The sequence below is a fragment of the Toxotes jaculatrix genome, chromosome 13 (assembly GCF_017976425.1).
Source record: "Toxotes jaculatrix isolate fToxJac2 chromosome 13, fToxJac2.pri, whole genome shotgun sequence".
Classification (NCBI taxonomy): Eukaryota; Metazoa; Chordata; class Actinopteri; family Toxotidae; genus Toxotes; species Toxotes jaculatrix.
Genome location: NC_054406.1, coordinates 17,757,914 through 17,818,861, shown reverse-complemented (window position 1 = coordinate 17,818,861; position 60,948 = coordinate 17,757,914). Strand labels below are relative to the sequence as shown.

Sequence of the window (60,948 nt, the reverse complement as noted above, 5' to 3'; positions counted from 1 at the left end):
TCCAAGAAAAGGTTAAACAGGCTTACACCCAAGAAGTCCTGGAGAAGAAGCTCAACAGCTTTGCAGCAGACTTCCTGAACTCAATTGCTGAAGTTACAACTAGAGAAATCTGTGAGCTGTTTGAGCCTCAGCCTCAGACTGTGAACACTGAAAAGAACTGCACCCAACCAGCAGACATGACTGATGGTGCAGAGGCTGAAACCAGCCCTGCTGAAGTTAAGAATGAGGAGCCTTGTCTGGAGGATGACACTGAAGAAATCAGAACACCAGACTCAGCTGCCACTACTCCTCCACCAGCTCCTCTGACCATCACTGCTGAACCTCCTGCCAACACTGCCATCCAGAATGGCCTGAGCAGCAGCCAGGATGAAGCAGAAGAACGGCCTACATCCAGCCCAGATCCAGACTCTGCTGTGGATCCACTTCCCACATGTCCTGGAACCCCTGCTGATGAGCCTTCTTCCCTCCCTGCTGCCGCACAGGGTCCCAAAACCTACCAGACTGAACTGGTGCTGCCGCCTCCTCTCAGCCCAGAACCAGACTCTTCTGTGGACCCAGTTCCACCTCCTCCCATGACCCCTGCTGATGAGCCTTCTCCCCTCCCTGCCATCACAAAGGGTCGGACAACTAACCAGAAGAAGAAGAAGAAGAAGACTGAACTGGTGCTGCCGCCTCCTCTCAGCCCAGAACCAGACTCTTCTGTGGACCCAGTTCCACCTCCTCCCATGACCCCGACTGATGAGCCTTGTTCCCTCCCTGCCATCACAAAGGGTCTGACAACTAACCAGACTGAACTGGTGCTGCCGCCTCCTCTCAGCCCAGAACCAGACTCTGCTGTGGACCCAGTTCCACCTCCTCCCATGACCCCTGCTGATGAGCCTTCTTCCCTCCCTGCTGCCGCACAGGGTCCCAAATCCTCCATGGAGTTTATTGAGGGAAGTGGAGGCGTCTACAGACCCATCAGGGTGTGTGAGAGTTTCTCTTTTTCTTTACTACAGTTTGTCTCTGAATATTTTCAGGTGTACTTAAATCTCTGATTTAGAAACTAAGGATCACTGATGTTGTATTTTCTTCACAGGTCTTGTTTGGCACACCAGTATATGAGCAGACTCTGCAAACCTGCTGGCACATCGCCTCTTACAGGTTTCAGGTAAGAACCACAATATTTTCATATTGACACCAATATAAAACATCAAGTGAATTCTCACATATTGTTTCATGTACTAAAAACTAAAAACATGATTGTGTGTGTTGTTTAGATCGCACTGGTGACTGAGCTTCTCAGGCTTCAGCAGCAGAACCAGCTCACGTCTGAGATCACTGGTGAAGACATGACTGAGCTGCTGGTGGAGATGAGCAAACAGACACTCAGAGAACAGTGAGTAACTGTCTCACACACACACACACACAGTCCAACACTACTCTTGACCTTAATTCTGCTCATGTCACACCAGAGTGTGTTTACTTTGTGTGTGTGTGCAATGAGGAAGTGTAAAGATGAAGCTTGTGTTTTCTTTGTGTTTGAAGGCTCTGGGAATTTCAACTGGAGGATTTTCACCAGGTGGAGGCAAGACCTCTTGTTAGACTGGTGAGAGCAGAACCCTGAGAAAACTTTACAGTAGTAAATTGTAAACATGTCCAATCTGCTCATCGTATCTCATTCCTTGTTTCAGGTTATGGACGTAAACAATCGCATGAAGATGAGGGACGTTGAGTTTGAAGCCAGACAGCTGCTCAACTCCCCAGAGACCATCCCTCCTAAGTTTCAGTGAGTTATACTTGACACACATTTATTATCAGAGACAGTACAGTGGTTGTGCTGAGACTGTGCTTTTTGTGAAGTGATGATTTTGAAGGAAAATGTGAATGACTGTGACCCACAGACATCCCAAGATCATCAGCCAGGCTCAGACTTACGCCAGGAGCCTGACAGGGCAGCAGCAGCAACAGGCCCACAACTCCAGACTGCTGGCCCCACAGCAGGTGGTGATGGAGGTGGTCCCAAAAGTCCTGCAGTGCTTCTGGTTGCCCCCTCCAAGCACCTCGTTCAGCATGCCCTCCCAGCAGCTCAGCAAAATGGCTGTCGGGGTCACCAAAGCTGTTCAGGACTGGGTCGGCACCGTTCTGTCCTCCGTGCTCCGTCAGGTCACCTTCTCCCGCTCCATCCGGGACCACATGGTGCAGTCTATCCAAGAAAAGGTTAAACAGGCTTACACCCAAGAAGTCCTGGAGAAGAAGCTCAACAGCTTTGCAGCAGACTTCCTGAACTCAATTGCTGAAGTCACAACTAGAGAAATCTGTGAGCTGTTTGAGCCTCAGCCTCAGACTGTGAACACTGAAAAGAACTGCACCCAACCAGCAGACATGACTGATGGTGCAGAGGCTGAAACCAGCCCTGCTGAAGTTGAGAATAAGGAGCCTTGTCTGGAGGATGACACTGAAGAAAGCAGAACACCAGACTCAGCTGCCACTACTCCTCCACCAGCTCCTCTGACCATCACTGCTGAACCTCCTGCCAACACTGCCATCCAGAATGGCCTGAGCAGCAGCCAGGATGAAGCAGAAGAACGGCCTACATCCAGCCCAGATCCAGACTCTGCTGTGAATCCACTTCCCACATGTCCTGGAACTCCTGCTGATGAGCCTTCTTCCCTCCCTGCTGCCGCACAGGGTCCCAAAACCTACCAGACTGAACTGGTGCTGCCGCCTCCTCTCAGCCCAGAACCAGACTCTGCTGTGGACCCAGTTCCACCTCCTCCCATGACCCCTGCTGATGAGCCTTCTCCCCTCCCTGCCATCACAAAGGGTCCGACAACTAACCAGAAGAAGAAGAAGAAGAGGAAGAAGACTGAACTGGTGCTGCCGCCTCCACCCAGCCCAGAACCAGACTCTGCTGTGGACCCAGTTCCACCTCCTCCCATGACCCCTGCTGATGAGCCTTCTCCCCTCCCTGCCATCACAAAGGGTCGGACAACTAACCAGACTGAACTGGTGCTGCCGCCTCCTCTCAGCCCAGAACTAGACTCTTCTGTGGACCCAGTTCCACCTCCTTCCATGACCCCGACTGATGAGCCTTGTTCCCCCCCTGCCATCACAAAGGGTCTGACAACTAACCAGACTGAACTGGTGCTGCCGCCTCCTCTCAGCCCAGAACCAGACTCTGCTGTGGACCCAGTTCCACCTCCTCCCATGACCCCTGCTGATGAGCCTTCTTCCCTCCCTGCTGCCGCGCAGGGTCCCAAATCCTCCATGGAGTTTATTGAGGGAAGTGGATGCGTCTACAGACCCATCAGGGTGTGTGAGAGTTTCTCTTTTTCTTTACTACAGTTTGTCTCTGAATATTTTCAGGTGTACTTAAATCTCTGATTTAGAAACTAAGGATCACTGATGTTGTATTTTCTTCACAGGTCTTGTTTGGCACACCAGTATATGAGCTGACTCTGCAAACCTGCTGGCACATCGCCTCTTACAGGTTTCAGGTAAGAACCACAATATTTTCATATTGACACCAATATAAAACATCAAGTGAATTCTCACATATTGTTTCATGTACTAAAAACTAAAAACATGATTGTGTGTGTGTTGTTTAGATCGCACTGGTGACCGAGGTTCTCAGGCTTCAGCAGCAGAACCAGCTCACGTCTGAGATCACTGGTGAAGACATGACTGAGCTGCTGGTGGAGATGAGCAAACAGACACTCAGAGAACAGTGAGTAACTGTCTCACACACACACACACACAGTCCAACACTACTCTTGACCTTAATTCTGCTCATGTCACACCAGTGTGTGTTTTCTTTGTGTGTGTGTGCAATGAAGAAGTGTAAAGATGAAGCTTGTGTTTTCTTTGTGTTTGAAGGCTCTGGGAGTTTCACCTGGAGGATTTTCACCAGGTGGAGGCAAGACCTCTTGTTAGACTGGTGAGAGCAGAACCCTGAGAAAACTTTACAGTAGTAAATTGTAAACATGTCCAATCTGCTCATCGTATCTCATTCCTTGTTTCAGGTTATGGACGTAAACAATCGCATGAAGATGAGGGACGTTGAGTTTGAAGCCAGACAGCTGCTCAACTCCCCAGAGACCATCCCTCCTAAGTTTCAGTGAGTTATACTTGACACACATTTATTATCAGAGACAGTACAGTGGTTGTGCTGAGACTGTGCTTTTTGTGAAGTGATGATTTTGAAGGAAAATGTGAATGACTGTGACCCACAGATATCCCAAGATCATCAGCCAGGCTCAGACTTTCGCCAGGAGCCTGACAGAGCAGCAGCAGCAACAGGCCCACAACTCCAGACTGCTGGCCCCACAGCAGGTGGTGATGGAGGTGGTCCCAAAAGTCCTGCAGTGCTTCTGGTTGCCCCCTCCAAGCACCTCGTTCAGCATGCCCTCCAAGCAGCTCAGCAAAATGGCTGTCGGGGTCACCAAAGCTGTTCAGGACTGGGTCGGCACCATTCTGTCCTCCATGCTCCGTCAGGTCACCTTCTCCCGCTCCATTCGGGACCACATGGTGCAGTCTATCCAAGAAAAGGTTAAACAGGCTTACACCCAAGAAGTCCTGGAGAAGAAGCTCAACAGCTTTGCAGCAGACTTCCTGAACTCAATTGCTGAAGTCACAACTAGAGAAATCTGTGAGCTGTTTGAGCCTCAGCCTCAGACTGTGAACACTGAAAAGAACTGCACCCAACCAGCAGACATGACTGATGGTGCAGAGGCTGAAACCAGCCCTGCTGAAGTTGAGAATAAGGAGCCTTGTCTGGAGGATGACACTGAAGAAATCAGAACACCAGACTCAGCTGCCACTACTCCTCCACCAGCTCCTCTGACCATCACTGCTGAACCTCCTGCCAACACTGCCATCCAGAATGGCGTGAGCAGCAGCCAGGATGAAGCAGAAGAACGGCCTACATCCAGCCCAGATCCAGACTCTGCTGTGGATCCACTTCCCACATGTCCTGGAACCCCTGCTGATGAGCCTTCTTCCCTCCCTGCTGCCGCACAGGGTCCCAAAACCTACCAGACTGAACTGGTGCTGCCGCCTCCTCTCAGCCCAGAACCAGACTCTTCTGTGGACCCAGTTCCACCTCCTCCCATGACCCCTGCTGATGAGCCTTCTCCCCTCCCTGCCATCACAAAGGGTCCGACAACTAACCAGAAGAAGAAGAAGAAGAGGAAGAAGACTGAACTGGTGCTGCCGCCTCCTCTCAGCCCAGAACCAGACTCTGCTGTGGACCCAGTTCCACCTCCTCCCATGACCCCGACTGATGAGCCTTGTTCCCCCCCTGCCATCACAAAGGGTCTGACAACTAACCAGACTGAACTGGTGCTGCCGCCTCCTCTCAGCCCAGAACCAGACTCTTCTGTGGACCCAGTTCCACCTCCTTCCATGACCCCGACTGATGAGCCTTGTTCCCCCCCTGCCATCACAAAGGGTCTGACAACTAACCAGACTGAACTGGTGCTGCCGCCTCCTCTCAGCCCAGAACCAGACTCTGCTGTGGACCCAGTTCCACCTCCTCCCATGACCCCGACTGATGAGCCTTGTTCCCCCCCTGCCATCACAAAGGGTCTGACAACTAACCAGACTGAACTGGTGCTGCCGCCTCCTCTCAGCCCAGAACCAGACTCTTCTGTGGACCCAGTTCCACCTCCTTCCATGACCCCGACTGATGAGCCTTGTTCCCCCCCTGCCATCACAAAGGGTCTGACAACTAACCAGACTGAACTGGTGCTGCCGCCTCCTCTCAGCCCAGAACCAGACTCTGCTGTGGACCCAGTTCCACCTCCTCCCATGACCCCTGCTGATGAGCCTTCTTCCCTCCCTGCTGCCGCGCAGGGTCCCAAATCCTCCATGGAGTTTATTGAGGGAAGTGGATGCGTCTACAGACCCATCAGGGTGTGTGAGAGTTTCTCTTTTTCTTTACTACAGTTTGTCTCTGAATATTTTCAGGTGTACTTAAATCTCTGATTTAGAAACTAAGGATCACTGATGTTGTATTTTCTTCACAGGTCTTGTTTGGCACACCAGTATATGAGCTGACTCTGCAAACCTGCTGGCACATCGCCTCTTACAGGTTTCAGGTAAGAACCACAATATTTTCATATTGACACCAATATAAAACATCAAGTGAATTCTCACATATTGTTTCATGTACTAAAAACTAAAAACATGATTGTGTGTGTTGTTTAGATCGCACTGGTGACCGAGGTTCTCAGGCTTCAGCAGCAGAACCAGCTCACGTCTGAGATCACTGGTGAAGACATGACTGAGCTGCTGGTGGAGATGAGCAAACAGACACTCAGAGAACAGTGAGTAACTGTCTCACACACACACACACACAGTCCAACACTACTCTTGACCTTAATTCTGCTCATGTCACACCAGTGTGTGTTTTCTTTGTGTGTGTGTGCAATGAGGAAGTGTAAAGATGAAGCTTGTGTTTTCTTTGTGTTTGAAGGCTCTGGGAGTTTCACCTGGAGGATTTTCACCAGGTGGAGGCAAGACCTCTTGTTAGACTGGTGAGAGCAGAACCCTGAGAAAACTTCACAGTAGTAAATTGTAAACATGTCCAATCTGCTCATCGTATCTCATTCCTTGTTTCAGGTTATGGACGTAAACAATCGCATGAAGATGAGGGACGTTGAGTTTGAAGCCAGACAGCTGCTCAACTCCCCAGAGACCATCCCTCCTAAGTTTCAGTGAGTTATACTTGACACACATTTATTATCAGAGACAGTACAGTGGTTGTGCTGAGACTGTGCTTTTTGTGAAGTGATGATTTTGAAGGAAAATGTGAATGTGACCCACAGATATCCCAAGATCATCAGCCAGGCTCAGACTTTCGCCAGGAGCCTGACAGAGCAGCAGCAGCAACAGGCCCACAACTCCAGACTGCTGGCCCCACAGCAGGTGGTGATGGAGGTGGTCCCAAAAGTCCTGCAGTGCTTCTGGTTGCCCCCTCCAAGCACCTCGTTCAGCATGCCCTCCAAGCAGCTCAGCAAAATGGCTGTCGGGGTCACCAAAGCTGTTCAGGACTGGGTCGGCACCATTCTGTCCTCCATGCTCCGTCAGGTCACCTTCTCCCGCTCCATCCGGGACCACATGGTGCAGTCTATCCAAGAAAAGGTTAAACAGGCTTACACCCAAGAAGTCCTGGAGAAGAAGCTCAACAGCTTTGCAGCAGACTTCCTGAACTCAATTGCTGAAGTCACAACTAGAGAAATCTGTGAGCTGTTTGAGCCTCAGCCTCAGACTGTGAACACTGAAAAGAACTGCACCCAACCAGCAGACATGACTGATGGTGCAGAGGCTGAAACCAGCCCTGCTGAAGTTGAGAATAAGGAGCCTTGTCTGGAGGATGACACTGAAGAAAGCAGAACACCAGACTCAGCTGCCACTACTCCTCCACCAGCTCCTCTGACCATCACTGCTGAACCTCCTGCCAACACTGCCATCCAGAATGGCGTGAGCAGCAGCCAGGATGAAGCAGAAGAACGGCCTACATCCAGCCCAGATCCAGACTCTGCTGTGGATCCACTTCCCACATGTCCTGGAACCCCTGCTGATGAGCCTTCTTCCCTCCCTGCTGCCGCACAGGGTCCCAAAACCTACCAGACTGAACTGGTGCTGCCGCCTCCTCTCAGCCCAGAACCAGACTCTGCTGTGGACCCAGTTCCACCTCCTCCCATGACCCCTGCTGATGAGCCTTCTCCCCTCCCTGCCATCACAAAGGGTCCGACAACTAACCAGAAGAAGAAGAAGAAGAGGAAGAAGACTGAACTGGTGCTGCCGCCTCCACCCAGCCCAGAACCAGACTCTTCTGTGGACCCAGTTCCACCTCCTCCTATGACCCCGACTGATGAGCCTTGTTCCCCCCCTGCCATCACAAAGGGTCTGACAACTAACCAGACTGAACTGGTGCTGCCGCCTCCTCTCAGCCCAGAACCAGACTCTGCTGTGGATCCACTTCCCACATGTCCTGGAACCCCTGCTGATGAGCCTTCTTCCCTCCCTGCTGCCGCACAGGGTCCCAAAACCTACCAGACTGAACTGGTGCTGCCGCCTCCTCTCAGCCCAGAACCAGACTCTGCTGTGGACCCAGTTCCACCTCTTCCCATGACCCCTGCTGATGAGCCTTCTCCCCTCCCTGCCATCACAAAGGGTCCGACAACTAACCAGAAGAAGAAGAAGAAGAGGAAGAAGACTGAACTGGTGCTGCCGCCTCCACCCAGCCCAGAACCAGACTCTTCTGTGGACCCAGTTCCACCTCTTCCCATGACCCCTGCTGATGAGCCTTCTCCCCTCCCTGCCATCACAAAGGGTCTGACAACTAACCAGACTGAACTGGTGCTGCCGCCTCCTCTCAGCCCAGAACCAGACTCTGCTGTGGACCCAGTTCCACCTCCTCCCATGACCCCTGCTGATGAGCCTTCTCCCCTCCCTGCCATCACAAAGGGTCGGACAACTAACCAGACTGAACTGGTGCTGCCGCCTCCTCTCAGCCCAGAACCAGACTCTGCTGTGGACCCAGTTCCACCTCCTCCCATGACCCCTGCTGATGAGCCTTCTCCCCTCCCTGCCATCACAAAGGGTCGGACAACTAACCAGATTGAACTGGTGCTGCCGCCTCCATCCAGCCCAGAACCAGACTCTGCTGTGGACCCAGTTCCACCTCCTCCCATGACCCCGACTGATGAGCCTTGTTCCCTCCCTGCCATCACAAAGGGTCGGACAACTAACCAGACTGAACTGGTGCTGCCGCCTCCTCTCAGCCCAGAACCAGACTCTGCTGTGGACCCAGTTCCACCTCCTCCCATGACCCCTGCTGATGAGCCTTCTTCCCTCCCTGCCATCACAAAGGGTCTGAGAACTAACCAGACTGAACTGGTGCTGCCGCCTCCTCTCAGCCCAGAACCAGACTCTGCTGTGGTACCATCTTTTCCTGTTCTATTGACCTCAGACACTGAACCTTCTGCCAATACTGGCTTTGATGAACAAGGTGAGCAGCCAATGACTCACCTACAACCAGAGATTACTGAAGTTCCCACTCTGACTCCTCCTGCTGATTCTGCATTTACTGCTTCTGTCCTAGATGGTGAGGATGCGAGAAAGGAGCCCACCGGAGACCCAGACCCTGCTGTGGTTCCAGCTGGTCTCACCCCACCTAATGAAGCTCCTGTCCTCACTGCAGAGCATAATGAGCCGACCATCAGCCAGGATAAGGCCAAAAAGAAGACTAAGTGTAGAATCCAAAGCTTCTTTTGGTGGTTCAGAAATACCTTGTGCTGCAGTTTCCAACCTGAAGATGCAGATTTAGCCCAGCCCTTATTTTGATTGTTCTTTTTTTTTCCTCATTTTTTTCTCATTGTTCATTTAAAAAAAAATAAATTCATTCTTTCATTGCAGTCACTTCTCCTCTGTCAGCTTCATTTACTGCAACTGTCCAGATGTGTGGGAAAACCTCTTATCAACACATTTCACTTCTTCTTAGACCAGTCATAGAGATCAGCCACAGAAAGCTTTTCATATAATTATGTAGTAACAACTACAAAGTACTCATGGGTTGGAAACAGTTGACTGGTGTTGTGGTTAGATTACACTTTTCCTCATTCTGATGTTTGAATGTTAACTAAAGCTGCTGACCTGTATCTGTATGGTTTTATGCATTACACTGCTACCACATGATTGGCTGTTTGGGTAATTGCTTGAAGAAGCAGGTGTACAGGTGTTCCTGATGAAGTGCTCAGTGAGTGTAGATTTAACAGAACTGAACATTTGTGGCAATGAAGCAAAGTTTCTTCACATATTTCAGGATGAAACACTGAAATACACTGAAGCCTCTGGGACCTTCTTGGGATTTCTGACAGCAGTACTGCTAAAATTTGGATTAATAGCTGATAAACCCACTTCAACTACTTTGATAAATCAAAATCACATTTCACCTGCTGACTGAAATATGACAGCACATTATTTTAGCTTCATGTGAGGAAAAACTCAATTAGGAGATATGAACTTTTTGTAATTTTGGCACCTTTTTTTCTTTAGAGGCAAACCCACCAGATAGGTGACTACAGTAATGGATGGAGTATAGTATGTTCTGCTCTGATGTTTTCCTAACTTTCAGTAAAGTATTATACAAACTACATGTAGTATAAATGTTTCCAGAGAAAAGCTTTCCCCTGATGTTTCCAGAAAATCATTACACAGTGTCATTTTTATATTTTCCAACTCGTTAACTGATTTTCAGTGGAACTGTACGTGTGGAGCAAAGGAGCTTTGTGAACGCAAAAAGGTGAAATGAACTTGTCTCAGGAAATTGGCATTTGGAACAACATTGGTGCTTTATTGCCCGTGGACACACTGACTGATGTAATGTAATAGCAACATGATACAATTTGCCCCGAATCCCTAAGAAAGCTGTTCTGTGCTGAACTTTTGGTCTTGAATCCAGTAATTAAATGAGATTATTACTTTGTGTATGTGTATTTGATTGTGTATATGCGTGTATGGGTGCATGTTCATATGTATGAATGCTTGCAGGCCTAATCATGCCCTTTACAGGTAGTATCCTAGTGGAATGCAAAATTCATGAGTGAATAATTTCCTCTTTAGCTCTGATTCCCTCTGTGAACCACATGGGGGAGACATTGTTTGCTGTTGATTTTTGAGCCCTGCAGTCAGACAGAGCTGTTCCTGCTGTATCTACTTGCAGTAACAACACTGAAGTGGTACACTTGCTTTTTGTTACGTTCACAAATAACTTTTGCAGACTTGAAAACCACAGTGAAAAGGTTTTTCAGGAAACTCCTCACATATGTTATTAGCCTACTCAAACTGGTTTACAGGATAAGACAATATGATGCATGTCAGCGAGTGTCAGCAATCACACTGACATATTTTACAGCTCTGTGTGTGTTTTTCTTGTTGCCTGGCACTCTGTGAGGAGTCGTGTTTGCAGTAAAACCCCAACCATCTGGTATGTTTCATAGCCTGAAGCAAGCTCAGTATCCTACAAACCAACTGCACTTGAATGTGCATTTGTCTGGTTAATTCTGCAGCACAAACAAATCTGACCTGAACTGGATCATTGTTGGGGCAAAGACGTGTGAAAACCGCTCAACTCAAGTTGATTGACAATGAAAATGAGCAAAAATAAATAGAGAACATTTACACTGAAATTTCACCTTCTTTTTTTTTCTTCTTCTTGTATTTCTGTCTTCATGTTGGACAGTGTGGCAGGGAGAAGTTAACATGTGCAGTCGAGCTGAAGTTCAGGATTTGTGGCGTTATGATATCTTATGATCTTAGCCTGAGCTGATCTTTGGTAACAGGGACACTGATTCAGTCCCCAAACATCTGAGGCAAATTGGAGCAATTAGTGATGTCTGAGAAGATGTTAGATGCCCCAAGTCACCTCAGGAATACTCCCCCAAGTTGATTTTTTTAATGAATAGTTTGACAGTTTTTGAAATAATCTTATTCATGTTCTTTATGACAGAGAGATGAAAAGATCAACACCCCGCTCATGTCTGTGTATGACGCACAAGGAAAAACTTTGAAACTTTGATCATTCCAAGGCAAGCTGCAGCATTATGAGGAGCATCTTTTTCCTACGATTTCTAGGCCAATTTATGAATATTTACGACAGACATTGGTGTAAGTTACACTGAATCTAAAATATGTGTTTCATGTCCATATGTTTAGATTGATGAGTTGTGACTCCAGTTTTTGACACAAATTGCACCAATCAGGCTCCAGTCTGCCAGATGCTGTGCATCACAGTCACTGCTGCAACTGTTGATCGAGTTGATAAGCAGCCAAACTGCAATACTTAACTTCCTGTTGTTTTGCAACACCTGCATGCATCTGTCCCTTTTGCGTCCATTGTTTTTCCAACCTAGTTTCGATGAAACCACTCCCACTTCTGCGTAACGAGAGCCTCGACAGAACGACCGAAGCCTCGACCACATGAGGAAGTGGGCGGCGTTTCATCTAAACTGGGTTTGAAAAAGCAAAGTGTCCCTTTCATGACACACACTAATTTTGATTCACTTCTCTCCCTCTGTGCAGCTCTCTCATACCTCCCTTAAAATCTGAAAAGCTCTGATACAGCCTGACTTTTTATAGGTGAAACTCCACCAACAGTACAAAGAAGCTCCAGTTTACACAGATGTACAGGAGAGTGGTATCAACCATCTCACTGAGACCACAGTGAAATACCAGCAGAGGGTGCTTAATTACTCTGGCTCTGTACTGTGATTGCACATTTACACACACACACACACAAATAAATAAATCACATTCAAAAAGAATAGAATAGAATAGAATATACTTTATTGATCCCTTTGGGAGGTCCCTTGGGGAAATTTGGGAATATGTACATGCTTATACATGCAAACCTGAATTCAGATCCTTTCAGGCACACACATACACACTGTGGCAGGTGTGTGCATAAGAGCCCTGCTCACACGCATACACACACACACACACACACACACACACACACACACACACACACACAAACACACAAACAAACAAGCACACAGCAGTGTGTTTTGGCAGCGTCAGGCTTTGAGACCAGCGTGGCTCTTCTATCATTCATTTCCCTCGGTAGTGTTTTTCATCCTTTTTCCCTGTGGAAAACAGAATTCATGACCCGTCACCTTTTTTGCTGACTGCACAGACCCTCCGCAGCCTTGGTAAATGATTTCCCAGCTATTTTAGTTGCCTCACAAAACACTTGATGACACAAGTGGCATGAAAAGTATGCAATTCAATTTGTCAGTGGTTATTACTTTGTAGCGCGGACAGTTACTGTTATGTTTTGATTATGGGCATTTTCTGTGGCGCTGACTGCTACTTGGACTGTTTTTAAAAGCAGGGAAAATGTGTTTAGTTCTTCCCTTTGGTGATCTATTAAATGTCCCCTCTTGTCTGATTAAATTTCATCTCATTGCAAAGCTCGCCTCCTCGCGAGGTGTTCTTTTGTGCGGCGAGAGAAAGGAGGTGAGAAACGAAGTGTGGAGAGGGTGTTACACAGACGAAGATAAAGGGAGGAGGGGAAAGGTTACCTTCAGACTGGCAGACTGGTGAATTTGTGTGAATGTGAGAGAAAATCCCATCTACTCCAGTGCTCTGGTTTCTCTTCCAGCGTGTGTGCAAACAACGTCGCCGTGTGTATTGCGTGCGTGTGTGAGTGTGTGTTTTGAATAAGGCCGAAGCAGCAGCCAAAAAGGTCATTTGCCCTTGAAAGAATGACACGAGAGTAGATGAGGAGGAACCTTTTTACCGTGTCCTATTTCGCAGGACAAATAAAAAAACACACACACTCACGCACACACAATGACACGCTGTGCCCTGAATCTGTCATGGCCTTGGTCCCCCTTCCTCCAGTCAGATAAGAATTTCCACAAAGGACTTGTCGCAATCTCACCGTGTTTTTTTTTTCTTCACAGCTTATTTTTCCCATAATTCAGAGCATCTCTCAGCAGCACCTCGCAACTTCTCAAATGAACACGAGCAGGTTCAAGTAAAATGAGCAAAACTCGTCTCTCCTCAGAGGCTTCTCCTCTGAGCTAGATATGTGTTTTCTTTTTCATTCTCTCTCGCTCCCGCTGTCTTTCTCTGTGGCCCCCGTAACTTTTTCTCTTTACTCTCTATTTTCCATCATCATTCCCCTCAGTAGGGTTGCAGACTGCAAAAAAAAAAAAAAAAAAAAAGCCTTTCATGTTGAAAGAAATCCTACCTCTGGTTACTGAAATACCAAACCATCAGCTGTCAAATGTTCAAACAAGACTCCAATGACAGCTACACATATATTTTTAACCTTCTTCATTTTATCCAGGGAAGGATTTTGCTGAACGTGTGCAAACAATTCCATGCTTTATTTTTACACGTTCACAGCGGGATCTGTCCAGTACAACCTCAGTTTGTCTACTGGTGGCCACTGGATGAATCCACTGCAGGGTGTACCATGTTCAAGGGCACTCAGTTAATTTTTTTCTGAGGCGTTAAAGTGTTCCATTCATTCACTGTCCTCACCCAAATATTCTCATTCAGTCCTGAGACTCGTGAGACCTCACCAGAAAAAACAGCAGCATCGGTCGCTTGTTCAAACACTTGATGTTTGCCGTTTACATCACCAGTACTATCACCATCAAAGTTGATGCTTGTCAGCAAACTGTTGCTTATTTACACATCAAATGGATGCAGCAACATTAGCCTTTATTTGAAGTCGTGTTTCGGGTCCTTTTCGGCTCTGCTTTGTTCTCCTCCAACTTCTTAAAAAAATATCTTGAGCAGCTAATTGCATCATTATGTTCACCAGCATGTTGCTGACTTTTCTTTTTTTCTTTGGTGCTCTTCTTCATTGAAAACAGCTGCCTGCTGTGTCTGGAAACAGTGCAGATGAGAGCCGTTAGACTGAACCAGAACAGTGAAGCAGTAAACCATAATGTAAACAAAAACAAAGCGCTGAGAGACACTAAAATGCTTGATAGATCTGAGGGGAACTGCATGATTGGGTGATAATTCACTGTGGATTTGTCACTTCAAGCAAGACCTTTAACATTACACATGGACAACTGATCTGTTGTTAAAATGAAAAAATGAATTAGTGCAGCTTTAAGGCAGGTTCAGGCAGCATGACTGTACACAACATCAGAGGAAAGACACATGCGGCTATGGCACAAATTCACTCTAGGTGGTGAGAACTGAGTTACATGTACACAAGTTGAAAATGTTTGAACCTCAGTGAAAGATTTATATTGTTGCACTTTGTTTGTGAGGCTGTTCCATAACTCTGCCATTCACATCTCATCTCCAACCAACTGTCAACGTTTTACCATGATCATAGCTTTTCCAACATTTACACACTTTGTATTACGTCTACATGTCGCCCATAGATACTGGCTTACCAGACGGCATTCTGTTCCTGCCACCCCGCTGTTTCATAAGGGTTTAGGCTTTACTGGCAGAGGACACATGAGATGAAGCACCTGAGTGTGCTGAGCTTCACAGGGTGTTACTCTGCCCCACGATAGATAAGACTCCGTCTCTGCCAGCCTCCTTCCCCACGCGCTCATCCTTTTCACTCAGTGAAAAAGATTGAAAAGGAAGATTTCCTGAAAAATTTCAAAGCAGCAAACAGGATCAACAGCTTAGACAGCTTTTCACTTCTCAGCAACTTCCTCGTGCCTAATGTTTATGGTTTTCTTTCTTTCTTTTCTTTTTTTTTTTTTTTTTGAGGATGCTGCTGTGAGAGTGTGTCCGTGTATGTGTGTGCATGTGTGGGAAGACAGGGTGGTCTTGTGAGAGAATTTATTCTCCTGTGTATTGGGGTGTAAAAGATGCCAGAATGCTGTCTTTCACTTCACTGATGATGTGCAGCAGCCACATGAAGCAGGAAAGTAAACCTCCCCTCACACACACACACAGACACGCACACACACACACTCACGCTGTAACTCCTGCCCTTTTACCATCACACACGTTGTGACATTCATATAAATATACCCACTCAGTACATTATTACTTTAAAAAAGGCCATTAAGTTACGCTCCCGCCTATGTCAGTTTTATGGCCGCTGCTCTGTCGTATGAATGCAAATGAGACTGCGAGTATCCAGAGACACAGCAGACGCACAAAAACCAACAACCTGGAGATAAAAGCTTGTAGCTATTGCTGCCAAAACCCAGTGCACATGAGCTGATTTGTCTTCCTGCCTCTAATTTCTCAGTCACATTGTTGTTTTCTTGATGAAGTTGAAATAAAACAGCAGTTCTGTGCCTTTGTAAGGGGATTGAATTGCTTTCTTAGATCTTCTACATTTGCACTAAATGTTTTTCTGCAAGCATCAAATTCCACATCGCCGCCACAGGCCCTAAATGCATCGATCAGAAAAAAAAGAAAAGCAGGAAGGAAGAGGGCTGGAAGACACAGAGCTCCATTCTGGCTGTTGACAGCTGCAGCAGTCAGGGTCAAGCAGCGAAGAAACGTGGCCTCAGCATCAACGACTCCAGCGTGTCCTCAGCTGAATCCCAGTCCAAATAAACTGGTGGACAAAACTGGAGCCAGGGCTGGAATGGCAAAGTGTTTTGCTTACAGGGCCAAGAAACACAGACACCCAGCTGATATCAAAACCCCTGTGCATTGTTTGATGTTTTTCTTTGCAGCTTTCAATTTCTCACTGTTCATTTTGGCTAATATTGACTCAACAAGACTCATGGTAGCTTGTGCAGTTTAGGTTAGCGGGACAGATTTATTTAAAGGAATAGTCTGACATTTTGGGAAATACCTGCCAAGAGTTAGATGAGAATCTAACTCTTGAGAGTGGTTTTAATCTTCTCATCTCACCCTTGACAAGAAAGCAAATAAGTGTATTTCCCAAAATGTTGAGTTGTTCTAAGGTAGCATGAACTCTATCAGTTCATTGTGTAATCTAAGGTAATGGGACAGGTGTATTTATTATTTTGAAGGTCATTTTGACCTATTTCAGCTTTTGAGTTGAAGAAATAAAATTCCTTCCTCTATGCCATGAAATAGAATGAGTTTTCTTCTCTGGAGTCCTGTATTTAAAAGTACAATATGGACACTGCAATGTGATATGTCAGCAGAGATTCTGTATACAAAGATACCATTATGGATATTTAATGGTTTTTTTTTTTTCAAATCAAATTCCTCATTGTGATAGCTTATAAACCAAGCATAAAGATATTAAAGATAAGTCCTATTAAATTTGGTTTGTGGCCAAGACTGACAGGTCTCATGGGAGGATGATCTGTACCTGATGGCAGAGGTGAGATCTGATGAAAAAATCTGTGAAGACAGAGATGCAGGTGATGAGTTTTTCCAGTGGTCCATGGGATAAAAGAAAAAGGCACTGAGATCCTCAGACCATCTTGGGTTTCTTGACGTATTTATCAGCTGCTACCATTCGACAAGTTCGTGCTTGGTCATCCAGACAATAAGGGGACAAGAAGATGAGCTGGCAAAACATGCAAATGATCACTCAGCCCTTATTCGTAAAGAGAACAGTAAAACCAATGTTGTGTGTAAAATGCAGAAGAAAGCATTTGTGGTAAAGTGACTGTGACCTTACACAGACACACAAAAGACTCGACACGAAACATAAGCAAGATGGGATTAGTTGAATGTAAATAGTCAGTGGAGGAGTGATTATTGATTAAGTCACACTGTCCTGTTTTCATTCTGGTCAGACAAGAAAAGATGACGTGCGTGAGGAGTGGGCTACAGAGGTGTGTGTGTCTGTTAAGTTCACTTCTTTATAACACCACGGCCCTGAGTTTTCATCCTCTTTAATTGAGCAAACTTGATGTTGATTAATTTAATGTCAGCTGACTAAATGATTACTTGTTTCACCTTTTAAAACAATGTGCTCTTTGTCGTAAGTTAATTTGAGCCACAGTATGGAATTGGATGACCTTTCTAACATGAGTAAAGTGTTAAACCGAAAAAAAAAAAAAAAAACTTGACACTGTAGCCTGTGAAATTTAAAATTCTGCTATCATGACAGCACTGGTGTATACCAATTCCTATAAGCATTCAGAGGAGAAAGTCTGCAACTGAGGAATGAAATCCTGCTGTTTGTTCTGCTTGTTATTTGGGCTGTGGGCTACTCCTGTGTGCTGACCTGTTCTGACTTCTGGCTGTATGCGTTGTACACACTGAGCCGGCGCTCTTCTTTTCTCGCTGTGGTTTTGGCTTCCTCCACCAGAGCTTGCTGTGAGAAGGCACCTATGCCCCGGCATGCCCAGAGCCCTGGATACATCCATGTTGAAATTCGATATCACATTAATGCTCAGTGTGTGCGTGTGTGGGTGAGAGTGACAGACCAGACATATAGTCACATCGAGCGAATCTATGAGGTTTGACACTTTTTTTTTTTTTTCAGAGATGTCCAAGACAGGTTGAAGACTTGTCATGCTGCGAGTGCTGTCTGTTGATGTGTATGTGTATGTGTGTGCGCGTGCATGCGTGTTTGTCTAACAGTAGCCTCACTCTCTGACAAAGAGAGATAATTAGAAAGTTGAGTATCGAGCCGTGATCACATCCTGTCTCCAAGAAGATTACAACCATTTCCTCACTCTCCACTATTCTGTTCTCTCTCTCTTTCCATGTTCCTCTGTCGATTCCTCTGTCGTCCTGCTTGACCTTGTATTATTCTAATCATTCTCATTACTGTGTGACTTTGGAGACTTGCCGTAGCAGGTACTGTGCTAACTGCAGAGCCTCGGCTGACCTTGGAGACAGTCGGACGATGATGGCTTATTTAAACACAACGGTTGGTGTGTGGGAGGAAAGGAGGAGGAGGTGGGGGGAGATGGAAGGGGTTTGTGGGCTCACTCTGGGAGCTGGTTTGTCTCCTACACAGGTAATTAATACGCTTATTAACTCCTCAGCTCATATCATAATCAAAACCACGAGAAGAGAGTGGTGGGGGTGGAATATTAAATGGAATTCACGCCCTTTAACTTACAGGGTTGAGCCTGATGGGAAAAAAAAAAGGCACTTCCAAGTTTTGAGGTGACAGAATCACTGAATCGTTCCACGGAGTGTGCTGTTATGCCAACAATTAAAACTGCAGGAGAAAAAAAAAGCAGGCAGTAAATAGTATGAAGAGTGACATTTGATTTCATGGTCATCCTAAAGATTACAGCTTAAAAGGATAAGCTCTTAAAGCCAGCTGAATTTCAGCAAAGAAAGATGTCGAATGGTGAGTTGAGGTGAAAGTACCATAATGTTGTAGGGTCAGCTGAGTGAGATGTATGATCAGCCTGTCATTCATTAGGAGTGCAACAGCTGTAAGCAGCTGAAGTGTGAAAGCAAGTTGGTTGAAATTTTATAGGAACAGGAGCCGTGGAAGCTGAAAGTGTTTAAGCGTCAGTGTAAAGAGATGAAAAGCATTTGAAATGTCAGTTGGTGTGTGGGTGTCGTATGCAGCTGAGTCACATTAAAGGAGCCAATATTTTCTCTGAACTTGTCGTTTCATTACGTACTTCATGTCTAATCATTTATTATACTGACAGTCATCTTTTATTTTCCCCCTTTGTCACCAAAAACAGAGGAAAGTATAGTTTCGGTGGTGGATTATGTAATATAGTCTTTACTGGACCTCCAGTCCTGGGTGAAGGGAAAAGTTAAGGGGATTTAATGCACAGAACTCCACAGAACATTGCAACAAAATAAAAAAAAACCCTTTCTTTAAAATTCACCTAAAGTACACCCTTGGCCCCTGAGGTTGGAAGGTCTGCCTGACCTCTCTACGGTAGGACGCTCTGCAGGTAGTTGAGCGAGTCCATTGAGAATGCAGAGTTTCAGACGCCTGAGGCCACATCAGACCTCATCAGGCCAGCTGTCTGGATCCAGGTGTTGTCTGAGTCGGGAGGCCTCACCCTCTGCTTCGCCCACAGCTTGTGTGTGAGTGTATTTTTATTCGGGAATGTGTGTGCATTGTTTGCAATGTGTGTGTGCTTTTACTAAAGGCCAAACGAGACAAATCTGACTCGACACTCAAGAAGGACCTCGTAACCTCGACGTGAGGAGGGGGTCGAGCCTGCCAAACAATCAGACTACCCAAAATGACAGGGAAGAGGTGGGTTTCCTGATATGTGAAAAGACAAAAAAAAAAAAAACTCCCCGTGGGGCTTTGATTGATGGCCTCTTTGTTGTGTGTGTGTGCTCGGCCTCAACCCAAAAAAACCCAAAAGATTACATATGATTGTGTTGATGCACGCCTGGTGAGCCGAGCAGCGAGGTGAGAAACAAAACATTGTGTTTTAAATTAGCAGGTGTGACATGATTTCCCGCTGTGGGGTTGGTCGGTCGGTGGACTGAATGCAAAACAGCATGGACATATTAGACATACAGTCAGCACACACAGCGTTAGCCTTACCGTGCAGCAGTGGGAGGATAAAGAGAACATTATATGGCTGTGCATGCAGCAAGGGCCATGCAAAAACATTAATGTCAAGGGAGGGAGTCAAACGTCTCTTTAGACAGCTGCAGAAAGCTGAGTCAGAATGTGAATATTGTTCTGAGGGAATGAATAGGAAAATGTCTCCTCCACGCAATTACAAATGACTGTGAATAATTTTCAGAGATACGTGGAGCAAAGAGGTGATAGATTACATTTCCCTGCGTTCGTGTTCACATGCATGACACATTCAAAGCGTGGGGTAATGATGCAGGGAAAGTTGGGTGACTGCGGCGGCTGCACTTGTTCTTTTCTCTTGTTTGCATTCAAAGTTGCGGCACCTGTCATTAGCTGGGAAGAACCCCACCCTCTCATTTCATCACACGAACACACAAACACACACAGACACACACACACACACACACACAAATATACTGTGTATACACATGTATTTGATCACACATCTTTGACTCTTGGGAAAATGGTGTTTTTGTTTGCTGTTTACATGAAGTGGGTATGTGCACATGTGCACATACCCACGCACACATTTACGGGACTGCATGCACACAACCACATACACACTCTCTCTCTCTCTCTCTCTCTCACACACACACACACACACACATGCACACACACACAGACCTGGATCAAAGGGAACGCTGAAAAGAAGCTCAAAGGCAGGATTTCTCCTCTGCTTTACTCCTCTATTTTACCTTAAAAGAATGGCTGCTTTGAAGAAGCTCTGCGAAGAGAGATATATCATTTACAATCATTAAAAACTGAATGTGGGATGAGTTACGGCTGTATTTTTATAAATGCCCCGAAGGTAGAAAGCAGGTGAAGGGGGCGGCCGGGATCTCGGTACTCATGACATTTCTTTACAGAGCTTTAGCGGCTAAGAAAGGCCTCTGATCTCCGTCTACAGCCGGCCTTTGAAGGCCTAAATGCATTTCTAATTACTAGAGCCTAAAACCAAGTGCTAAATCCTCTATTGGTTTCAGAGATTATTTATAGTATTTGTGCTTTCTAGACACTATTCAGCAGAGAGAGGCAGGAGAGACCACGGTCTGACATATCAAATGGGCTGTGAGCCCTGTTTGATGTTTCTGTGTCACTGAACCAGCAGCGCAGGGTCTGAGTTTTAGCCGTGACAGTCCACCTGTTGTGAGTAAGGAGAAGCTGAACTGACAGCCAGATGATGAGTTCATAAACTGGAATAGAGAACGGTGTCTGCTCTTTGAAGATGATTAACAGCACAAAATGAATATAAATGATGCCATATTTGAAAGAAAATAGGCTTACTATAGCTGCACTATAGCTTCTAATAATATCTGGAATCTGGATTTCTGGATTCATACTTTAGTGATTCTGACTGGTGAATTTGAAAGAATACACAAAGTTTTTGTGAGATTGTCTCATGCCGGTAAAGTTCAGTGCTCAACCCATCACCCAGAGTTATCTCTAAAATCATTTCCAGCTCAACACAACCCAGTAGTTTATGATAAGCTGCACCTGTAAGCAGATATGTTTTTGCTGCTACGGGCAGTATAGGAAAACGATAGGGAGCCAGATAATGAAGCAACACACAGTGGCAATAAATACATTTTTTAAAAAATCTATCTGTCTGTGATTCATAAAGTCAGTTTTGCTTCTGTTAAAGCCCCTGTACAGTTTCCAAGGACATCAATTTTCATCCAGAATAATCTTGTTTTTCTACCATCAAAAACTAGCACCATCAGAATATCTTGAAATGTGCCATAATACTGTATACTTTAAAAAATAAACACATAAGAGCTGTGTACAAGTGCCGCTTTGACTCCCCATTATTAATAGAAGAAAACTGTATTCATACAAGGAGAAGGAGAGAAATAAATTCCAGTCCAAATGTGTTTACAGCACAGTGAAATCTTCACCCAGTCTATGTTTGGCACAACAGTCCTGCCTCAGAGACTAAACATCTCCCCCAGCCTCTTTACTGTTTGCCTCCTGTAGACATAGAACCAGGCCTGAATGCAAACTGTAACCTGACTGATCTCCCAGAGGCAACACTGGATATAAAAACTTAACGAGCCGCGGGCATTATGTGGAGATATATGTGTGTCTATAAAGACCTTATTGGCTTTTCATTTGGGTCCGATGAAAGTGTGAAGGAGAGAGGGAAAGCTCCTGAGTGTGAAGCATGTTCTACATAAATCACACACACACACAAGTGCCCACCTGAACACACACACAAAGACAAAACAATAATGACAGCACTCACAGAAAATAATGAATGAAATCCTTGAGTGTGAGTAAACGGATTCAGCCATTCCTCTGCCCCCTGGGCTCAGACGTGGCTTACTTACTTTCAGAATAAATCACACCAGTCAAACGCACATATCAGACAATATCATTCTTTAAGGGTATAAACCAGGTGTTTGGGATCCTGGCCAGGTAGTCAGCTTATGATGTAACGTGCAGCAGATGAAAATGATGCTAAACTGAAGCAGTTCCAGACCATGTTCCTGACAATTTCTATGCTATTACTCAACACAAAATATGATAAAAACCACTAACGACTTTCTTTTTAACTTAAAGGTACATTAATCAACATTTGGCCACAAGGGGGCAGAATAACTCCAAAACCCACTAGCAAACAGTTGCCAATTTACATATCCAGCAGAAACAGAGCAACCTCTGTTAATGTAAATGTAATGTGAGAAAATATCAGCTATTAAGACAGGGCGATTTGTTTGAGATAGAAGGAAACCCCTCAGCCTGTCTGCCTTGTTGTGTTCCACTACCTGAACTGTCAGCGTTGCTACGACACGCCTGACAGCGGCAGGAGATTTAAAAAATGGAAACCTATAAATGTTTGTCCGCCCAGCAAAAAAAAAAAAAATGATTACTGAAATACAGGAGGGAATGGGAAAATGATTACCCATGGCTTGGGTGCGTGAGCGAGTATTTGCACAAGACCAACTATACCGTCTGCCACCAGGTTTTCTCCATTAGTCACGGAGGAATTTGTGACATTGAACAACTGATCAAATTCAGATTTGTGTGTTTGCTTGTCTTTATACGCATCATGTATTGTAGACAAGATAGGCTGAGCTCAGTGTCGCACATTTTGACGAGGAAAGGTTTAATGCAAAGTAAATTTTAATGAAGCAACACCAGAGTCTCTCACTTCGATTTGCATTTTTGACTGAAAGGTGGTAAAACTGCAGAGGACGCTGTCTGCAGGTGAGACAAACCAACACACAGCAGACTGTGTTTAAAGCAGAATGCTCCTGAGTACATGCCAATGTGAAGATGAATTGTATGAAAAATGTTTTTTGTCACTCCTGAAAGAAATTGTTACATGATGTTTTTAAATGTGTTGTTTTTTCTTAATAAACAGTTCTGGTTTATCCTCAAGAATGAGAGGATAGTAATATTTGTTATTCTGTTGGGTCAGTAGAGCTGCAGAGTTGGGTTTTGCCAAAGCGAGTGACCCATTTTTACTCATTTGATTCAAAAACATTTTTCTCACCTTCCTTGCCATGCAGATAGTTTTCGTTTTTATTTGCCCAGATTCTGAAACATCCATCTGCGAGGCTTCTGCCGACATCCCAAAGGAGGTGAATTTTGTTTGTGATGCTCACAACACAGAAACACCGCATTTAGAAAAATTAACGGCAATGCAGACTTCAGTAAGTAAAAGCTATACCACCGGCATGACAAAATGTTGTTAGCGTTAGCAAACAACTGCCGTATTTATACATTCAGCAGACACAGAGAAACATTATCATCCTTTTGGAGTCACGGTCCAGGACAATTATAATTCAACACTCACTGACCCTTAATCGTCTCTTGTACGCTTATAAAAATATTGATTCATACCATTTTAAAGACATATTAATGAAACCTGTATTCAGCTTCAAAGAATTATGCTCTTCTGTTATATTGTATGCCAAAGTGTTACCATGATGAACCCAAGCAAATGCTACTGAGGAAGGTCTAAGCTCTTGTCAGTTACAAGGTTGAGGGATTTTGTCTGTTTCAAGTGCATATTTATATTAGTCTCAGCATACCTTGCTCAAAATTTCAGAAGAGTGCACACAGAAGGGTGTAATAATGGTGTCCACATTTCAGCAAAAATGACTGTAATGGGAGCAGAGTTATTAGGGCATAAAATATTCTAAAGTAAAATGAGCTATTACATTTTTTAACAGGGGGGAAAAAAAACTGGGCTCATTCCCCCAATTCCACAGAAATAATCACAACCTGAAATGTCATGTTACTTATTTATTGAAGCAAAAGACGTGATCACCACCTGCCATGTTTTTTTAGCTTCAGGTCTGTTAAGAGGGTAAATTTAAGTTTTCTGTTGCTGGGACTGTGCCATGTTTCCCCCTTATTTTTGCAGTACCAGCAGAATTTGTAAGTGCCCTCACTAATGGCTCTTCCTAGAACTCCTGTCTCCAAGTAGAGGAACCAGACTCCTGCAATGGAAGGTCTTTAATTTTCAGTTCACACAGAGCCAGATAGACATTCATGAAAATCCAAACCACTGATCTTTGACCATCAACAAAACAATTGCCTTGTGGGCATGACAGCGACAGAGGGAACGTCCGGGGGATGTGATAAAGGGAGAGTTTGTTTTCTGTGGTGGCTGGGTGATGTGGGAGGGAGGGAGGGGAAGTGCTGGAGTGTGGGAAGAGGAGGAGATGGAGGAAGAAGAGGGTGGGGGTAGGGCGATGTTAGAGACCTAAGCAGGTGTGACAGTTCTGAAAGCTTCCATGGGGAAAAAAAGGTTTCTCTGGCCTTGCTAAACTGCGTGACCCTCAGACCGAACCCAGCCATCTCTCTCGCTTTCTTACCTAAACCGCCCAAGAACAGGAAAACCCACTGGCAGTGTGTAGACTATGGGATTTAAGCTTACAAATTCATGTCCTTCTTCTATTTGTCTCTCCACCACTTTCATTTTATCTGTACTTTCTGTTTACTATTGTCAACCAAGATATGAGATTGCAGAAATATACTGTAGAAACAGAAGCCTTTCATTTAAAACTGGAGATCGTCTGTTTTATGTCTTCTCTGATGGGATTTCCACTGTGATCACATTAGGTCAATATGTATTTATTTATATTTGTTTTCATCTCAGATGTTCGAGCAGGAAAAAAATGAGTGGTGTGAGCAGGCGTGGACAGAATACTGGAAAATTTGCACTCAAGTAAAGGTACTCCACCATGTTAGCGTTGTCATTTTGAGCGTGTTAGCACGCTGATGTTAGCATTCCTCGTTATTATGTCTTGTTATGCTGCAGTGTGTAAAACTTGCAGTGAAACCTGCCATAAGGAGCTGCTAAGAATTTCATTAGTTTGACTTTATAGGAGTTTCAGAGTCCCATGATACAGGCCCCTCTGACCTAACAAGGATAAAACTCTAGGGGAACATGAATCCTTGCCATTTTTTTTTTTTTTTGGAATCTTTGGAGCATGGAAAAATGGTCAGATGCAAAGACATGGATTTGCAGTGGCTTGTATAAGCCTAACCCCGGTGTTTACCCCCTTCCATCTGCCCCTGTTTACCCCAGACTGTGGCTCTGTATGTTAGGGGACAGGGGGACGTCCACACAAGCAGAAGGCAAGAGCGTGAGGTATCGGATTGGAACTCCTCCACCTGCCAAGAGAAGTAACTCTTCCTTTTATGAGCCAATTGAAATTCAGCTCACAGGCTATCCATTCTGTCAATGACAAGAGGAGTCAGGACAACCTTGCAACCCCCAACACTAATAACACTGTAATGGTCAGAGATAGATCACGCTGAACGCTCATAGTTAGAGCAGGTCTTCGGCCTCCCATAAGTGTTTATTGCAGACAATTTTTGCCTTCATTTGTTTAGAGCAGATGCATGCCTGGGTACACCTGCGGTCGATCGTAATAGTTTTCACTCCGGCGGCGGACTGACAAATGATCTGCAGTTTCTGCTGTTTGTTCAAAGAGCATCTGCCTGAAGACAACGCATACTACTGTATATGCTTAGAGAACCATTACACAGGGAACAGTCTGCTCTCGCTTTGTATGCATTAGGCCAGCTCTGACCTCTGACCCCTTGTGCTCCACTCGGTGGAATGACAGGTTCATTACCACCATCTGAATCAGAGGAATCATCAATCCTTGACAGGTGTCTTCCACACACTCTCCTCACTGCGCCTGTACGTATTTTTGAATCAACAGAAGTGGAAAAGATAATGGGGATTTAAACAAAGAACCGGCTTCCTCTGATGGACCCAGTTTCAGCAGCATGCAGCCCGCTCCTTGTCATGATGAGCACCGCCACTAAGGGGCAGTAGAGAGCCTGGAATGAAATGTATGTTTTGTTTTTGTTCTTAGTTTATACTCACAAATTTAGTTATATTCTAATGACTTAACGTTTGATAAGATATGCTTCTTTGATATTTTGATAATATACTTTTCAAATTAATCAATCCACGATGAAGATCATGGCTTTGATACAACTGTATCAACTAGTATTGGCAATACAGTAAATCTGACATTGCCTACCCTGCAAGAGCTGACCCTAGACGTTTCTAGGTTATCTTAGGAAAAAAATCAATACATGAGAAATCATTTTAAAAAAACAAATAATGGATGTTTCCTTTCTGATAACCACAAAAAAATCCATATGTAACTTCTAGTATATTTCCTTAAGTCCTCTAATTCTTTAAAACACTGCAGACATCACGAGAAAGAAATAACTTTAATCTATAGTGATATAGTGGCACCATTTTACCACATACACCATATGTTCCCATGTCACCACTATCGTAAATCTGACAGTGGTCTTATCTGTACTGGAGGCGGAGCGCATCCACACGGTAGGCGGCGTCAGTCCGGAGAACTACGTCCCTCTGAGCTCACTTCCGTCGGTTTGATTCGGATCACTGTTTCTCCCAGTCTCTCACGGCTTTTGTTCTCCCATTTCCATCCAGCCAGCGCAGCTGAAAAGACGGAGCCAGTCGGTGGGGAAAGCACAGACACGCCAAGCAGCGGACTCGTCTTACGCAGAAACGCCCGGTAGCCACATGCTAAGCGCCGTCTGCACAGAGGATACGCGGCACTCCGTAGTTACATAACTGGACTACTTTTTTTTTCTATTATTGTTGGGGTTTTTCACGCTTTTTTTGTTGCACCGAAACTGACTCTCCCCCTGTTAACTCAAAATGGAGAACGACGACAAATACCTCCCCGAGCTGCTGGCGGAGAAGGACAGCCTGGACTCGTCGTTTACGCACGCCATGAAACTTTTAAACGCAGGTAAAGTAGTGTAACACGGTGTTTATCTCCACTCTGGCCGTGCGGCTTATGTTCTGAGTTTTGAAAGGGGCCGCACACGGTTCGTGAACGCACCTTTAAACGCACACCTCCACGGTTTTGAGCGCCGTGTGTGTGCGGACGGGACGTGGACTGCCCCACTAACGGCAGCACTAACACTGAGGTGCCTTCACGGCTCAGTAATGAGCAGGTGTATGTGTGTCTATGTGTGTGTGTGATATGTGGGTGCATGTAGGAGTTAATTAAATGCTAGTTAATGACTAGTGTCTGAAATTCCACATAGCTTCCAGCTATCACAACACCACAGAAGGAGACACACTTTGAGTTATTCTTCCGAATAATTTCCGCTTCCTCTTGTGCAGCTGCGACGCGTCGGGTCTGTTTTCTTCCGTCCTGTGGGGCTTTGTGTCGAGTTTGAACTCGAAAACTGTGGCTCTTGTCGGTACAAACGGTCGTTTGTTTCCTGTTGAGCTCATTGTCTGGCACCAGCGTGGCGCAGCGGCTTGTAAATGCGCAGCCGGTAGCCGAGACCGGGGTCACCCCGCTACTTTTAAGCTGAGAGGCGGCGTGGGTATGGCGGCGGGGGGGACGGAGACCTTGCTGTCCCGGTGTGTGTCGGCCGGCTGCTGAAGTGTCCTTGAGCAAGAGACTGCAGACTTGGCAGCTCCGGGGCTGCTGTCTTGAAGCTGTGCTGGAGAGGGAGAAAAAAAAAAAGAAAAGGCTGCCTCTGGTATTCAGTTTTTTTTCCTGTGCTCGTCAAGCTAGCTTTGAAAACATGCCATATCCTGTTACTGAAATAGCTGTGTTAATTTGTAGAGGAAGCTGTATTACCGTCACAGAATATGATTTTTTTTAATGTAATATCAGTGATACTGTGGGGTGCTGTTTTAAAATGACAGCCATAAAGTCACTGCTGAGGACCACAGGTCTTCACAAGGCCATCACAGTCATAGCTAAGAAAATTAAATACACAAAACACCATTACAGCATTACAAATAGGCTACAAGCAGGAGTGCAGCCTCTTAGTTTTGTCTGTGTTGCTGGCCATGTGCTGTCCCAGTGGCTGAGAGTCATTTTCAAGCTAGTTCTTATTTGCTGCTCTGCTCAAGTATCTCAGGTTCTTCTGCTAATGATTAAGTTGCTCTCTCTGTCTAACAGGATGTGCAGAGTCCAGGCTGCATCCCTGAAAAAGAAAGTGAGAACGATGCAGAAAGACAAAGTGTGTCAGTGTTTGTAGTGGGTTCTCTCAGTAAAACATCTACTGAGGCTTCCCCCCCACCGATCTGCCGCTGGTAGACTGTGGTGCGGCTGACATGTTTGCACACAGCAGGCTCAGGGGTTGTCACGGCCAGTAGAGAGGAGGTGGTTTGAGAGGGTGCTGCTGGGTGCTACTGGTGCGGTGCCACAAGGAAGAGCTGACAGAAGCTGTAGGGAAGAGCTGGTTTCTGCTTCTCAAAATGTGGCAGAGCGTGCTGTAGTTTATCAGATCATAGTTTGAAAGGTTAAGAATTAGGGCTACAGCTAGAGATTATTTTGATTATTGATTAGTCTGACAATTATTTTCTCAGTTATGGGATACGATTTTTATTCTATGAATAGTGTAAAATGTTCAAAGATGTTCAGTTTACAGTGATGAAGCAGAGATGAGCAACAAATCCTCTCACTGAAGAAGCTGCAGCCAGAGAGCGTTTGTAGTTTTTAGCTTGAAAATGGCTGAAAGTTAATCATTTATATAAATAGTTGCCGTTTAATGGCTGAATTGTTAAACTCTAGCTCTTTTCAGTACATTGCCGATATCACTAAAAAGTGCTAAATGAAACACATTGTGTGCAACCATCTTTTACTCATCTGTAGGCAGTGCTGTTTGGCATTCACTTGATATTGATTTGGTGATTAGCGAGTCAAGAGGATTCAAGATGTCTGTGTTAAAATAGAAATGGACAAAAATAAGCCTGTAAAGTGAGCGTTCCTTTGAGACACATAGAACTGTAACTCTTAAGTATAACCTAGGTGTCTAAACATGTTAACTTTTCAGCTGATATAGCCCCTTTTTAACATGGACATCTCACCGGTTTTAACTGCAAATCACCAAAATCAGTGCACTTAAATCCCCCTCATGATTATAATGTACTTTGTCACTTTGAATCCTGTTTGACTGCGTGATCGTGTTGCCTGAAACAGTACCTCTCCCCTTCTAGAAATTGATAGAATCCAGAAAGGCGACACTAAAAAGGAGGCAGAAACATACCTGGACCTTTTCACAACAAAGAACATCAAACTTAAGGAACGAGTGCTCATACCTGTCAAACAGTACCCGAAGGTGAGCTTTCTTTGCCCCTCATTTTTTTGTTCTTCTTCCTCTTCTTCCTCTTCTTCTGTCCTCTTTTTCAGTGTGAACCCCTCTTGATTTAATTTACCCTGCAGCCAGGTTTCAATTATACAAAGCCATGGGGTTACTTGGAAGTCTCAAATTACTCCTCTCAACCTTGATCTTTAAGCTCCAGAGTATAATTACAGCTGATACCGGCCTGTTTTAAAACATCACTGAAAGGATCAAAATGTTAATATAACTATGGTTCTGATGGCTCTATACTTCAGGGGTATTCATACTGTTAAGTAGATTGGATCTCCTCTTCTGTTTGTGTTCAGCAAATATTTCCATTCAGAGTGAAGTCTTACTTTTCTCTATCATTCGAGGTTAGATTTATTTATCCAGATCAATCCAATCTGTAAGTGTGTGAGGGTATAATCTGTAAAATGCAACGCACTCATTGCTAGATGCACAACACGTAATTTACACGTTGTTACACGGTTTGCATCAGCTTGAGTCACCCATGGACATTATTGCGGCTCTCTGAACCATGTTGTGTAACTTTTATCCATTTACTTTTTGATGTTAACAAAACTTGATACCCCACACTCCTTTAATATATTTTTTTTCCAAGCAGTTCTAACAAGAATAAGATCTATAGAAGTTGCCCCCTCCCGAGCATCAGATCAATATGATGTAGGAGTCTGGTCTGTGGGGGTAAGACAGCCTTCTGATCTCCCAGACTTAGTTTTAATTTGTACATCAGGCCGCTGTGTCAGAGAATGACAGAGCTAATGAGCGTATTCAGATTACAAAAGCTACTTGTACAAATCCAGGAGGAATTGCGTCCTTGGGGGCAAGTTTTTGCCCAATGTGTTTGGCAGTGACAGCTAATTGTAGGACACATCAGTAAATATGTTGTTCAGAGATCGAGGCGGTAAAGATTGCAGCTTTTGATCACAAGTTGGTTCTGCCTCAGTGCTCGGATGATTGTAGTAAATAGTGACTGCCGGTATTACAGCCCTCAAGGGCTCCTATCGACCCTCTCTGGTAAATCTACTACTTAAGGCTGCAGTATGCACAACAGGACCCCTGCCAGTGATTGCTCCTTCACTCTCTTGGCATTAAACTCACCTCTGCTTTGATTGTCACGGTAATTTTGCTCTGCTTTGTTTTGTTATTAGTTCAATTTTGTGGGGAAGATTTTGGGACCTCAGGGCAATACAATCAAACGTCTTCAGGAAGAGACTGGAGCCAAGATCTCTGTGCTGGGCAAAGGATCCATGAGAGACAAATCCAAGGTACTGCACACACACACACACACACACACACACACACACACACACACACACACACACACACACACACACACACACACACACACACACACACACACACACACACACACACACACACACATCTGGTGTTACACACCTGTGAGAAGGGCACTTAAAGCCATAACACATCTGGCCTGCACTTGAGAGGAATGGCAGGCAGTGAGCCCAGATGGTGTCAAACTCGCAGGACAGCTCGGTCGAAGTTAAATGTGAAGCCAAGGGCATGCATGCACCACGCATCTGTTCCAGGAATCTTCAGGATAACCCACTAAACCTGTTATCTACCAGTCTGATGTGATTATTAAGTTATAGAAAGAAAGGGAATACCACGCATATACCAGGTGCCCTCTGTGCGAATAAAACACAGTTACTTCTTGCATAACTCGTTTCATTTCAGAGTTAGCTGTGTGCTCCTCTTTGACTCACCGGTACTCTTGTGCCCTTTCTTCAGGAGGAGGGGCTGAGGAAAGGCGGCGAGCCCAAGTACGCGCACTTGTCCATGGAGCTGCATGTATTCATCGAGGTGTTTGCCCCCGTGCCCGAGGCCTACCTGCGCATGGCACACGCCATGGAGGAGGTCAAGAAGTTCCTGTTTCCTGTGAGTATGACTTTGCTTTGGGCTTGTTTGTATCTCTTCGTCGTCTATTACAAAAATTATTTGCTGGCCTGCATGTACTGTGCTAGAGCAGCAATAATCTTTTCTTGCTGTCAATTAACATTTGATTATTGATTTAATTTATAATTTAGGTGATAAAATGTCAACAGTATTGACCAACATTCACTATCTTAATCATCCAAAATGATTAAGATAGTAGAAAACTTAAAATTGGAGAATGTTTGATATCTTTGCTTGAAAATGACTTAAAAGATTAGATGAATATCAAAGTCATTGCCACTTAACTTTCTGCTGGTTTGACCAATCAGTTAATGAACAGTTTCAGCACTAAATTTAACCCTAAAACTAAAGTCATACACATGTTTAGTCTGTAAAGTCACAGTTTTTCCAGGCATGTCAAAGTCTCAAATAACACAGTTCTCTTGTTACAGTTTCAGTTTACCGACAGAACATAACACCATGTCATACTCAAAGTCACACGACATCAACAAGTCTAATTGCTGAGATTATGAGAACACTAGGGATCTCAGACAGAGAACCCAGCCAGAAAAAGTTGGAGGGACACAGCTGAAAGTGTTTTTGGGTATCAGACTGAGAACGTGCCTTTTAGAAGGCCGAGCAGTTGCAGTGTGCACGTTAGATAAAGCTCTGGGCGGCGACCCAGTAGCACTGCTGGAGGAGATGGACTGGGTGTTTACCTGGAGCAAACAGACCCAATAGCACAGGCACGTAAAGCAGTGATCTTAAGGAGAGGAATTCGGTCACTTTCACTGTGTCAGCAGAGTTACCCCTCCGTGTGGCTCGCCTGAATGTCTGTCCATCACTGTGTCTTTACCGCTGTCTCATTCTTCAGGGAGTGAGGAGAATCAGCCCGGAAATGTATAGCTCCTAGACAGATATGTGGGCATATTCACCCTGCGCGACCTGCACTCACTTTATTGGTTTTATGCTGAGAGGTTCTTGAGCGTGGGCCAACCCGGTCTGCTGTCAAGCTCAGCTGAAGCCCATAGTTCTCTAACAATGGCTCTTGCCAAAGCAGGCCAATAGGCCCGGGAGTTTGTGAGAAGCCTTCCATTTTTTTAATTAGTGTGGAGGGTTCTTCAGACGAAAGAATAATTTGGATCAGAGGTTCGATGAATTGGCTGATGAACCAGTTGCGGTGCTGGTTTTACCACGTGACGTAGAAAGCGAATAACACCTGCCGCTACAAGTTAAGGCTATAGTTTGTCAAACTCGATGTCCTTCATTTGGAAGCGGGACAGATTTTAATAAATGACTCAGCCTCTCAGAAAATAGGTGGATGTGATTTGTTGGAGAAATGTTTCCTGTGTTACCTGTACTTCTCAGGCATTCCAACTAAGACTGTGACAATTATTTTTTTATCCATTAATTAATCCAATTCTTTTAGATTAATCTGTATTTTCTGGTTAGTCCATTAATCCTTTGGTTTACTTGCCCATGAATAATAACTCTAATGTCTACCATTAATCTTGCAACCTTTTTGTTGAAGCATTTTCTAATAAAAATCCCTCCCAAAAAAAAAACAAAGTGCCTAGAATTAAAGGCATCTATCAGTAATACAAATGTCCACGACATAAAAAGTACAAACAAGATTTTAGGGTAACACAACAGATAAGGACACAACGACCCCGAGGTGCTGGCTGCCAACCAACAATCAAGACAGCACTCACTGTACAGTGTTTCCCACAGGATGAGCATTTACTGCGCGCACAGAGACTCATGCAGTTCAGAGGGGGAGAGCGTAGCCCGGGTTATTTTCTGTATCCTCAATTTACAGATGTTCCCTAAATGCCTCACATGCTGTGGAGAGTTGGAGCCGCCATAATTGGATGAACATAAACGGTGCGACGCGTTGACACATTCCACGCAAATCGATTGCTTCAACGCAGTCTTCCTCATCCTTTTTATATCAGTGTACCTGTAAGTCTCTTTACGTAAAGGGTAAAGCGGCATGTGACTGATTTGCGTGGCTTGTTATTTCTCAGCGCTGACACTTTTTAAAAATATTAACCATAGAATGTAATGTCTAAAAAGAACCTCATTAATCGAAATACCTTGATGGGTAAAGACTTGTCACCTCACTGCCTTGTTAAATGCAGTGGCAGTCCCACTGCTCCTGGCCTGAGATGAATTTCTAATCAGTCAAATGGCTTGTGTTTTCCTGCTTTTGCTGCAGATAAATTGAAAGCTGCAGCATGCAGCGCATATTCTAGTATCTGCCTTTTTATTCCTTCTTTTTTTTTCCCACCACCATTAGAGCTCTGTCACTATTCCAGTCCAGGGGCTGATTTATGAAAAAGAATTGATTGGGTCACAGTGCAGCTCTTGTGATTGCTCCCCGAAGAAAGGCGGCGGATTGTGTTGCGGGATTTGTGCTGCTCAGACAGGCAGCCGCACTAATCCAGCCCAACTTATTGTTTTTGCGGACAGAATAAGGTAACCTGATGATGCGGTCGTAGCAGACTTGTCAAGAAGTGCAGGGAGAAGTGATTTACATTTTATGCATGATGGAGAGGCACAGGAAGGCACGGAGTGTGGATGGATGCTTTCCAACCTCCCACATCCACGACCCCCCTCTCTCCTCACACTCTGAGTCACTGGCACTGAGGCTTTTTCTTCCACTTGCTCTGTTAGCCATTAGGGGGATGCAGAGTTTTCAGCAGCTCTGTAATTGTGTTTCACTCTTTTATTCATCACATCTTCTTCCACTCTTTTTCATCTGTGTGGCTTCACTTTTCCCATGTCATGTGTTCTCTTTTCTCACCCTCTCTCTCCACTTTGTATTTTCTTTTTTCTGTGTGTGTGTGTGTGTGTGTGTGTGTATGTGTATGCGTATGCGTGTGTGTTTGTGTGTGTGCAGGATATGATGGATGATATCTGCCAAGAGCAGTTCATGGAGATGAGCTACCTGAACGGAGGCCAGGAGCACGGAGCCCGGAGCCGAGGGGGCATGCCGGTCAGGGGCCGCGGAGTCCCCCCTGCTGGAGCACACAGGTGAGGAGATGCACGTGCATACGTACAGAGGATTTCTCATATAACAGCTGCTGGGTCGCTGAGGTAATACAAAGACGCTGCTGTTCATTTACTGTTATATCTATGTATCAATGAAAGTGCTGAGCAAGGCCGGACGTAGCATCATATTTACTCCTTTTTCTTTAACTGTGTAGATTTTGTGTATTCATGTGCAGACAGTTTTGGGAAATGGGTAAGCATTTTTTTATTTGACAGATGATACTGAAGAGAATACAGTACACATTGTACGTTGCCTATAAACCTGTGAGTGAAAGGAATATAAAGGGATCTGTTCATGCTTGTTGAAAATGTGAAAAGGACTTATAGTATTTTAAGTTTATTGTTCATGTCTACACGGTACATACTGTATGTCACTGGAGCTAGATGCTAGTTTGCATAGCTTAGCATAGAGACTGGAAACAAGGGGAAACAGCTAGCATGGCTTTACCAGCACCTTTAAAGCTCACAAATAAGCACATTATGTAAACAGACAATTTGTATACATATTAACATATTAATTAGTGAGCTTTAAAGGTGCTAGGCTAGCTGTTTTCAGTGTTTATGCTGAGCTATGATAACTGAATGCTGTAGCTACACCTAGTCTGTTTCACCTTTATGCTAAGCCAAGTGGCCGCTGGCTGTAGCTTCATACTTAGCGTACAGATATGAGAGTGGTGTCCATCTTCTCAACTGACTTTTGTCCAGAATCTGAACCACACACACACACACACATATGTATGTATGTATTTTTTTTTTTTTCGCACAGTGTGCTTTAGGTAGAAGAGTACAGTAATAACTTGACATTTTTTCCCCCAGGGGTAGGGGAATGCCTCCTCGCGGCGCTGCTGCCAGAGGAGGTGTGACTCGAGGCGGCCCAGCCAGAGGTGGTGGCGTGAGGGGTGGCCCAGGAGGGCGAGGAGGGCCCCCTGCAGCACCCACCAGGGGAGCTGCGGCACCCCGTGCCAGGCCCCCAGCTGCCGGGCCACCTCAGAGGATGGCGCCTCCACCCCCCCACCAGCACACCCCCGCTGCAGCACCTGAGAGCTACGATGAATATGTAAGTACAGCTGCTGGTGGAGGGTAGGTTTCATTTATCCATTTAGTTTGTATGTGGATGTCTGCAGCACAATTATATTATAGATTCTTATTATCATTATTATTGTGCAGACAAGTAAAAGAGCTTTTTCTGCTTTAATTTTGAAAAGGCAGACAACAGAAGTGATTGGATCCATAGGGAATATGTACTGGAACAGCCAACAGACAGGTTTTCCTGTCAGTATGTGATGCTCTGAGGTTTGATGTAGCTTATTCTGACCTTCCCATCATGCGTCTCCTCTGAATGAGATTGTTTTGGGCGCCCTGTTAGCTGCTTGTCCATCATCACAAGAATAAATGATTTCAGATGCTCGAAACATAAGGGGAGCGTGTCTGCTTTAGTACAAGTGTAGTACTTTGGGGACATCTTGACATTCATGATTCATGAACAAGCCTGTCCTTAAATTTCACTCTGTTTCTCTGTTTCCTTCCCTCTTCAGGGCTACGATGAGAGCTACACAGACACGGCCTACGAGTCATACGACAGCTATTACAGTCAGCCGCAGGCGTGAGTGAATCAGACGTCTCTTTGGTTTTCACCTGCTTCTCACAAAGAGCACACACATCGCCTAGTTGCTAGTTTCACTCGAGATGGGATTTGAGAGCAACAGAAATACTTTTAAGCCACTCTGCACAAATACAGCGTTGATGGCACTTCATGTTTCATGGCAGTGTTGTTTAGGAGAACCAACCGGGACTCAGTTGTTCCATGCTAAAGAGCCAAGCTTTGATCTTATTCGTGGAAGCCAATTATCCCCCAAGACCTTACAGTCAGCAGCTACGTTTTCCAAAGATTAAAAGTGATTTTTCTTCTTCTCCCCTTGTCTTTGACCATCAGAGAGCCAGAATACTATGACTATGGACACGGAGAGACCACAGACTCATACGATTCATATGGTAAGGAAAAACTTTACTCACTGTCCACACAGATGACCCAATGTATGCTGTAAATACTGTTTATATATTGGAGAAAGTTTACTTTTTTGGTCACCTGCCAGAAGGGCTACCAGATTTTAGCGGTAACTCCAAACGTACCCTGTGGAGCTTTTGACCGCTAGTAGTCTTTCAGTCCTCTTGCAAAGCAGAGTTCTGCTAAAGCTGAAGCTTCTCAGCTTTGTGCCAGTGTCTTTGTTAGTAACGTGATTTGTGGGTCATGTAGCTTTTTCTATTCCTCAACGTCAACAAGGAGTCTCTTCTCCATTGTACACTGGGACACATAGACAGCAACAGAGATAGCATGAGGTGAAGGGAAGACCAGTGACTACGGGAACCAGGAAGTACAAAACAGCTCTTTCTATAGTAAGAATTGAAGTGTTGCAGGGCAGCGTACATCTAGCTGCCGCCAGTGTCTGGGTCGTATGTAGAAAGTAAAAAGCGGCTGCCATTCAGCCGTGGTGTGTTTTGGCCTTAAATGTTTTATGTTTTTCCACAATGTTTGTGAGGAATGTTTTGTTTTTGTGGGAAACACTGAATGTAAACGTGAATTTGTTTACAAAAAAAGAGGTTAGCTTTAAAGTTTGCTAGCCAATTTTTGTACTAAATATTGAGGTGGTTTGGATCCATGTCGGTTCATATGTGTTTTTATTTTTATTTTTTCTGTGTCCTCTCCAGGCCAGGACGACTGGAACGGGACCCAGCAGTTAGGTCCAGGGAAGGCCCCACCCACCTCCAGAGGTGCCAAGGCAGGTTACCGGGACCACCCATACCGACAGTACTGAAGCGGACTCGCCTCCCTTAAAGTGTCGCCCTGAGTACCACCTGTCTACCATGGCAGCTCTTGCTTTAAGCACCCCGACAAAAGTAATTGTCCGTTTTGTCTTTGGTTTGGTCTTTTCCTACACCGGACTTTATATGAGAGAACAAATTGGGAACTGAAAATCGGAACTGGTTTTTGAGATTTGACCGCGAACCCCCCTCCCCCACACCCCTACTTTGTCACACCAACCATCCACCTAACCAACCAACCCCACCCATCCATCCAACCAACCAAAGCGGCTTTTAGATGGGTTAGAGAGGAGAAGTTGACGTCCTTGACCTTTTTTGTTCTTTTTCATTTGAATTTTTGTTTATGTTGCTGTATTTTTCTTCTCTGACCCCTTTTTACCCCCCTCTGGCTTTTTTTGCATTGTTGATCATTAATTTTTTTACCTGTTTGGGAGTAATCGTTTCTAGTGGAAATAGTGGCTCATCACCCACTTGTTCAAGGAATCCATTTTAATTGTTTTTAAATACAAAGAATCTGTCGAGGGTCAGTTGCAGATTCCCATTTAGGCTACATTTCAAAATTCTGTTAATATAGCCAAATAAAAAGACCTTTAAAACTCTCAATTATGTAATATAGACAACAAAAAAAACAATCTTAAATTAAGTGAAGGTTAAAGAATCAATGTTAATGGAATCAGTACAATTCATTCTTGATGATGGTTTGTTTTTAAATAGTTCTAAAACGTTGTCCATTTAGACTTAGGCAGCAATATTTGTCATTGTACTTAGAGTTTTGAAATATAGCCCTAATAGACACTGTTGAGATGGACTGTCCTCATATCCTCAATTTGTTTTACATGTTAAAAATTAATTTTAAGACTCTGAAGACAAAATGTTTGTTTAATGAGAACACGGCTGAGAGATGGCCTCCTGTTATGCTAAAAAAAAAACAGTTCAGGTCTTCATTTTGTGATCTGATTCTCTATAAACTGCATGCACAAAGTACTCAAAGAAGGATTGGGACAAAAATCTCCACATGGGTCTTCTCTTTCTATAGAGAAGGGATCCTGCAGCTCAATCCGAACTATTGTACATATTTTAAAACATCCTAACTGTACTTATTCTGCCACTAGTATCTGTACCCTCTCCATAAAATGCATTATGCTACATGTGTAAGCTTGCCTAAATAGGTTACTAAATCTGTCCAAAAGATGTTTTGCAGCAGTTTGTCAATAAAGCTTAGTTTGTTTTTTATGAAACTTAACTTGCTTTATTTGTTTCCTGTCCTAGTAAAATTCTGAAATGGCCTTTTTTAAACAACCTTCAGCAGTCAGATGTAGGTGTTTTCCTTTGTTTCTCATTCAAAACCGCATTTTAAATCTAAATGAATGTATTGACGTCTGAAGACTTTAACCCTACTAAATGATGTCTTGATTGATTATCAAAAGAGCACAACTTATTCTTTCTCTCTCTTTCTATACTTTTTAAAAAGGACCCAGAGGTAAGACCTCTAAAATAACCTGGATAGCTTCCTAATGTGTATAGAGTTCTAAAGCATTGAATGCCTGGGTATGTATAAGACTTTTTCAATCCTCTTACCTGTGGTCGTAATCGTTAATGAGAATTGCTTTCATAGCATCTGAAAATTAACTGAATTCAAACCACCATTCAGGTCTAGGGCTTCATTGTCATGAATGACGCTGGCGCGATGGCTACTTTAGTACAGAGTAATGGCAGTGCAATGGAGAGGATGGTTATAACCTAGAGAACTCCACTGTAAAGGTAACCTAACCCTAAATGTTTAATTTCGTAGTGTGTTTATCCATTGACATAAACTTGCTGGTAAATGCGTACAGTTTCTTAAACTATTATTACAGTCATGGCAACAAAAAAGAATCGACTCAAAAGTAAGAAAAACTTAACTTCCAATATCATACAGTAGTGGATTTTATGTACCAAAATAACTGTTCTGTGTACTAACAAAATATATTAGAATAGTGTTAATGCAACTCTTGCTAAAATGAACAAAGCCAAATCTATGTCAATATCTTCTGTACAGTTGAGCTGCTGTTACTTTTTTTATTTGCTGTGTAAAGGATGCTTACTGTAATATTTAAAGGGTTCTGCCTGTACAAAGTTATCCAAAAAAGAAAGCTTGAGTTGCATGAGCATATCTTCTCCTGTAGCTGTTGCATGATCTCTGTCTCAAGTTTCTCCCAGTGTTTTGAGACAAGGTATTGATTTGGGGTTTGTCCTTCCTTCAGGCACAGCTATCGGTCACTGAGTGCCCCGGAGACTGACAGTCTGCTGAAGTGAGACCATACAAACCTCAGGTTGGTCCATCGCCGCACCTTTTTCCATTTTAAAGGACCATAGTGCTGTTTTTTTTGGGGGGGGGGGGGGGGGGGTTGCATGCTTTAGACCGTACATGCTCCATTTTTCTTTACTATCACATTCCCTACAGCTTTTAGTCCTTTAGACCGGTATTTCCTACCTTCCTGGCAGCCATTAGTATCCATTCATGTTGGCACAATAAGAAAATCAACTTGCATGGACTTGAAGCTTGCATGAAATGTGTAATCCATCACAGAGAACCAATTCAGCGTCTTTATAGTTTTTGTCAAGGCTTCATTGCTTTTGTTGCAACCACAGCCTTGGTTTTTTTTTGGAAACCTTTCGCTGTTGATGCATTCATAGATGCTCAGACACCAGGGATTTCAATGTTTTATGTTTTAATTTTAATGTCTAGGTCCAGGCAGGAGCCTTTTTAAAGGAATAGTACAACATTTTTGAATCCTTTGTGAATATGTGAATATGATGCTACCACTTAGCTTAGGTTAGCACAAAGGCAACAATATCTGCCTAATCTACAAAACCCTAAGTTGAAAGGAAACAATGCTTTTTGTATAAATTCAACAAATGAGATATAATATGATCGTTAATGTGCTAGCAGGCGGATGGTGTTGTATTTTTGACAGAACCAGGTGAACTCTCTGTTCTGAGCTACTGGCTGCTGGATGAAGCTTCATATTTACTGCACAGACATGACAGTCAGTCAATCTCCTCATCTAAGTCAGCAAGAAGGCAAACAGGTGTATTTCCCTAGCTATGAAGTTAGTGCAAAAATCAAATTTAAAGATATCTTGTTTTTTTTTTTGTTGTTGTTGTTGTCGTTGGTTTTTCAATAATACCTCATTGATATGATTCTTCTTGCAGCTGAAATTACCGCTAAGGAGAGTTTTTAGTCCCTGCTTGCATGACTAACTTTAAAAAAAAAAAAAGCTGACAAATCCCCCCCCTGTGATGGATTAGCCTTTTCCAACTGTGTAAATTATGCGCAATTTGTAGGTAATGGTCTAAAACATTCAAAACCGCTGGTATGGTCCTTTTAACTTTTCCCATTTTTCCCAAAGACTATCGTGCAAGAAACTTTGCTTCAGATGCCTGTGGGCCTTTCAGCCCGTGTAACATTATGCAGCAGCAGCACGTTCATGATATTCACAGCATTTCAAAGGTTGGTTGATTCTGATGATTGCCCAGCTCCTGTTAAGTCGCCTTGCTTTTTGACAGTGTCTGTGAATTGGTGTGTGGCCGTACTAGCCTTCAGCGAGTCTGAGCAAGGGAGAACGCAACGCCGGTGTCAGTGTGGTCTCAGGGAGTGACTAATGAGGATCCGTAGGCTCAAGGCACTCTGACAGAAGGAAAACAGCAGCGAGAGGACTCTGGCGATTCCTGAAATGGAACAAGCAGGAGGAGAGAGGTGTCAGAGGGATTTCTCATGATGTCCTGTCCGTGCCTCGAAGGCAGGAAAAAGTTAAATGAAGGCTCGGAAAGTAATGCTCGGTGGTCAGAGTTTGAGAAACGTAACTGCTGTTGGCATTTTGGTTGAGGGACGCTGGATAACAAAACCAGACTGAGGGCATTCTTTGAGATGTGGTCTGACAGAAAGGTCACTCCCTTGTTTGAGGACTGTGTTCAACATGACTACCATCAGTTTTTAGACATGACAAACTTCATGTCCAGCCATGGACAAACAGAGATCTGGAATGATAAATGAGATGATGTCTGTGCCTTTGTTTTCATTTGCTCTTCTGTTCAAAGCTGCTGGAAAACGCTCAAAAACCGGAGACCTGTGCCCACATTAGCTGTTGATTGAAATATGAACGCACTAACCCACAATCACCAGTCTCGCCAGTAATTATGTCTCACTTAGTAAAATGTTGCTTAGCTACTGTTGAAGAGCTGTGCTGCTTGGCAGGAAAATGACCTTTAATTATTGCAGCCACCGCTTAAAAATTAAATTAAAAAAAAAAGTGGGCTCTTTGTTTCTGCTAAGCACGGCCTCTTATCTGTCATTAAATCACTGTAAAGCAGAGGAGGATTTAGTGGCTTGAAGAACCGGTGTTGTGCGTGAACCCCTGTGCTTTTTGTCTCCTCTGCAGTGAAGCCGTGCACGGGAGCAGCTCAGCATGAAGGAGGTGGTCAGACGAAGCTCTCGGGGCGCCCCGTTGAAAGGAGTGGCCCAAAGCCCAGTTCTGTTCCTGGCAAGGAGTCGGTGGGGGGGTCGGGGGGGGGGGGGGGGGGGGGCAGTTGCGGTGGCTGACTGCCAAGTGACCCACAGGAGCCAGCTGATTTAGCGCGGAGGGAGAGGAGCTGGCTCAGACTCCCACTGAGCAGGACTAAGACTGCAGCTGGTCAGCGGAAGACACTCAGCTCAGTGGAAACCCAGAATAACCAGAGACTGACAAACAGCTCTCGTTTTTATGTGGACTGTTTTCTACCATTTCAACATTTCGTGTCAATATTGAATTACTGTGCATTATCCTTGTGTAATTATTTTCGAACATTGAATACACCCACTTGAAGCCTTTGCTGATCGCATGCTGCTGCTGTACAGTTTCCACGGACCACCCCCTCTTCCAACAAATGTAATTGTTACAGCCTAATTTACCATAAAATGAACACTCCTGTTATAGTAAGCTGTGAAATTGTATTTAATTTCTATTAACCCTTGGATTACATGTGAACAGAACTCTTTTACTTTTTGCAAGGCAAGCTGTATTCAAGGAGAATCCTGTGACATCTGCATTTCAAGTATTTGATTTTTTTTTTTTTTTTTTTTACATTCTGGGCATTCTGGCGGCGTGCTGTTTAGCATCCGTGCCTTATTGCCGCGTGAAATTAGACCCAGTGCTTGAAAGTTAAAGATGCACAGAGAGTGCGGATCAGTATCTCGCTGCGGTCGAGTTCACTGCGAGCTCACACACACACACACACACACACACACACACACACACACACGCCGCCACATCTTGGCATTGCACGGCCTGTGTAGCCCTGAGGATATCAAATGCTAATGCAGCGGCCTATTTGCATGTACTCGCATGTACCCTCCTCGCAAATGTGCAACACTTTCATAACCGACGCTGGCCTGTTCTCGGTGGTTCAGCATCCAAGTATGATAATTCAGCAAGATGGAGCCGTGGGGAGAGCTGCATGTGAGAAAGGGACAGAGGGTGAAGACAGACATTACTAACTTGCCTCCATCTACCCATCTATCCATCATGCCTCTGTTGATTTGATTCCCCTCTATGCCATTTTCTGCCATTATCACTGATGATATTACAGCTGCCTGTGGTGCTGAGTTACATTTAGAGGTCAAAACCGTACTTTCCTGTATTAAAAACAAATTTCTCTGTCCCGATCCACTGGTCAGAGGCAGCATTAGCCAAGTCAGAGGCTCCATTTAGCTTATTGAAAAAGCTAGCAGCTTAGAGGATAGAACATTAGATATTAGGATAGAAACCATCATTTGAGATGAAATGTCAACGGGCCATATCCAAAACAGATCATTTTTCAGCTTTTATGTGCTATTATGTCTAAAATAATGATTTCGGTGTCTCCTATAATCTAATGAAAGATAAGTGATGGTGTGGAATCTGTCTCCTTTGTTTGAATCGATGAACTGTCAAGAGCGTAAGGGTGGAAAAGAAAGTAAATGTTACAGTGCAATGATCAATAAAAGTAGACTTGAATATGAGCGAGCTGTGTATCAGTCATCTGTGATGTTTCCTCTTGGCTGTAGCTCCCTGCAACACAGTCTGCTGTTTCTACCCACCTCCATGTAGTCAACTGGCATGGTGCGTTCACATAACGCGACGTGGGAGAATAGATGGGATACGGTGAGAGACAGGAGGCCAGGCCGTCTTGTGTTTTTTGAGGCTGGGTAGACGGGGGGTTTTGGGAAGTGTGTGTTGGGGGGGGGGGGTTACAGAGTGTGGAGGCGGATGTGTTAAAATGCTGTGAGTGTGTGTTAGAGGTGGAGATACTGTGGGCAGATACGGTGGACAGCTGGATTGCATCTTCTGGTCCTGACAGATTCACACCATCAGAGGAACATCGCATGCTGATGCCTGTGAAGACGGTGACAATCAGCCTCCCCCAGATACACATCAGCTGCTGTTTCATCAGGAGAGGCAATCATCTAGGTGACTTGTGGTGCTTCAAGTGGGGTGAGCTGACCCTTGAGAGTCCTTGATCTCGCAGGGGAATTGCAAGGGATGGTATAGGGATGGTTACTATAATAAGCAGTCTGTGCACTCTTATGTTCACACAGCACGGCTATAAAAAAGGATTATAAGATGGGCTTTAAGGGTGCAAAATGGTACCAAATGGAAATCACAGGGCTGAAGTGCTTTAAGAGTTCATTAACCCAAAGTTCAGGCTTGTGATATTCAATATTTTCTCATTTTTTAGCAAATAAAAAGTAAAAAGACCCCAACCAACAACGAAATGATTTTATTAGCAAGTATTATATGTTAACATTGAGCCACAATGAACCGCACTATTGCACTGGGTGACACGCTCCTTCATTAACATGAAGTTTGGCACTGTAGTTTTTACTGAGTCAATCCCACATATGCTGTCCTTCTGCGGAAAATACTAGCAAAGCAAATGTGTATTAATATGCACCTGAAAATAATCCCCCAAAAATCTTTTTAAGCTTGATAACCCTTTAAAAATAATTTTATAATATTGCTAATTGATTGGATTATCAAAACCATTGTCAGTCACTTGTACTTGCTTTATTTAGGACTAGACCATGCTCAGTTCTGTCATTGGAGCAGCACTTTCTCTGTGTGCCATCTTGTCTGTAACTTGTAGTTACATGTCTGTAACTACTTCGGAACTCAAATGTACTTTCATAATAGAATAATCTTCTCTCTCTCTCTTTTATTTAGGTCTTCTTGAGGTTTTATTAAGTAGAACACCAAACTTTCAAGACTAAATGTTGCATTGGTTTGCATTGGGATTTTGCCCCCTCCCCTCCCCCCCTCCTGTGTCGTGTAGTCTGCATAAGGCCCAGTCGTCATCATGGATGGCAGTGCTCAGCGGGGGCTGGAGTAGACAAACTAGGCCAGCTATATAAAGTGGATGAATCTTACTTTTGAAATGGTTGCCATGGAAGACGTACGAGATGCTGCAGTGCAATGTGGGATAGAGCAACCCTGACTGTGTTTGCGTGTGTGTGTGTGTGTGTGCAGACGAAAAAGACTGGAAGCACATCTTGGGTTGTTATTAATGAAAGACATAGTGAAACAGAGCAGCAAGAACAGCTTCGCTGTGTGTATATCAGTTTCTGTAGTAAGACACAGAGGGGATGATAGAAAGTGAGAGAGAGAGTGAGGAGTGCCTTTACTTTATCTGTGCGTGGGAAAATGTCATACCTGTCGCATCTCCTAAATACATTAATCAAATTGCGAGATCGCATTTACAGAGCTACACAGCCGTCTTTTAGTGTAGTTTACAATCTAAAAGCTCGTGACGGTCAGACCTTTGACTAATCTAACTGATATTCAAAATCGTGTCTATGTATGTGAGTGTATACCTGCGCGTCCACACTAAATTCTTACATCCCCTGAATGGCAAGCAGAGATCAATAAGACTCTTAAGCTTTTCTGAAGTCAGCCTTTTCTTCAGTCTGCAGACAGCTCAGGTACAAAGTGGGGGAAACGACGAATGGTGCTCCATCCTGCCCAGCCCTGTGATGTCCTCATGCTTCTTTGTCACGTCTGATTTCCGTCAAAAATAATGAAGTTATTTCTCCTTGTCTCAGCCTTTGCAGAGGTGCTGATTCTGGAGATACGTTCGTGGAAAGCCCAGAGCAATTTGCATAAAGAGAGAGGTGAGTTTTAAGTGAAGTTAGAAACTGTTTGGATCTGTGAGTCACAGCTCATATCAAGGCCGGTTTGGATGGTAACTAGTGGGTTGATCTGTTAAGACAACAGGGCTTATACTTTGACCTTCTTCGGCTAATTCGGGCGGTCCTTCAGATGGACAGGAGAAGTAACTGAAACTTGGCTAAGGCAGGAAAATCTCAGTGTGCGATTAAGAGTTTTGACAATGTGGAGGAGCAGTCAGCTTTAAGGATAGATCACACTCAAGTGGTGTGATCATTACCTACTTCAAAGACTACTGTGTGTGCTTTGTGACACAATCCAGATGAGCAGGTTTGATGGCTTGGGTGCTGAAATTAACAGCACATGGTCATAACAGGAAAATAACTGAGCTAAAGCTGGAGCAAAGTGAAGTGAAGGGTTCCCATGCATTTGGACTCTTTACCATCACATATAACTTCTACTTCTAATCCCTCTTTCCACATACTCATGAAACATAGCTTGCCTGTATTTCACAGGAAGCTACTTTCAGGTTTGGTTCCTAAACCATCCAAATAGCTGGTACGCTTTAGGTAGCAATAGCCCACAAGCAAAACAACAAGCACTAAGACTATTACAATTGGCCTGCAGCATTGCAAACACTGGCTGTCGCCGAAAAATTGTAGTTTAGTTCCCTGGGCTAAGTGTATTTGATCAAGAAAGGAAATGTAGTTGTGTAATGTGAGCGAAAGGTGTTGCTCATAGTAACAAATATCGCCTGACTCTACAGTTCCCAGCTCTCAGCTGTATAGAGCATTGTTTTGTTCATTGCATGCTTAGTTTGATATCAGAATTGAACAGGTCAATTAGAAGGCTGACTTATATAAACAACCATTCACACTGAACAAGTTAGAGTTATCAGTTAACCTGATCTGCATGTCTTTGGACTGTGGGTGGAAGCCGGTAACCAGAGGAAATCCACACAGGCACAGAGGAAGGTGCACACACAAAGGTCCCCAGGCGGCCGGCAGATTCAAACCCAGAACCTTCTTGCTGTGAGGCGACAGTGCCACATCAGCCGCCCACCAGGACGACAACTTTTATTCTGCATCAACTGAGCGCTTTTGCTTTACTGTATATTACACCAGCAAATGAACATGGGTGAAATTTGAACGAACAGCTCTTCCGCCTGAGTGGAATATATTGCTAACCCACACACTGCAGCTCTACACCCACACACACAGACTCGCATACGAACACTCACACTTTTCTCACTCATTTATTTATTAATTTCGTGTCTTGCAGTTGGCAGGGAACTCCAGTTGGAAATGATAAAAATTTCGACTCCCTTTTTCTCTCCAATTTCACTTCACTTTCTTCCCCATTTCGTCCTCCCTCCCTCTAATTTCTGCCTCTCCTCTCCCATCTCATTGTGCTCTCTGCTTTCCTTGTTAGCGCTGCTCGGGTCTCTCACCTCTCATTAGCTTCTCCTCTGCTGACTGGAGGCACCTGTCCTCAGGTCCCTCGGTGGATATCTCAGCTTCTGTTTAAATCAATTTCCATGTTAAATAGCTGCTGGAGGGTGTGGGTGGCAGGCGGGGTGGGTACCATGGTCGGGGATGGATGGAGGGGGGGCAGGATGGAAGAGGTTGAGACATTACAATGAACCACAACTCTTTCACACCGCTGACCCTCCAGGCTGATCCACAGCCCCTGTCTTGTTCTGTCTCGCTGTCTCTCTGTCTCTCTCCCCCGCCCCTCTCCTTCCCTCTCCCAGTTTGGCCTTTTATCACTCTGTGTTCTGTCCTTTGGCTTTTCTCTTTCATTTTATTTCCCTCCCTGTCCTTCTCTTTTTTTTCTCTCTCTCTCTCTTTCTGTCTTTGACTTCCATTCTCCCAGCGCGGCCCAGGGCATGTTCTCATTTCAGATGAGAGCTAAAAAGAGTTGTGACAAGGTGGTGTGTTTGTGTATGTGTGTGTGTGTGTGTGTGTGTGTGTGTGTGTGTGTGTGTGTGTGTGTGTTTGTTTGTTTGTGTGTGTGTGTGTGTAGGGTCCTGCAACCAGGGAGTTGCTTCACATATTAATCTCCTCCACACAAAACCATTTTTTGGGTTAAAACAACTCAACAATGACACGCAGGTTTATCTCTTTAAACAAGAGGGAGAAATAAGAAAACATGTCCATTATCATTTCACTCGTCCTTTAAAGCATTTCAGCTGACACGCAGGCAAGTCTCAAGCATTATTCTGCCAATACAAGCAGCCATGACAACCTCAGATAACCTTGTTGGCTCGCTCTGACAAAATTCTATGTGCTTTCACTTAAATGTCATTGTGTCCTAGTCTCTTCCCAAGATGTGCTGCATCACAGATTTAGTGTCCTATTTTAAAGCCAGTGAAAACAGCACGAAAAGATGAAAACTATTACAAACACAGTCATGTTGTGCGTTGCAGTTTCCTGTATAACCATTAAGCAACACTTTTTAATATTAACGTTTTAATCCCATGACTCTCTAGGTCAAAGTGAAGCAGCTCGTTGGAGTTTTCAGCTATTTTTGGCGTTTTATTTTTAAAGTGTTAGGTCACCCAGATTAAGGCAAAACAAAACACCCTGCGTACACACATATTTTGTCACTTAACATATAGTGGTAGCTGTGTACATAGTTTGGTTTTATTTACCCAGGTTTTCAGATGCCTCTCTATGAATTGTATATGATGGAGGTTAAAGGAATTTTGTTTGTGGCGGTGTTCAAAATACAGGGCAGCCAGGTGGGGCTGAGCTCCCCCAAAAGAGACCTGAGGGACCCCAGGAGCAGTAAAATTTCACGTTTGAGCACAGGTCTTGAAAAACTGATGAAAGTGAATGATTAAAGAAATTTAAGTGTTAAGTTTAATTTAAATCTGATGCCTTGTCATTGGTAATTTTATGTTCTTTCATCAGGGCCTATAACATGACTGACCTGGACATACATTATGACTCAAATGCTGCTTTAATGTGTAGTTTTGTGCACTTCTTGCATAATTATTGTGTGCGACATCAGATCAGCAGTCATTTCACTGGAGTTTAAGTTCTACTGCAGCACACCTACTGACAGTGTATTTAGTTGAGCACCCTCTCTCTCATCTCCACATTACCCCCCCCATAGCAATTTTTCCTCTGTTTTAATAACTCTGTTTTTGAATCACTGATCTACAGCAATGGTACAAGTACCCCTGGTTAGTTGCCAGTGAGTACTTGAAAAAGTTGTGGAGAAGCTTGGGTATTTTGAAAAAACAGAAATTTCAATTAAATAAAAAAAAGATGCATATTAGTGATAAGGAGTAAAATAAACACACAAATAGGATTGCAAATTGAGCCTCACTATATATTTACTGTCACAGCAGCCAATAGACAACCAGCTGCACAAGACACACTTCCCGAGTTAGTTGTGACACCCGAGCACCACGTGCTGCAATTGAGAGTCTGCAAAAACTAGTTAACCAGCTAACTGAGTGCTACCTTACAAATTTCTCATCTAATTTCCCAGAAGCACTGAGATACCAGCATCACCATATTAATGCAGGGATAACACTTCCAGTGCCGTGCTGGGTTTAGCTGTACCACACGACTGATCCGCTGTGTGCTCCATCATGCTCTGTGATTACATGAGTGAAGCAGCATTAGACTATGACAATAACAACTGTATTTTTGTTTGTTTGTGTGTCTGTGTGTGTGTATGTGTATGAGTAGGATGCTGACAGCTACTCAAACTGACTCACGTAATGAACAGTCCAACAAGTGTTGTGTGCTATTGTCACTAAGTATAATTATGGCCATGTCCCAGATTAGTGCATACACAATGCAAATTACTCGTTAATCGCCCAACTATGTGTGTGTGTCGGTGTGTGCGTGTGCGCGCGCATGTTGGCGTGGTTTATGGCTGCATCTACTATGTTAGTTTCTGCTGAGCACCCTATCTGATGAGATTAAAGATTAATTACTCCTCTCTAATCCCCATATAAAGGAAATGAGCCTGATTGTAGATAAGCCCTTCACCTAAAGATTTGTGAAATGGTGAGTAAACTCTACACTAGCTTAAACACACACAAACACACCGTGCTTATGCAGATAAATGTAATACACACACACACACACATGCATACATGCACAGGAGCGTCTGAAAATGATTGATAATGACAGCGTCTCCCCCTGGGAATGCTTCACTATCACTTGATCATTCAGTATTTGCATGTACAGTGTGTTTATTCGGCTTCATGCCTCATGGGAAGAATTCATTATAAATCACTCCAGCTCAAATAAACGCGTGCCCTCACACTGCAGCTTCCACAGAGTATTGGATTTGGATCATGCTTGGTGTGGCGCTGCTTAATATTCACAGGCTGAGAAGGCATAAACAGAAACATCTCTAATTTAAGTGGAGGGTTTTCTTTTTTTTTTTTTATCTATAGGCTTGAAGCATCATGGGTCAAGCTGATGTGTGAGCCACATATATCATCATTTTAAGTGGGAACTGATTAGATGCCTTTTAAAGTTAAAGCTGTGGAGTTCTCAGAAGGAAAGAAGAGGGAAGTAAATGAGGGAAACAGAGGCAGAGGATCGTATTGATTTTGAATGAAGCTGGTTCATAGCTGATTTTCAGTCTTGTGGTGAATAACAGCTCTTAATCCTCACATTCCTTTGTCATGGAATCTCATCTGAATCTGCCTCGTAATTAAAACTACAGTGCACGTTGAGTTTAAAATAAATCGTAAAGATGTAGAAATGTTATCAAGCAAAAACACATCTTTGAAATAATGAAATCATAAAAATATTTTTGCTAAAATTCTTAAGCCAATCATCGCTCGCCTCTGATATTCTTAGCAGCTTTAATCTCAGGTCTTTTTTTTATTGTAGACGTCAACTTAAACTGTAGCTGGGCGTGGCAGTGAAAAAGCTTCCTGAAAGGATAGTCCCATGTCTCCTCCAACAAAGCTGCTGCAAAAGAGATAATGAAGCAGCTTACTGTCTTTCCTCAGGCGTCGGGATGGTGGGGGCAGAGAGAACCGGAGGAAACCGTGAAGGAAAGAAAGAGGCATTTCTGGGGTAATGGGATGCGGCCCAGGTCTCCCCTCAGTATGTTGTGCATACAATGAAGATGTGGCCATGACCATGCAAAGCAAAGACAAATCTGTTGGATGTTTGAGCGGAGTAAAGGGTGGAAACAGACTCTTGTACCCCCACCCCTCCACACACACACACACACACACTCACACACAGTCTGCAGGCACTTCTTTTCTTCTCCCAGACCTGTCAGGCGGAATAGAGTCACATCTGCTCCCCATATCTCCTTCAAGTCAGGGGGACACAGTTGGCAAAGCTACCAGCTGCTGGCCAGAATGTATGAGTGTGTGCAGTGTGTATGTGGCGGCGTGCAAGCTCCAGTGTCTATGTGCCTGCGAGTGTTGATGGCTAGTAGTTAACCAGCACTTGTCACAAGGGACATCATTAGGCTTTGCTCCGCAGAAACAGGGATAAAGATGGAGGGAGGAGGAGAGAAGGAAATTAGAACGACATCCACTGCTGTCTAATTCCAAAAAGAAGCTCCTGTACTCTCGGCTTGTTTGGTTGCTTATGTGTGTGTGTGCGTGTGTGCAAGTGTATCTAGTTTAGTTTTCCTCCCGTGCTCTGTTCTGCTCTCACACCCACACAACTTACTATTGCTTGAGCAACAGATTGCGAGCTCCCAACTATGTTCTACCACTGTCATCCTTTACTCTTTCCCCTCCCCATCTGCATTTTGAAGAGACAAGAGTGGTTTAGGCAGTGATAAGGAGAAGCGATGGCCAAGCCTATTATTAACATGCAGACAAACATAACATACGACACCCAACACCACATCAGTTCTCATATGAGCTCAGACTAATTCAGAACCACTAAAGTGCATCTTAGAAGAAACAATAATCTTCAGTCACAAAAAAAATAATAATAGAGATAACTTCTGATAATTAACAACAACAAAAAAATAAATAAATACAAAATGTAAATAAGGAAGGAAGGAAATAAAAGCAATGCCAGGAGGTAATTTGTTTGCAAAGAGCAGGTATCACTGAATTCTTTATTATTAGGTGCAGTTTGTTCCATTGAGAGACAGTTGTTGAGGCATCAGTGTTGGCCCTATCTTGTTTTTCCTGATAGGCTGTGTTTTTAAAAAAAATATTTTCCCCCCTTTGCACCCGGAAAGTGATGGGTGGAGCCAAGACCTCATCAGAGATGCAGCACACCTGAGCAGGCTGAGCTCAGGAGGTTATAAATAAGACCCATGAGCTCCTCCCCCTTCTCTCTTCCCCGGGTCTGCTGACCGACCATGTTGCATTTATGTAATGTGCTTAATTTAAATATTTGGCCTTACTTGCAGACTGTGTGTGGTCTCCCTCTTTCGTCACATACCTTTGAGCCTGTTTGAGACAAAATGGAGGCTCATCCATTTGACTTTGTCAGGTGAGTTTCCTAATGCTGAGTAAAAGTTTGTTTGTATTCTGCTGTTAGACTGGAAATAAAGCTGTTTGTGTAGCCTCTCTTATGCTAATACACACCAGTAAAGGTTTAGGGCTTGCCTTTAGAGGAGGATAAAGTGAATTTGTTTGGTTATATGTATGACTTGAGTTGGTAGTCTGGGTATTAAAGCTGCTAAGTGCTAGTTCTGGGAGGCCTCATGGTCTAGAGTCTTTGTTATTGGTCGTGCTTGAGATCAGTTTGTTTGTCTGTTTGTCTGGTTAGTGTGGTTGAGGTTTCTGTGTGGTTTATTGCTTTCTGGTGAGTTGAGCATGTTTGGGCTTTAGGTTTAGTGCTGTCTCAGGGTTTTTGGAAATTTAGGGCCTTGGTCACCATGTTGGTGGTTGGGTTGCATGCTAGAACTGAAGCTTTTCCTGGTAGGATGAAGGAACATTACTCTTTTGGGATTCATTTATAAAATCTTAAATGGTTAGAGCAGTTGTCTTGGGCCCACATCCCTGGACCCGAGAGGGGTCCCGGGGTAATGCTGCATAACACTGTTAAGTTAAACTGTCAGATTTGTTTGGAATGTAAGTAGGTTAATGCACTAAAGTCCAGAGTAGGAACCGTGTCTTTTGAAGGCGAGTGTGATGGCCTCAGGGTTGGCCCCTGTCTTGTTTCTCCTGGTTCACGTTTTTTTCCATTGTGTGGAGCTGAGACCTTGTTAGAGATGCAACACACCTGAGCAGGCTGGGTTCAGGAGGCTTTAAATAAGACCTGCAAGCTGCTCTCCCTCCTTTCCCCTGGCCTTTTGACTGATATTTGTTTATGCTTTGGTTTCACAATCATGCACACTGACCTGCTGACTGACACACCCTATTGTGTTTATGTAACTTAATTAAAAGTTGAAATGGATGCTATCTTTTATGCTGATGGGTACAAAGTTCTCTCAAGTCAAAGACACAGGAAAGTTATCTTGGTTGATGTGATATTCATGAATTCATAAATTCATGAATGATTAAGAATTTATCATTTTGGAAAACGTGGTGTATGTGGGCGATTCATTTACTTTTCCATCAGTTAAATATGAAGGTGTTCTTATTTTAAGAAATCCGGGCAGTTCTAAACTGGTGAGTTTACAGGGATTAAACGGGTGCTTAGTAATCTTCTTGATTATTTTATTTTATTTTATTTATTTTTCTCGCCAAGCTTCCAGAGCTGTTGAAATGATGAATTATGTTTTCTGATTGCCACATGAATGATGACTGTTCACCACATACTGACTGTTCAGTTTCAGAACCACTATTTTGACCTGTTGATTGAATGTTCTCAGATGGTGCAAAATGTCCCAGTCAGTTTTCTTATACCCCTGTGAAGTGTAAAATGTTTTGAACCATATTTTTTTTTTTTATTATTGCATTGAAAACAGTGCTTTTTAAAACTCATATGATGTCAGATTAGATTTATTACTTGATTTTTATTTCTCTTGGGGAGTTTGATGTTGCCAAAAAAAAGGTTTAAATTGCAGGCGCATCACATACAGTTGGATTTGTAAAGGTAATTATAAAATAATTGGAAATTTGGTGAGATATCAGTGGGCATGGTGTTCCCTTCAGAGTTTTGAATGACTGGTATGATTGTTTCTTTCTTTTCTTTTTTTAGTTGATTTGCCAGATACTGGCTGGATTTGTTGTTTTATTCTTAATAGCTATGCCTCAGTCTCTATATAAGAAATTGGGTTTTCTTGATGGCATCAAGTTCATTTTTGTCTATTTTCATAAGTGTTTATTTTAAATGTTTGTTTATGTGTGCCGGGAATATCTGCAAAATTTTGTTATGTTTTCATAATGACAATAAAGATTCTTAATTCTTGATTTTTGTATTGTTGTGATGTTTCTGTGGATTCAGGTCAGGAGAATTTTACTGTGCTTGACTGGTTGAGGTTCAAGTCCATGATTGTACAAAAATTCATCAGTTATGAACAAAGCCGAAGATGAACTGGATGAATAAATGTTTGCTGTTGATAAATTTACATCTCCAGTGGAACCACTGATTATTATGTGACTGAAAGTACAATATGTGTTTTTGTTGATTAATATTGCCACACTTCTTTTTTTTTTAGAGGTATACAACGCTGTGAATATCTGGTTAATCCATTGATTTTTAAAAAATTTGTCATGCTCTGATTTAATGAGCTGTGGTTCTTTCAATGGACAGATGTCTCCTTTGAACACATGCTGTGCATTTCTATGTCCAATATGGTTTCTTTCATAGTCTTTTCTTTGATAATATTGTAAGGGCATAAGTTTGGTTTTATCTATGGTAGGAACACCTTTTGTCAGGCGGCCAAAATAATATGCACACTTGTTCTCTGTCTCTCTTCTCTCATTCATTTCATTCTAATGCAGAGAGGAGTTAAAACAGCAAGATTGTTTGAGAGGGGTAAAAATATCTGGGACAATACCTTGACACTGGTAGGGACATGTCTCCACTGTCCATATTCAAATCTACATCCATGCAATATGGTTCATTTCCTTAGCAAAGGTTTCCACTGTGATTTTCAAGTACTTATCTCCTTTTAAATCCCACATTTCTTTGTTAAATTGAAGACTTGCTCGCATTTCTTTCAGTTCAGCACTCAGCTATTCTAAAATGTAGGGTCTTGCATCAATTGAATGAAGCACACTAACCTCTGGTGTCCTGTTTTGATCATTGTGTATCAACACCTGTTGAGTAATTGACAGCTCCTGCACACTCGCCACAGTGCGGTGATGGCCCTGCATTATATTAGGGACAGGGTTTTATCCAGTGTTGGCTGTCTCTCTTTCATGGGTCCAGTTATAGTGATGACAAATGACCACACTGTCAAAACCCACAGTAAAAAGTAGTCCTGTAACCTCAGTACTCTTAATGTTAAGTAGTGATTTGAATCATGACACTGAGCAACAGTCGGAGTGACGAAGAAAATACGTAAATGTATGTTTCTCCGTCTGTGCTTAAATCACAGATGGGACCAAGCAACAGCTAACAACATCAGCTCCACAGCTATTTAACTGCTTGTGTGGTCTTTGGAACTGAAATGATGCTGTGGAATATTTTTATTGCCTGTGCAGACAGAGGCTCAGTCAAAATTAAAAATTCACGACCCCTGGAAAACACTGATGTAGGGGGCGCCGTCAATGCAGAAAAATAAACGAAACCTATATATATATATCATCTTGCCTGTAATAAGTAGATACAGAGTGTAACTGTACTAATCTTTTAACACAAATTCATTTTAAAAGTTTATGATTTTTAAAATGCCCCCCTCTTTTTTTTTCCCTTCTCAGAGCAAAGAGCGTGAAGGTGGACCAGAAGAAGGATGCAGCAGAAAAACACATTTGGCTGCGCAAAATCTCCAGATACATTTAAAAGTCATGTGATGAGCCATTAAACCCGGCTTTGGGACAGATGGAAAATACCAGCCTGATTTAATGGGAAAAGATGCTTTCTACAGTGGAATAAAAGCGCTTCTGCTTCATCGCACCCCGACTTCTACAAAAGTGACCTGCCCTGCAGCTCTGCACTGGAGAAGAGAAAAGGAACGTACATGAGCAAAAAGAAAAGGGTTTAAAGAAATAGAAGAAAAGTGCTAAAGAAAGAAGCAAAGTAAGTAACAAAAAAAAAAATGAAACCAAGAAAGGTAGACTCAGTTTGTCCTCTTTGTAGTTCTTAACAAAGCTTACTGAGCTCTACAAAGCTCCTCTCTTCCCCACCACACTCCCTCGACTTTGAGTTGGGAGTATTCAGACTCGGGGACCGTAGCAGGCTCCAGTGCTCGTGTTTCATCCCTCGCATAAGAGAAGGAATGAGGCTTTGTATTATAGCAGCACAGCTCAGATGAATATTACTTAAGCCCACGCACACAGACAATGCATGACCATAAATAAATAATACCCATCTCACCATGCTCCGCAGCATCAAAAAGTGCAGGAGAAAGACACTGAGAAGCCGGGGGAGAGGAGATGCAAGAGTAATAAAAAAAAAAGGAAGGAATAGAGGGAGAGAGAGAGCTAGGGCAGAAACAGGGTGATAGGGGGAGGGAGGGGGAAAGTTGGCAGCTTCTGGTGAAGACTGAGAGACATAGCATCACATTAAAGGCCAAGGCCAAAGATTCCTCAGACCGTTAATGAGATTCTGTCTCTATCATCCTCCCTCTCTCTCTCTCTCTGTCCTTCTGGCTCGCACATTCTCTCCTCTCACTCAATACCCATCCTGCTTTAGATTTTATTTTCTCCCTGCTTTGCAGCATATTTTCTCTGACCACTCTCTCCTCGGCCCGCTAAAGCCTGCTTTTCCTCCACTGCTAAAACACAACTACTACTTTAGTAATATTGTTATTATAATTGGGGATTGTTTGAGCTCAGCTTTGTGTTTGTAGGTTCACACTGTAGACTACTAGGAAATGGTCAGTCATTAAACACATCTGTTTAAATCCTCCATGTGGAGGTAATGTCAACTTAACATCCTGGAAATACACTGTATTAAATAGTGACATGTGTCCAATATAGCTTGTGAGCTTTAACTAAGTATTCAGCTATCCAGAGTTATTGGTTTCCTTTAGCCATGTAGCCATCTGGGCTAGATTACTAGCTTTGCTAGCAAGTTGGATGCTAGATTCTACCTGAAGACAGAAACACAGGAACGGGCCCCTGCACTTTGAGTTACTTTGAGTGATTTTCTGAGTTTCTCAGAACCTAAGCACCCCCACCTGCAGCATGATAATTATGATAATACTAATACTAATACTAATACTAATAATGATAAGATCTAGAAAAAAAAAACAGTAGATTCTGTTTTGTTCCGGTCCTGGCACCCTCAGTGCTTGGGCTCTATCTAATATATGTTTAGCAAAAGGCCCTTTCCTGTGTTTGTATGTCTCTACTCCTTAAGCATGTGTCAATTTATATAGACTACTTCTATACAGGGGTTATGAAACTCTATAACTCTACAAAATGTGCTGGAATTCAAAGTTATGAATGCAAACTAATTTATTTATCTCTCCATCCTCTTCTTTGCATTTCCTCTATATGTCTTGTAAATAACCACAATGCAGACAAATACCACAGGTGATTGGGGAATATTTAAGAACATTCTACTTAGTTTTCTAATTTTCTGCAATATTTTAACTGAGGAAGTTATACTGGTAGATAATGAACCTGGTACAGAAGTAGCACATTAAAACCAAATGGTTATACCTGCAGGGAAAGTGGAGAGAAAGTGTTTAGCTCACGGTGATGTAATTCCTCAAAAATTGCAGTTTAGGATATCTCTTACTTGTGTGAACGTATAAATGAATTGTTTTAGTCAAACAGTGATGAATAATTTGCTCATTTTACACAGGAAATAAAACATAAATATCACATTGACATTTAGAACCAATGTTCCTCTCATTTATTTTCTCTTCTCATATTGTCCTTTTGTGCTCGGCCTTTAAATCACAGCCTCAGAGGATCCCAGGTGTCTCTGTGAAAACTGTGGTCACAGTTCACCAATCAACTCAGCGGAGAGACGGGCTCAGATGACCACTCGATATCTACGGTGCATGTGTGGATGGATGAAGAGCAACTTTCAATTGAAGTAAGTCTCAACTGTAGTCTCTGAACAGATGGAGCAGTGTCTTGGTTATGTTTCTGGTTCTTTTAGCAAAATACAGTACATACTCACATAATACAGCCCTAAGCATACAGCCAGTTTTGATCGCTGGTGCTTGACTGACCTTCATATGTCTTCTATTACACTGGTTAAAGGTAAACACAGAGATAGAGTTAGATAACCTGAGAAGTTTAAGACCCTGGCATAGAAAAGATGGTTGCTGTAACACAAAGAATTTCATGGACAAGTGCGCCAACTAGACATGCAACTAAATCAATATGTTGTGTAGGTTGGGCTTACAGCACTTAAAACCTCTAATGATCAGTATGCCTTTTGGCTTGCATAATTCACAATCCATTTTCTGTCAGACCCTAAGGTCTGTGTGGTGAATAAGGTTCAGACAACTACTGTAAACAATCAAGTCGGCTGGCGTTCTCTCGGTTGCTGGCAACTAAGAAAACTGTGCGTAGATCCAGTTCTTTATTTTTTCATAGGTCGGCATCAGAGCAAAAAGAAGGGTTGAAGAGTGTAACGAAAAGAAATGAGGTTGACAAGCTAAATTTTTTATGCTGATCTCAGGGAAGGTCATCCTGATATTACCAAGTATTCCCTCTGTAGCAGATGAAAATATAGAAACTTCCTTGTAATGTAACATGGTGAAAGAACAACAGCTACTTATGGTCATACACTGATGTCATTGTGTACTATTTTTTCCCCCATAATGGTGTGTGTATTACTACAGCTGGTCTGAAACTTTTTCTGTGATACCCCCTTTCGAGCTTCTCTTAAAATGTTTATGCAGTGTTATGTTTTATCTCATGAACGTGTTCTTAATACAAGAAAAGCAAGGAAATGGTTATTACTCCAATTCAGATACTGAACTAATCATTACTGAATGTAATTACCTACCAGTCTGTTCTCTAGTAACTCATCATTATCTGCTGTGTAGTGCTTGTTCCAGAGTTACTCAGGAACCACTCATTACCAAGTCATTAATTAGGTCATTAGGTCATTGCTCATCTATCTATCTATCTATCTATCTGTCTATCTGTCTATCTGTCTATCTATCTATCTATCTATCTGTCTATCTATCTATCTGTCTATCTATCTATCTATCTATCTGTCTATCTGTCTGTACTGTATTGTGAAGTGTTGCCGTTTAAATGTATTTATTTTTCGGCGTCTCTGCGTGTGCACTCCTGCACAAGAGTGGCGGGCTTGTGTATTTTCACACCGTACTGTTGTCTGTCTTAGCACAGCGTACTGTAACTCTTTCAACATACAGTGCACACGCCATGTGAGTGTTGTATTCGATAGACTTGACAAAGTCCTCTTTCTGTGTTATCATCTTTTTCTAAATTTATGTGTAAATTCATGAGACGTTCTGGTGAACTTTTCACCACCTACTGTTTCACCCTGAGATGCTATCAATATGTGGAAATATCACAAGCTCATCATAATAGTTGCTAATACTCTGAACAGTAATGTCTAAACCCAGACCGAGAAACTTCAGCAGCTTTTCAAAGATGTTTTTTGTGACCAATTTTACAATAACAATTATTACATTAACACCATTACTGAGCTTGTAATGTGAAATCCAATTACCTGTGCACACACAGGGCTGAGTGCAAATTTGTCCACCCCACAGAGGCAATTACCGTGCGTCATCATTGCTGAGTTTGCCTCATGCTGAGCATACATCCCATCAGTAAAGCAGAACAAAGGCTCTTGTTGGTGTGACGTGTTGGGATATGGCTGTATAAGAGGGGTTGTGTGTATTGTGTTTCCCTTTGATAGTCCAGTATGTGACCAGCACTGCCTGACATGGACTGTTTAATTCAACTCCTACTACAATCATGGTCAACAGCACCAGGACGCAGCCTTTCAGCACCATTACACACCCTAATGGAACAGCACGTAATATATCCTCCCTACGCAAACCTCTCTCTGACACAGAATTATCTCTCCAGCTTCCTTCCCTCCCTCCCTCGCTTTCACCTGCCTCACTGAGTCTGCCACCCTCCCTCCACATGTCTCTCTGTCTCGTGGTCGATCTCCCTCTCTCCATCTTTGTCGGAGAAAAACACCCACCTACTGTAGTTTCACTTGAGTGCTGAGTGGGAGAGAAATAGAGACTCCAACCCAACTTGTTTCCATTCTTCCTGCAGTCTTTACCCTGCGCTTATTGTTTTCCGAGCTCAACATCAGACATTAGAGGGCTGACAAAAGTGCCTGAGGTAAAACTATAAGCTCAGGGTTGGAAGTTTATCTTAAGATGCACTTTAGCTCCTTTGTGGCTTCGCGAGCTGTAAGTGCTGATGTGAGGGGAAAAAAAAAAAGGAACAGATCCAGATTCACACCAAGTCACAGGAAAACTCAGGTAACATTAGTAAAACGTCATACTAACTTTGGTGGTAAGAGTCCACTGTCATTTGTCAGGAGGCAGCCCCTTGTTGAATATCCTGTAATGCCCCTTCAGGCCCCTTCACTTTTCGTGTGCTTTGTTGTGCCGAAGATTTCATTGTAAATGGATAAAATTGCTTTCCCCCCCTCATCTCTCTACACTTAACAACCCATCAAAATCTAAAATCTCTCATTTACAGAAGTAATCAGACCCTTAATTCAGTGCTTTGTAGAAGCCCCTTGGGCAGTAATTACAGCTTTGAATCTTCTTAGGTAAGACTCTACAAGCTTTTCATTCTGGCTTTCTTCCTGGCAGATCCTCTCAAGCTTGGTCAGATTGGATGGGAAGCATCTGTGATCTGCCATCTTCAGGTCTCTCCACAGATGTTCTGTGAGGTTTAAGTCTGGGTTTTGGCTGAGCCACTCAAGGACACTCAGAGACTTGTCCTGAAGCCACTCCAATGTGGTCCGATGCGAACTGTCACCCCAGTCTCAGGTCATGTGGACTCTGGAGCAGGTTTTCTTTAAGGACCTTTCTATATTTGGCTGCGTTCATAACTCCATCAAGTCTTTCCAGCCTCCCTGTCCCTGCTGCTGGGAAACACCCTCATAGCATGAAGCTGCCACCACCACACTTCAGACCAGGGGCATAACAAAAACTGAAAGTGACACACCACTCTGAACCTACATGAACAAGAGTGACATACAAGGGGTGACAAATAAATTTGTGTCCTAGGGTAGAAGAAGTCAATTTTAGAAAACCTAGCACATTTACTATTCAACTTAGTCCTCGCCTACATTTGCACACTGAATCTGATGTTTGTGGACCAAATGGATTCCTTCTCTGTAAAGTGGTCCACAGCAGCAATGCCATCTCATCACTGTCATAATGGTGACGACTGAGCTCCTTCTTCATCTTGGGGAGGAGGTTACTAGTCTGCGGGACCAAAATCAG

The 60,948-nt window shown here is 43.5% G+C and overlaps 2 protein-coding genes and 1 long non-coding RNA gene across 3 annotated transcripts; all 3 read left to right on the top strand.

Moving 5' to 3' along the window:
• Positions 1 to 1,316: 1,316 nt before the first annotated feature.
• LOC121192229 lies at positions 1,317 to 1,762 on the top strand. The gene is made up of 3 exons (XR_005895176.1): positions 1,317 to 1,378; positions 1,528 to 1,588; positions 1,674 to 1,762. It is a non-coding gene; the product is annotated as an uncharacterized LOC121192229 (long non-coding RNA).
• Positions 1,763 to 1,866: 104 nt separating this feature from the next.
• LOC121192201 (titin-like) lies at positions 1,867 to 9,391 on the top strand. The gene is made up of 12 exons (XM_041053782.1): positions 1,867 to 3,294; positions 3,408 to 3,479; positions 3,591 to 3,709; positions 3,859 to 3,919; positions 4,005 to 4,099; positions 4,215 to 5,895; positions 6,009 to 6,080; positions 6,190 to 6,308; positions 6,458 to 6,518; positions 6,604 to 6,698; positions 6,810 to 8,998; positions 9,092 to 9,391. Exons 1-12 carry the CDS (start codon positions 1,867 to 1,869, stop codon positions 9,331 to 9,333), a joined length of 6,234 nt encoding a protein of 2,077 aa, XP_040909716.1. The 3' UTR covers positions 9,334 to 9,391.
• Positions 9,392 to 26,826: 17,435 nt separating this feature from the next.
• Positions 26,827 to 38,341, top strand: khdrbs1b (KH domain containing, RNA binding, signal transduction associated 1b). Its single transcript, XM_041053112.1, has 9 exons — positions 26,827 to 27,216; positions 29,433 to 29,554; positions 30,730 to 30,846; positions 31,334 to 31,480; positions 34,380 to 34,513; positions 35,348 to 35,588; positions 36,067 to 36,134; positions 36,465 to 36,523; positions 37,238 to 38,341. Exons 1-9 carry the CDS (start codon positions 27,123 to 27,125, stop codon positions 37,342 to 37,344), a joined length of 1,089 nt encoding a protein of 362 aa, XP_040909046.1. The 5' UTR covers positions 26,827 to 27,122; the 3' UTR covers positions 37,345 to 38,341.
• Positions 38,342 to 60,948: the final 22,607 nt, after the last annotated feature.

Bases quoted from the DNA above. Each gene is read 5' to 3' on its own strand.
- LOC121192201 (XM_041053782.1), top strand. From the start codon at position 1,867: ATGACTGTGACCCACAGACATCCCAAGATCATCAGCCAGGCTCAGACT. The intron at 3,710-3,858 runs GTGAGTAACTGT...TTGTGTTTGAAG, and splicing joins AAACAGACACTCAGAGAACA to GCTCTGGGAGTTTCACCTGG. The intron at 8,999-9,091 runs GTGAGCAGCCAA...CTTCTGTCCTAG, and splicing joins TACTGGCTTTGATGAACAAG to ATGGTGAGGATGCGAGAAAG.
- khdrbs1b (XM_041053112.1), top strand. From the start codon at position 27,123: ATGGAGAACGACGACAAATACCTCCCCGAGCTGCTGGCGGAGAAGGAC. The intron at 27,217-29,432 runs GTAAAGTAGTGT...CTCCCCTTCTAG, and splicing joins CATGAAACTTTTAAACGCAG to AAATTGATAGAATCCAGAAA. The intron at 34,514-35,347 runs GTGAGGAGATGC...TTTTTCCCCCAG, and splicing joins CCCCCTGCTGGAGCACACAG to GGGTAGGGGAATGCCTCCTC.